This window comes from Tasmannia lanceolata, unplaced genomic scaffold (assembly GCF_043159265.1).
Source record: "Tasmannia lanceolata isolate RefF3 unplaced genomic scaffold, GAP_Taslan_0.1 ptg000007l, whole genome shotgun sequence".
Classification (NCBI taxonomy): Eukaryota; Viridiplantae; Streptophyta; class Magnoliopsida; order Canellales; family Winteraceae; genus Tasmannia; species Tasmannia lanceolata.
The window spans coordinates 6,366,883-6,437,636 of NW_027518684.1; the positions used below are offsets into that span (position 1 = coordinate 6,366,883).

The following is a 70,754-nucleotide window of genomic DNA, read 5'->3' on the forward strand; positions in this document are numbered from 1 at the left end:
TGGTTGGGTAAACCCGCAGGTAACCCAGCAAATATATATTTAATTAAAAAAAAAAAAAACCTTTTGCAGCAACGGAGATTTCATTTTCTATGGACCATAATCCAATAGAAAATCAACGGCAGAGATTGTACTCAAAATCTCATTTTCTATGGTATTAAGTTTAGCACCCCCTTTTTACGAATGTTAAGTTTAGCACCCCCTTTTCACGGGCGGGCTGTTGCATGAGAGCAGCCACATAGAGGTACGCATTTTGTCTTACTCATTCAATTCAAGAGAGGGTCAAAACCTATGGAGAAAAAGCTGCCTAAAATTACACATATTAGTATACTGCAATTGCATGAGAGGTGTCAAAGCCTTACTTTAAGAAAGCTAAGAAATTTATCTATATTTCTGAACTACATCAATGTAAAAACTAACCCTAGTTTTGACAGGTAACCCGTGGTCGCCATACCCAAACCCACCTGGGTCGCAGGTGCGGGCCGGGTGTACCCGCAGGTACGGGTGCCATTTTGCGGGGTCTATCTAGTTGCCAACTAGATTGTAGCCCTAGTTGAATATACATCATTAGAGGGTCAATGCGACGACCATGTGGGGCCTACAATCAGCGGATCCCGATGAAGTGATTTTTTAATTTTGATTGATCCCGCCTATTCCCGTCAACTCTGAGGTGACGAAAAGTTAGATGCTACTTTTTTGGCAGATGAAAGGGATGGAGAACGTGAGAAAAAAGAAAGCAAATTCAATGCCGAGATTACCCCGACATTCTATACCAAATTATCATTCTACCTGCATGCCCTCCGTTGAATTAAAGCTGAGAAGCCTGAGACTAGTAAGTACCAATACTGTGGTTAAAAAGGGATTTGCTACCAAATACGAGGGCAAAAGGCATTTCGCAGATGGGCTGTTGCAAGTGAGGCCAGCCATACAGGCTCATGATGTGGCTGCTCTCACATTCAACAGCCCACCCGCAAAATGCCTTTTGCTATGGACGCTAGCAAATCCCGCTTAAAAAAATGAAATGAAAAAGCATGGTTCATATTAGATTTAGCTTCGCAAATGTGTGCTACATGGTGCATGTTCGGTTCAAGAAATTAAATACTTAAGACGGCTATCTTATTAGTATTTTTTAGGTGAATGCTAAATTCAAGGGCGCCCTAGCAAAAATGGGTTCAAAGGGCGCCCCCATAGGCTGCAAGTCACCATCGTGCATTTATGATGACTTCAAGTTAAAGAGTATTAAATGCACTTTGGTGACGTGTAGCCAATGGGGCGCCATTTGAGCCCATTTTTGCAAGGGTGCTTATGAGTTTAGCATACCATAGCATATTTCTAGGGAAATGATGTCCCCCACCCCCACTAAACGGATAAAATCCCCGTTTTAACGGTTTCTGTGAGAATGGTTCTATGCTTGAGGATAAATTCGCCCCCTCTATCGTTTTTCTTTGCCTTTAAAACTTAACTCATAACGTAAAAAGGGGGGTGCGGATATCATTTCCCTATTTCTGATATAATTACTCTGTCTTCATGGTTTGGAAAGGATTCCATAGATGGCAGTCTTGTAATTTTAGGATAATAAGCGTCTGTTTAAACAAAAGATAGGCCTATACAGATCTTTTCCGTGCTCTTTCTACAAGCATGATTCCCATTTCAAAACGCGCTTTTTATTTTTTGAATAGTAAGAAAGACTGAAAATGATTATTTTGAAAGGAAAACCCTCAAATTCCTTCGAACTTCACATCCAGATCTTTTCTAATCGATCTCATGTGCTTTTGCTGAAAAATCTCTGCTAGATTTTGTTCTTTCTCTCCTTCTCTCTATATTTCTCTGTTTCTTTCCTCCTGGCTAGTATCTAGAAACCACTTCGGAAAGTTAGGGTTTTCCTAAAAAAAATTCTCTCTCTTTTAGTTTTTTGATTAGTTTTGTTGTTTGTAAGATGAGAAATCCGTGTAGTTTTCGGAAATGTATCTTACTGCTCTACGATTTCTTCAAAAATCTCTGTAATATTTCGATTTCCCCCTTTTGTCAATGAGAAATCTTAGAATTGTTTAAAAAGTTAGGGCTCTGTCTTATTTGTTTTCTTCTATAAAAATTTGCTAGAAAACGTTTTTTCCCCTTCTGTTCTTCTTTTCATTTTCATTGCTTTCTTGTAAAATTAACATCTTGATCAGATGACTGATACTATTTGAGTATTTTAGGGCAAAGGTAGAAAATTTAGTCTAGATTTGAAAATGAAAATGGCGGGTAGTAGAGTGGAGGTGATTGATAGCAAAGGCTGTTATAGACTGTTAGCTGGAATATCTTCTTCTTTGCCTTCTTTGGCAAACCTTCATTCCCTTAAGCCAATGTCACTGGCTTCGTCGGCGTTTTCTGAGTCTATTGTTCGACCCACTGGCCCATTTTCTGGTCTGGTCATATGTGTTACTGGACTATCCAAAGGTATTGATTTTTTTCATCTTAATTTGTTTTATTTTCTGGGTTTTAAGTTTTGTCTAGTTTGATTTGGGGTATTTAACTTTTTTCCGTAGGAAATATGAGATTCTACCACTGTTGGTTTCATGATTTAAATTTTGGGACTAGGTTTATTGGAAATTACATGAATGTACATTTTAGAAATGAATATTTATTATTTCTGTAAAAGCTATGATTTGGCCGACACTTTGAATTTCTTGTTGACACACGTGTCGTGTCTAACACGAGACACGACACCCGTGACGACACTCCTTTAGACACTTTTAAATGTACTGCTTAAGTGTTAGTAACTTTATATGTGTGTACGTGTGTGCCACTATTTCTAGATTTTTAAGGGTTTCCATGTCAGATACCTCGTATCCGTGTCAAAACTTGGCACAAGAATCCGTATCCACAAATCATGATTATATGTACTTTCTATTTTAGCTGTGTCTCCGTTTCTAAATTTTGGGAGTTTGCCGTGTCCGACACTCCGTGTCTGTGTCCACAAATCATCGTGTAAAAGAAATCTATGACCATAAGGCTATTAACTCAATTTTTTGTTTTTTTGAATGGGACTGTTAACTCAAATTATTATATACAAATTGTATTATTCTGTCCAAGTATGACCCCATATTGTAGTATTTGGGTAACACATGTCCTTGTCTTGTCTAGTCTGATCTATGCATTCAGTTATAGCTCATTTTTTTTTTGTATATATACATTCAGTCATGGACCATTCAGACTTCATCTAGTGTTCCTTTATCCTTTGTAACATAATTTTCCTTTATTTGAATTGTTGAATGTTCATCTATTCACATTTTTTCTCTGTAATGTGACAGAAACAAGAAAACAAGTAATGGCTGCTACGGAGAGATTAGGTGGTCGATATAGTCCCACTTTGCATCCTCAATGTACTCATCTGGTGGTCCAGATATCCTATCATCAAAATCTCTGTGGAAATTCTTTTCTTAGCAGCTATATAGATTTTACCTCTCTTTATTTGGATGTGTTATTGGACTCTACATAGATTCTTAACTCTGTTTACAGCTTTGGTGGATGCAAGTTTGAACATGCTCTGAAGCATGGGTCCAGGAATGGTCTCTTCCTTGTCACTTTGGGCTGGTTTGTAGATAGTGTCAGGAGGAACAGTGAGTAACGTTAATTTGCTATTTTGTTTTGGGTCTTTTGACTAATCAGAAAGTTTTATCATTTATACGTTACATTTCTTACTCTATGTCAGCGTAGCCCTAAATAAATCTCAGTTAATTGCAAAACACTGGTCGTCAGAGACTAGTTGTTTATTTTTTTTGAATAATAGCCAAGAATTTATTAAAAAAGAGGAGACCGAGATGGTCAAAGTACAGAAGTCAAACAAAAAGAGAAACAACTGACTTCCCACAAGACCCAGAAATCATGGGGGAAGGGAATCAATTATTGCTAGTGCTTCTTTAGAAACTCCATCCCTCGCCAGACTCTCCGCCACCGAGTTAGCGGATCGTCTCACATGCTGAAATATTATAGGTGATGGGCCAATCCCGTCAAATACTTAGTCAAAAAACCTATCAAATCTCCAAAGGTGACTTTGCGATCCGTTTAACCAACAAATCACATTTAAGGAGTCTGCTTCCACCACGAAAGAAGCCACTTGATTTTGTTCCACTAATTTTCGCCTTTGGTGAACCGCCTGAACTTATGCTTCCGACGCATCCGCTTCCCCAATGGGCCATGCGAAGGCTCAAACTGCCTCCCCCAAATCCTTTCTCAGGACTCCTCCAATGCCGGCCAAACCAGGATTTCCCACACTCGAACCATCAAAGTTCCAATTTGAGAAAACCCGGAGAAGGAGGCGCCCATCCCTGCACCACTAGTTTTTTATTATATGATTTATAAAAACTGAAATCTCAGTTAAATAACATTAAGCTAAGGATGTTGGTTTAATATCTTTTTATAGTAATCAGAGCAGGTAACTATAAGATCTGTGGAAACTTTGTGCTTTGTTATACTGGCTGAAATTTTTGTTGCGTGTTTATTGCAGTTAGATTGAACGAAACACTTTATAATGTGAAAAGTGTTGGAGAAAATGGTTTTCCAATGAGGGAGTCAGATCGGCTCACTGGGTTCTCGGACGCTGAAAATTCCTGTCTTCCTGCTACAATAAATGAAGATAGCAAACTATCCAACATAACTTGTCAAAAACATCTACAGTCATCCGGGAAGAAATCTAGGAGTAGGGAGTCTGTTCTAGCAAATCACTGCATATATGTTGATTCAAATATTTCAACTGAAATGCAAAAGAAGGTATACTATATTGGAATCAATGTTGCATTATTCCTTTGGAGATTGTAACTTAATGACTGAGTTATTTGAGTTCCTTTTCCCTTGTCTATGGCTTCTGATTTAAGCTGAGTATGTACCTGTGTGCTTTATCTGGTTTCTGAGATTAATAGATATTACAGTGTCTTGCATTTTATGTTGAAGTGTGTTTGGAGTTTCCTCTTGATGTTGCTGTGATAGTGTTGGCCCTCAAACTGTGTGCTTCTGTTTTAGAAAGCTTAGTTATGAGTTAGGACTTTGGACTTAACCTTCTGCAAATATCATTTTAATGACACATGGTTTAGCAGTAGAGGAAGTAATAGCTTCAAGGGATCAACTATACCCAGAGGAACCGATTATTGATTTTCTTACAAGGGTCTTAGTGGCTTAAACTGGGGGAAGTGATATATCTGCCTCTTTTGATTACTTGGGACACCTAGCAGCAGTGTACGTGGCAATCAGCCCCATTCAATCCATCTGACATAGTACATCAGCCCCTCTGCAGTCATTGATACACTGCTGCTACGTGTCCCAAGTAATCAAAAGGGGGCGAATATATCACTTCCCTAAACTGGACAGGCACCATTAGGTGTGATATTTTCACACCTCGTTTCAGCAGCAATAATAAAACAAGAGGGTCAAATTCCAGATCCCAGAAGAATAACAGTTACAACTTGTACAGTAGATAAGAGATAATTTGAGTGTATCCTATGGTAGTTCAAGATAGGAGATGCCATGAATGCATATCCCATACTACGTAGTAACTGAGACGTACACTGATTTATTTTGAGCATTTATGTCTTGTGGTCTACCTTGATTATATGCTTCCATATTCTTAGAACGTACCCTTATTTATTGTTTCTCATAGTTTTTTTTTATAAGCACCATGCCAATTCTTTAATGCTTTTGTTTTGGCAGGTTGTTGAAGCAGCGGCTAAGGAAGGTGCAACTTTTTTGGATCACTGGTTTATAGGTTGTAGTGCGAGTCATGTAGTTTGTGAAGGGGCATCTATTCAGAGATATATTGGTCATGCTTACTATCTTGTTACAGTAAGTATGAATTTATTGTTTGTCACATCTTTGTATTTTTTTTACCATATACTCTCTATGGTTTTGTTTCTTTTTTACTATTGGAGCTTTGAAATTTCATTAGTCTTTCTTTGTATCTTTTTACCATATACTCTCAATGGTTTTGCTCCTTTTTTTTTCCTGTTATAGCTTTGAAATTTCGCTAGTCTTAAATGTTTCAGCCACTGTGGATCCTGAAAAGCGCAAAGGAGAATTATGTGCAAAGGCTCATACACTTGTCTGCTGACCTGGCTAGGCAGGTTGGTATGATCCTTGAAAATGTCCATGATGGTCTTTCCAATCAGGTATCTCTTGATCCTTCACTTTCAACTTTCAACTGCTTTTCAGTTTAGATGTTGGTCCTGCTTCAAGAAAAAAAATCACTTCTGGTAAATTTCTCATGGTCATGTGCATGTTTGTCATTTGGTAACAATCTAATCTAGAAATCTTGGGCTTTGGAAAAAACATTTGGGTCATTTAAAATTAATTTTTCTATATGTTGAAAATGGGTTTTTTTTACTGTAAACACGACATGATTATTTTGGTTTCATCATCTGGGACGACCTTACTGGCCCAAATCTCCAAATTTATTTTTTGTGGGATTGGAAAAATTGGTGATTGAGGTTAAGTGAAAACTGATCTTTCCATTCATGAAAATGAACATGAACATGCTTGGTCAACTGGGAAGGCCTCTAAAGGGCACACTGGAAAACAACTAAAGATAGATCATATGTCTTCGTAGCTATCCTTCTTCTTAGAGTAAATTTACTTCTTGAGGCACTCAGGCAGATGAATATATGCCTTATATATTCTGTCTAGAAGTAGCAGCCACCATTTAGTTTCTAGGAAGATGAAAATTTCTTCCAGTTTGGTTTTGATCTAAGCATTTTAGATTTAACATTATATTTGTCCTACAAATCCAGCATTGCTTTTTATCTCATATTGTTGCTGTTAATTTTATTCAGGATGCTAAGGAGCAAGGTGCCTCCCGAGAGGCTCCTAGTTCTAGGGAGCCTCTAGCATATCGAAAATTAAATCAATGCATGGAAGAGAGGCAACAGATGATAGATTTAGCCAAAATGGGTGTTAGAAGTCGCCGTGCTCGACGTATGCAAGTAAGGGATATTGATCTCTTGCCTTATTTTCTCGTAGCTTCTTATCAACTATACCTGTTTTTTCAATTAATATATGAACCTTTTCTTGCAATGCACGTGTCTCTTCTTCTCACATATATTTCTATGATCACTAATAAAATATCAGAAATCAGAGGGTTTTTATTTACCAATATGTAGCCTTTGCGTGTCATGTTGTGGTGAAAGCCCTGGCTGCTTCATAGTTTTATTCCAAAGTACATTTTCAGTTTTTGCATACTTAATAGGTTTATCTATCTGACTATCAACTGGAAGCGCTAATTGTTGACAAGGGTTTCCCCTGTCCAAGTATATATTTGTATAATTTCTATCATTTGAATTTATTCTTATATATTACTAAATATGACAAGGGTTTCCCCTTTCCAACTAATGTTGTGTTTCTTCTTTCTTAAAACAAATGGTCTGTTCATGTTGAACCTCCTCGAAATAGGGGTGCAACTCAGGTCGGGTTGAGACCGACCCGACCCGAGGAACCTTTTTTTCCAACCCGACCCTACCCGACCCGAGCTTTTAAGCTTAAAAAATAAATAAAAATTCATAAAAAATGTCAGGCTTCACTCGGGTCGGGTTGCCCAAACCCTCAACTCAAACCTGACCGAGGTCGGGTTGGGTTTTCCGAACCCGACCCAACCCGACTTTTTTTTTTTTCGGGTTGAACCCGTACCTCGAAAACATCTTTGATGATACCTTACTGATAAAAAGTTATAAAGTTGTACAGTATGTTGCTCTTATTTCATCCATTTGGATGCAGTCATGTCAAACACCACTTCGTCCAGTGACTCCAAGCAGCCTTTTGGATTCTATCTGTTGGTCAATATCTGAACCAACCTCAGCTGCTAGTATTTATATAGACCCTTCTAGCATTGATGATGTTAGTGAACAGCATAGCTCTGTGTTCTTTGACACACGAGTGGATGGAAGGGATTCAGAAGCATCATTCCAGAATTTCTCACGCCCTCTTAGAGAAAGGTAGTTAGATTGTTAGCCTTCTTTTTTTATTTTGTTTGTATTTTTCAAAAAAAAATTGTCAGCATTCTTCCATTTTTGTGACTTTCAGTATTATATATAGGTGTTTCGAAATTTTGCACTCGGCCACTGACTTTAGTTATGTTGCAGTGACAAGAGGGAGGTGATCTTTAAACATCACTTTCTTACCATATTGTTCCCCAGTGATCGATTTGGTGAAATGGGGCCCTCTTCAAGAACTTTCTTCAGCGATAGCGGTTTTACATGTTTACAGCTGTTGGATCATATCTATGCATTTTACCAGGTATGCACTGAAGAAGTTCTTCCCCTCTGCTACTGATATTTGGTTGTTAAAAGGCTAAACAGATTCTGACGAGAAAGTTTACTCTCGCAGACGGTTACCTATTCATAAAGACTTCTTCTGTATGAACCCGAGCATTAATATTTCCTGCATAGCTGGAATTATGTAGGAAATTATGAAACGGCTGTGGCATTAGAGACCCATTTCAGTACAAATGCATGCATTTAAACACACATGGAGACAAATTTATACATTTATATCTATATACATGGTTTAAAATACTGGTTTCGGTCCCTGGCAAAACCAAAATTTCGACTGAAATTCCGAAATTTCGGAAGAAATTAAAAAGAGTATTTAATTAATTTCGAAAAATGTCAGCCGAAATTTTGTAACAATTTTTTTTAAAAAAAAAAATGTCCCACAAACGAAATTTCGACCGAAATTTCGTATTTAGCGAAAAATGGGATTTCAGGAAATTTCGGTTTCAGTCCCCTCGAAATTTAAAACCATGTATATATATATATACCCCATGACTGTACCCTATAGATGCATTTGCTTGTCTGTATGAATCTTAGTATAGGCTGCATGGCTGGAATTTTGTAGGAAATTATGAAATGATGGTGGCATTCGACCCCATTTCGGTATAAACGCATACATGTAAACACATGTAGAGACAAACTTACTCATTTACATGTTCGTGTATACATCGATATATGCATCCCTCCCATATATCTATGGACAAGATCTCAAGGCTGAGGCCAAACTTGGGTTTGTAGATTTGTCAAGTTGATTATGGTTTCAATCAATTTTCATAAAATCAGCAATTGACTTGGCCAGGACGAACCCAGGATCAAAAGATTGATTTCCAATTTTAGCTCTACCCTCTATATGATATTATGAGTAGCTGTAAAAGCCATTAATGCAGATTACAGAACCATAATTTCATGAAAGAAACCAAAAATGGTCTTCATTAAATTATGCTCTCTCTCTCTCTCTCTCTCTCTCTCTCTCTCTCTCTCTCTCTCTCTCTCTCTCACACAAACACACACACACACAATTACGGTATTTATGATGCATAGATATTTCAGTGAACTGAAATGGATCCAAATATCTTCCCTTGCTTCTGTTTTTGCAGGAAAACATGTCAGCAGATGAAATAGACATTGCAATACACACCGATTCTCGGCATGCTGATCGGCTCCGATCTATGTGTGCCAGTAAAGAGTCAATTGTCCACGGTTTTGTTCCTTTCAAACGGATTGATTTCCTTGGGAGTCGGAGAAGTCTTGAGATACTGAAGCGTGTAAGTGGGGACAATAACAGCAACGTATACGAACTAATTATCAGAGCATGAATCCCTTAGATGTCTCTTATTTGTCTTGTTCTACTTTATTCTAAGGTTGGTCAGTGAGAGGGAAACCTGTGATCATACTGAGATGGGTTCAAGAAGGCTTGAACATAGGTTTTTTTTGTATACTAGTCCTGAGCTCAGATACATCAAACGTGTACAAATAGACTAATACATTAAACATATTTTTCTATTGTATTAGTCGTGTGTTAATAAACTAAAATATAGACACTAATGCAACTGATATTTGCTTAAGAAAACTTTATGGCACGGTCTTGGGCAAATGAATTTCGATTGAGGCAGGCAGCTGGTAAAATGCTTCTTTACAAGAGAAGTACTACCGATTCTGTTTTTCATCTTCTAAGACCACGGAACACGTTGGTCAATTTCACGATTTTTCAACATTGCCAGATTCACAAATTTTCAATTGAACACATTGTCAATGGTAGCAACGAGCCACTATTCTTAACCAATTTCTTCGACGACTGGAGAAAGGAGAAAAGTTTAACTGATACAACTTATCTTCCAACCATCCGCAATAGAGCATCCCGTGTAGGGCTTATATAGAATGGTGACACGTGAGCGTAGGAAGGCGGCGGTGCTCTCTACTAGTTGCTGAGAACACCAGCAACATAACGAGCACAGTAGCAACAAAAGAGGCATTCATAGGATAAGAAGAAGAAAAACAATGAAGGCAATGTGTAACTTCAAGATCCCAACATGCTCCCATTAAACTAGCTGACTACGTGACCTAAAGAGTATTGAGCACTTCTAACTCATAGGTTTAGTGTTCTGATTTGTCTATACCAAAAAAAAAATGCAATACCTGATATTAGGACCCCCTCCCCCCCCCCCCCCCCCCCCCCCATCAGTACGCATTTGCCCCCTTCTAATGTGATTTGAGGTAAAAAAGTGTCAAAGTTGCCCAAAAAAAAAAAAACAACAAAGGAGTTAGTTTTGGCAATGGGTTGTTTTCCTGGGAAAGGAAAAGAAAATGTTTCTTGGGAATCTGACGTGGCATTAGGAAAAGAAAATGTTTCCCGGGAATCTGTGCAGGAAAAGGTTTCCCTTTACTGTTTCTGGACTGTTCACTTGCGTTGGAAAAGGTTTCCAAGAAAACTGCTTGCCCTTCTTTTTGCACTAATTTTTCAGGAAAACGAAATCCGTGTATTTTTGGTCGGAAATGAAATCCCTAAAAGGGGGGAAATGGGCTTTTCCATGTCATTCTTTGACTTATTGCAGAAATTTCGCATGTGTAATTCTATTTTCCCTGGAAGGAAAGTGAACACCAGAATTCTATCTTGTCAAGGAAAAAAAGAGGCTGTTTTCCACGGATTTACTTTCCAGGGAACGCAGGTGAACAGAGCCTAAAAGAAAATTTCCTCTAACCAGCGTGGCATTTCTTGTAAAAGAAGCATTCTTTCTTTCTTTCATCTGCATATATCTCTGCACAGAGACTAACTAGAATTGGAAGAAGGGAAGCATGAGTCGAGGAAGTGGAGCTGGTTACGATCGCCACATCACCATATTCTCCCCCGAAGGCCGCCTCTACCAAGTTGGTAAGCTTTTCCTCTCCTTTCCGCAGTTTTTTTTTTTTTTCCACATTTCCGAGTTCTGGAAACAGTGTATAATCTAGGGGTTTTTTTTTAATGAATAGAAAGTCTACATTGATTTTAGTAGGGTTTCTATGATTCACGATGGAGTGCTTCTATAATCTCTGCTTCCGATTGAAGTGGATTATTTTCTCTAGGGTTACAAATAAATCGAATAAGATGTTCTTCTTCTAGGGTTTTTTCACTTAATATGGTGAGAACAGTTGTAACTTTTAGGGTTTTCTATAATTGACTATGGAGTGCCGTCGATCGAAGCGGATCATTTTCTCTAGGGTTACAAATGAATCCAATAAGATGTTCTTCTTCTAGGGTTTTTCATTTCATATGGAGAGAACAGTTGTAACTTTTAGGGTTTCTATCATTGACGATGATCTTCGCTGCCGATCGATGTGTGTCATTTCCTCTAGGGTTACAAATGAATCGAATAGGATGTTCTTTTTCTAGGGTTTTTCTTTTAATATTGAGACAACAGTTGTAACTTTTGTGGGGTTTTACTGAATCTTTAGAGTATGCGTTTAAGGCTGTGAAGGCGTCTGGGATTACGTCGATCGGTGTAAGAGGGAAGGATTCTGTCTGCGTTGTCACGCAGAAAAAGGTCCCGGTGAGTATATTTTTAAGATGATTTATGCAATTTCTCATTTGATTGTTTTGTTTCGAATTTCGTTTTTGGTTTTCATCTGATCGGTTTTTTTGTGCCCTAACTTCTGATGTAGGACAAGCTTCTGGATCAAACGAGCGTATCACATCTTTTTCCCATTACAAAGTACCTCGGACTTTTAGCTACGGGCATGACAGGTTTCTGCCTATTGAGCTATTTGTTTACCAGCAATTTTAAGTTTGATTTGACTTATGAATCACGAATGATTATTTTTGTTGGATGGTATGGATGTTGTGCACCTTGAATTCTTGGTTTCTTCTCTTATGCTTGTATCTTTATCAAAATTTATCTTTTAAGTATTTCACTTTAATTTATATGTCATCAGATCCCCAGAAGTAGAAGATATGGGGTCATGGTTAATTTTTAGCTTTAACTGTTGTGCTTACCTTATATACTTACAGCATTTTTATGTAATCATAGTACAATAAGATGAATAGTAGAATTAAAATTTTAGTTTTATAGGTGGTGTAGGTACCCAAGTTGTCATTCAGGGAGCCTTAGAAATTTTCCTACTACAATCCTTCATAGCAGGAATATTCCATTTGCATTTTTATGTTGCCATGTGTGTAAACCTGCAAGTTTACATACAAACTGCAATTGGGGCGTACCCAAATAGATCCTATGTAAAAACTCTTCTACAAAAGTTGCTGCAAGTTTACGTACAAGCTGCTTCTTTTAAAATCATGATTTGTAGGCTTTAAGTTTAAGCTATGATATTCGAGTTCAAAGCAACTGCATCCATCATAAGAGAAATGCTTTGGTGAAAAGATCTTTGAACTAAGAGAGCTAGTTATTATAATTTTTTAGAGATAAAAAGATACTTTATTAACAAAAACTGAGGAAAGAGGGCCAAGGAATTCGCACAACAAAGTCACAAAAGGAAACAGGATTTAAAGAATTATTTTTTTAAAACCTTTGACGTCTTGAATTGTATGCTGCTCAATTTTCATTGTGGGATAAAAGGAATTTGTAATGAATGCTTCTTAGGCTTTGGAGTGAAGTTTGTTAATTTTTCTGTTCGCTTTTTCACTTTTCAGCTGATGCAAGGTCATTGGTCCAGCAAGCCAGGAAAGAAGCTGCTGATTTTCGTTTCAAATGGGGATATGAGATGCCTGTAGATGTCCTAGCCAAGTGGTACTGTTATTTTGTCCTGCGCAGTAATCTTTTGGTTCCTTCTTTTCGTTTGAAGCACAGTTATTTCTATATTCTCTATCTTTTTCGTTTGAAGCACAGTTATGAAAAAGTCTCCGGGGTATTTTGAATGGAGAATTATCATCCCATTCCGCATCTTCTTTATTTCCCCAGAATTATCCGACTTCAATTGTGCAAAATAACCTGCAGCTGTAGTGTTTCATGTTTTTTCATTAGGCACTCAGCTAAACTTCATGGAAGCAAACTGTACGTTAATATGCTAGACAATTTGTTGAGTTCTTTTGCTTCTTTTTATCAATATGTACTTCACTAAATAATATTTATCGTTATTTGGTCTGAATTTTTGTGACGCATTGGAGTAAGAAGGACCATGGTTTTAAATCTCGGCCGAAACATTTCGATTTCGGCTGCTATTGAAACGAAATCCACTTGGATTCTGAAAAATACAAGAGTTTGCCTGAAATTTTGGGATTTCATTATGCGAAACATGCAACTTTTTACATAAAAAAACAAAAGCATTTTGACATAAACCTTGACAAAAATCAACTCCGGTGGTAAAGAATCTTGCTTGGATTTCGGCCGAAATTTCGTACCGAAACCGAAATTTAAAGCCTTGGGAAAGACTGGTGGCGGCTAACTGCAACGTTCATTGTACTGACCTATTATAGCAATATGGCATTCAAGGTTGATTTTGGATACGGCATGGAATTACAAGAAGCACATTATTCAAGGCTGAACCATCACAATGGGCTTGCAGCTCTTATCATCTACTATATCAAAATTGAAATGAAGACATCTCAAAATGGGATGAAACACTAAAGTCAATTTTTTCTCTTGAAAAACAATACCTGAGTTTTAGACTCCCTAGTCTTAATATTTGGTTCATTTTATGATATGCGTGAAGGGATTTTCCTACATCCCTACTTCTCCATCCTCGACTTCACCCCTTGTTCCCCTATTAATTTGCCTGTGAATGACAATTGTTTTTGTTTTTCAGTTATCTTTTGTTGTCATTCCTTGAGTTTGTCAAATACATTAGTGCTTATCTGAAGTGATGAACTGGATGGATGGAGCTGTTATATTTTTAACAGATTTGTGATTATGAGATCCTTTGATATATATACAGGATTGCGGACAAATCACAAATCTATACACAACATGCCTATATGAGGCCTCTTGGAGTTGGTCTGCTTCTATCCTTCTCTTCATCGTAAATTTTTCGTTTTTTATTTTAAAGATTCAAAGCATGTACTGAAGATTTGATGTTTAAACGTAATTTTTTTTTGCTATTTTTCTTTGAATTATTTTTCTAACGATTTCCTCACATTTTCTTCTACGTTTTGAATCATGAAGTCGCTATGGTTTTGGGTATTGACGATGAAAGCGGGCCTCAGCTCTTCAAGTGTGACCCAGCTGGCCATTTTTTTGGGCATAAGGTATTTGAGAATCCATGATTATGTTATTCACTTTTACATTTCGATGTTGCCATTCCTCTAGAATGATTTAACAAATTGTATGTTTACTGGGTGTGTGATTCATTAGTTTATTCCTATCCATAGTTATCAGAAATGGGAAGTGAGTATGAGCGCAGGTATGCAAGTAGCTGTAGACTTTTGGAATCTTCTGTTTATGAGAAAAAGCATAATTGAATGCATAAAACTCAAAAAACAACTCTCATTAGAACTATTACATATGTATTATTATGAATCAACTTCGACTTTTGTGGGAAGAAATTTTGAGCGAAGGACATAAAGAGCGACAGCTCATGATCCATAATATCTCCTTTGTTATCCTCCCATTATCTTTGGTAGAATGCGCTTTGTCTCTTGTCATGTTAAATATTGTTTTTCTCACCTCTTCTTATTCAAATTCCATATTGACAGCCATATTTGTCTGCCTTGATTGATGTATTTGCAGTCCCCCGATCCAAGCTTAGGTGTCCAATAGTGCTCCTTAGAATACAAATTTGAGATGGTTTGAATGGTTAAATTCTTGATTGTTGTCTTTTCCTCAACAATTTCCTACCCATTTGCTAAGCAATTAATTGTGTTGATTCTCGTTCTTACACTTGCCATTCAATGAAAAAATGTGGTATTCTTATTGTCATCGTATTCTACCTTTATTTTTCTTTTTTCCAACGTACAATCAAGATGAAATTCTTCCTCCATTTTGTTTAGGCTCTTAATTTTGGACAACACTTCTTCCTTACATTTATTATCCTCATCAAAAGCCTTCTTCCATTCCTTCATTCTTTGTTTTAATATCTTCAACTTCCTACAAAGAATCAATCCTTTCCAACCCTCAACGTCAATTCTATTATTATATATTCAAGGTAAATAATTCATTTTCAAATAGTCTGTTGACTACATTGATGACCTCTTTATGTTTTTTTTTTTTTTTTGAATTTAGCATATTAAACCTCTTTATGTTTAGTTAAGACTATGTTGGTAACCTCTTTATGTTTAGCAGCCATACAGGTGCACTTTTCGACAGATTTTGTCTTGTTCATTTAATTCATCTGACGTGTCTGCTCTTTCGTGAAAAATTCATCCACGAAATGCCTTTCTGCAAAATTCCCTCGCAAATCCCTTATAATTACAGGCTACTGATATTTGCACTACCATGTTTTGATAATGAGACAAACTCAATTCGTCTTTTCCTTTTTAATTGCCTGCTGAGAGATTTTTGTGAATTGCAATAGCTTTTGGCTGCTGATTAAAGAATAAAAGACAAGGTGAGTTTGTCTCATTATCAGAACATGGTAGTGGGAATATCAGTAGCCTAATTATATTATTACTTATCCTGTCTCCTCTTGAATGTTTACTAATTTTTTAGATATTGCACTTGACCACACTACTTAACTTCTCATTTTAGCGGGGGAAAATGTCTAACATTTATGTGTTGTTTCGTGAAGACATCATATGATGCATGCTTGTTTCATGCTAGTTTGGCTGTATAAGTTTAACAATATAACTTGCTTTGCGAAGTTTTCAACTGAATTTGGAAGATCTTGATGTGTGCATTGGTTGTTCATAGCAGTTTATATTTATGTCGGGGTGACACTTGATAAGTCTTATGTATTTATTAAAATTGTTTCTGATTTGTGTTTTTTTTTGTTCCAGGCTACAAGTGCAGGCCTTAAAGAACAAGAAGCCATTAACTTCTTGGAGAAGAAAATGAAGAATGATCCTGCTTTCTCCTATCAGGAGACAGTTCAGGTAATTTGCCTCTTTCAGTTCGATTTTTGTAAGTTTTGTGTCTTTTAATCTGAAAAGGAAACATTATGTGCCTTTTCTTTCAATTCATGTGATTGGATACCAAGATGTACCTATTGTGTTGAGCTTCTAGTGGAAAAAACATTGAAGTGACTATTTCTTTTGAGTAACCTGGTCAAATTAACTAGCATGGTCAACACTTGTAATTTATTTGGAACTTTTAGCAGAAGATATTAATATGAGAACTAATTGAAAAGCATCCTTTGGTATTTTTCAAGTGAGAGATTGATTTGGCTTCGCCCTCTTGGTTCACCTAACTATGTTGGAGTCAACGTGGATACTCTCATTGGTTTAGGGAATCTGGGTCCCTGACCCTTCTCTTTCTCTTAACTATAGGTGCGAATCTTGCACATGTTATTTTTCTTCATGACTTGAATTTTTTACTTATCCAAGTGAGATAATATTAGAAGTTCTTTACCCTGGTTTAATCATAAAATTCAAAACTTTATTGTAACAAATCCTGTTCTTCATCTAAATACTGGAAAATTTTGAGCAGTGTTGAACTTGAATAGGGACCCTCGTGGGTAATCCAGGCCTCCAGGGAAGTTTTTCTCTCTTACATGCTTCCCCTGGTTTTTCTGGGACGTACATACAGTGGAAGGTGCCTAATTTACTACCTTCTAGGAGCTTCATTGCCTTGTATGGGTCTTTTCATTCAACACGCATCCTTCACTTAAGGTTAAATAGAGACCCTAGTGGGTAATCCAGGGAAGTTTTTCTCTCTTACACGCTTCCCCGGGTTTTCTGCTCACTCCTTAGAATAGAGATTGGCACCCACAATCTGTTAAGTAGCTCCAATCTCAGATGCTCTGTTCCACTGCATGATTCTATTCCGCTAGAGAAAGCATGTTAGGATCATGTTTTATCTAGAGGACCAATGTGTTGCTTCTAACTTTCTTTGACTCTTCTCTTCATTCCTGGAAAGGGTTCCTTTTTTCTACTTTTGCCCTTTACATCATGGTGATGTGATTTCTTTAATATCGGTATTCTATCTTATTCATTATCATCAATTGATTGTTGATCATGCTTTTTATTTTGAATGGTTTTGTTGATTATGTATTGGGCTTCTTTCTCCATAGTTTGTGCACCCTCACTATGAGCTTTCTTAAGCAATTGTATATGTTTTGTGTTTTGTTTACTTGGTCTAAAAGTCTTCCTTTTTTGTCATGTAGACTGCAATATCCGCCCTCCAATCAGTTCTACAAGAGGATTTCAAAGCCAATGAAATTGAGGTATTCTTTAGTGCTATGTTTTGTGTGGCCATTACTTTTTATGACGTTAGGTGAATAAACATGAGGTCAATCCACTTGGTCGTAAGAAACATGATGGACCACTTTCTCAATCATCCAAACCATTTATTTGTTGGTTCCCACCGTGAAAAGCCATGCCCCAAATCCTTATCCAATGACTATCCTAGCGATATGATTATGGAACAAATGGTTCAGAATGTTAAAAAAACAACGGTGTAAAAACCTCAACAAATAAGGGTTGGAATTGTCCAATGCAGGAATCATTTTTTTTTTCATTTGCCTGTTATTGGACCCAGATAGGGGTGTAAACGAGCCGAGCCGAGCTTGGCCCAGCTCGGCTCGGCTCGTTAAGCTCTAAAGCTCGGCTCGGCTAGGCTCGTGAGCCTTATCGAGCTTGGCTTATAATAAGGGCAATGATATATTCACACCCCTCATCTTCCCTGGACAGCCCTATCTAGTGTAATTTGATTACTCTTTTTACGCCACAGGGGGTGGTCCAAGTAACAAATGGGGTTCCAAAAAAGAAGTGACATATTTTGCCTCCCCCTTTCACTCCATAGGCAGCCCTTTTAGTGTATATATTAATATATAATATATATATTTAAATATATTAAATCCTTAACGAGCCTTAACGAGCCGAGCCTGGCCTAGCTCGGGCTCGGCTTGTTAAGCTTAACGAGCCTGGCAAGCCAGCTCGGGTCGGCTCTTTAAGGATTCGAGCTGAGCTCGAGCGAGTTTCCAAGCCCTAGCCAAAATTGACACCCGTAGACCCAGAAGATGAATTGTTTGGATAACCAAAATGGTGGACCCCACTTTTAGTTTTTGTGCTAGTTATTTTTCTTGGAAAGATGTGTGCGGCGGCAGACTCCATGGTAAAGATTATGTTCTTCAACCCTGAGGTCGGAGGTTCAATCCCAACTTACCTACCAAAAAAAAAAAATGTGGTCAAAACAGAACCACATCAAACAGAGGAATGATTCTGCATTTGTGTTTTTTGCATTGGATACTCTTTGGAATCATCAAATCCGTCATAGAATTTCCCCTGATCCCTACTATAGAGAACATACGTCAGAATAAATCATTCCCATGCTTAAAAAATTATCCCTGATTGCCTAGACCTGTGGTGCCTGGACATTACACTTGGAAATGAAGTCAAATTTCCTGTCCAGAAGAATGCTCTTTATGGATGTGATGTTTCATATTTAGTGCCTGATTTATGTAGTTATCTTCACTAAATACTAAATTCAGTTTCTTTTATATACTGTGATCTGATAGGGGTGCAACTCGGGTCAGGTTGGGTCGGGTTGAGGCCAACCCGACCCAACCCGAGGAACCCATTTTCCCAACCCGACCCGACCCGATTTCTAACCCGGCAACCCGATTTGCAATTGGGTCAACCCGACCCAACCCGATTTCCAATTCATGCACATGTTTTTTGTGGGCCCCACTGTTTTTTTTTTGCTCACATTCCTACACAGGCATCCACCATACAAAAACTCTTTGTATCTGAACTAAAGGATAAATTTATGTTGAAATTTAAGCACATTTCTAGATTCAATGGGAAATGTGTTCAGTTAAATCGGATTTTAAGCACATATCGGAATTGGAAATCGGGTTTCGGGTCGGGTCGGGTTGCCCGACACCCCAACCCGGTTTCCAATTCGGGTTGATTTTTCCCAACCCAGCCCAACCCGATTTTAAAAAAAACCCAACCTAACCCAACCCAAAATCGGGTTCAACCCGACCCAAGTTTCACCCCTATGATCTGAGTTGGACCTATAGTTAATACTTCTCTTTCTTAGATTAATCTAATGAAGTACAATCACCTTTTCCTATTCCTTACATTGTTATTTACTTGTTATTTTGTAAAGAGGTGCTTGGGCTTGGTTTTCAGTACTCTTTCAGTATAAACTTGCTCTGCATTTCAAAAAATGAACTTGTTCTGCGTTTTGAGATTAGGTACTGCCCTTCTTTAAGCTGACATTACAAACATGGATATAAGCTCCCAAAGTTTCTTTCAGCGTCCCTGTTCTTCACCTCATGGACTCGTGATCCCCTAAAAGGCATTGCCACGGTCTACCAATATATTAGCACTTTGTATTCCCTCGTCAGTGAAAGGAATGTGTTTGCGAGTTGTCAAGCATCAGGAGCTGGTTGCCAGCAGCCATGCTCTACTGTATGCTTCTCTAATGCAAATTTCCCTAATACTGTAAAACATATGTTCACTTGTACATGCACATTTCACAAGTACTGACGTACACATAACAGGATCACTTGAACCTCCTTTCATTTTTTACTTTCAGTATATCTATGCTCTGTTCTGCTTTTACAGGCCTAAATCATAAGATGAAGTCCTTGTATTGTTTTCATCTAATGACACGTGCTTAATTGTAAACCTAAGTATACACTAAAATGAAATTCCAGTAAGGCGTTCAAATAAATGTAAACAGTAAAATGAAATTCAGAATCATGCCAACATCAATATATGGCTTGGATAATGTGCCCCATCTACATTTTGTCTACCAATGTCAATTAATGAAATTCAGAAGATTTCATGCCAACGTCAATATGTTGCTTGGATAATGTGCCCCTTCTAGATTTTATCTAACAATGTCAATTACAGTACAAATAGTAGCAGCAGCTGTAGCAGGTACCTTGTCATTCTACCCCTCAATTGCTAGCAATTCCTTTGTTTAATGGTTTGTAGTAGTGAAGCTATAAAAAGATAGTTGGTAGAAGTGAACAGAACTTTATATTTATTCATTGGAAGACAAAGCATGTTACCTGCTCCTTGTCTGTCAACAGCCTAGTATTTGTTTCAAACCTTTTTTTTGTAGCATTCAGTGATTAGAGTTCGACTTATGGAGAGCACATAAATTTTCCTTTGTTTTAGTTAAATCTTTTAGCTGAGAATGTTTCGTAGTGTATCAATACTTGAATGGCATTTTCATAGGTGGGAATTGTTCGAAAAGAAAATCCAGTTTTCAGAGTACTGTCGACAGAGGAGATCGATGAGCACTTAACAGCCATAAGTGAGCGTGACTGAGCGTGATGGAGGATAGCGTTTGGACACTCGCCGAGGATAGTGTTTGGAGACTTGTGTTATACTGATTTTATTGGATGGTGAAAATCCTTTGGATTCAATTCAAGGGACCTGTTTATTTTGTTATTATGAATTGTCAAAGATGGGCTGAAACAAGTTGTCTTGGATCAATCTATCATCTTCACTAGAACTTCCCTTTGCATGCATATTCTGTACAACATGCATTATTCACTACTATGGTTGCTGTTATAATCAGGAGACAAAAGGTTGCAATGGTGAGCATAGTTACAAAGTTCTGATTATGGAATAATTTGAGAAATACTTGCGAAGATATTGAAAAAAAATCAGAAAAATGATTTTATTTTTCTATTTACAGCACATGTATTTACTGGGGATTTGTTTGCTAGGGACCATCGCATAAGGCCAAGGGCCTCATGCAACAGACGGTCACGAAATGCCTTGCCTTCTGCTATGGTCCCTAGCAAATCCCTATTTACTGAGTTTGTGCCCATGTTCAGAAGCATGAAGGATGGTTGCTTGTATTTGCTAGATTAAGATGCGAGTTCATTTTTCATAAGTCTTTTTTAATAATTTTGAATTTGTCATGAGATTTACTAATGATATAGGATTCGGAGAAAGCCATTTTGCGGCTCACTTTTGCATGAACAAACAGCCGTATCAGATGAATTAAATCTGCTAAAAATTGAGTATGTGGCTGTTCTCTCCTGCAAAAGTGAGCAGCGAAAAGGCTTTTCACGAAATTGCTTCTCAAGTACCTTGGTGACAATAGCTTTAATCTGTGAGTTGAGTTTAATTTGGAGAAATTTTAGTACCTGGCCTGTACATGTGGGATTTGCAAGATCAATGATTCTAATCTCCACAAGTCTCTCAAATGACCAATGTCATAGACATTGAATTGGACATCAAACTAGGGGTGAAACTCGGGTCAGGTTGGGTTGAGCCCAACCCGAACCCAACCCGAGTCCCAACCTGATGAGGTTCAACCTGACCCAACCCAAGTAACCCTTTTTTACAACCCAACCCAACCCAAGTTTTTAAGCATACTACAAGAAAAAGTGACAAAAGGTCGGGGTTCACTCGGGTCAGGTTGCCCTCTACCCGAACTCAAACTCAATCAGGGTTGGGAAAACTCAACCCAAAGTTAACTACCTCTTCACCCGCTGCACTTAAAAAATCCACTCCCCCTCTCAATTGAATAGCTTCATCAACACCACGAGAGATTTCCTTATGCATGCAACTTAATTTTACAAGAGAGACCTAATTTATACCTAGGCTTTGCTCCTCAAAACTATTCCTGGTAAAACCAGGTTAAAAGTAAAAACACGCCTAACCTAGTTTAATCGGGAAACCAATAAAGAAACCTAGTATGACAGAATCATGCAACGGAGACATACCCAACAATATTCACCTTGCTTGTTTCATACCCACGTGAAGATTTTCAGTTGAATTTAAGTCCAATAATCATTTTTAGACTCACAATCGGTTCACAAAATCCAAAACAAACAGGCCTTACCCTTTACTGCATAGAATGTCACCTCATCGTTGCGGGGGCAATCTGGGTTAAGTTGGTATCAGATTCTGCTAAAAAAATGAATTAAATTCATACCCAATATCCCCCAAATTTGACAGCACAAGCTGAATCTGGATTCACAAAAGTAGACGGAAAGTATTCTTCTGCCGAGAGAGACCATGAAAATGTAGGAAAAAACAAAAAGAAATGGCTACCACAGCCTGCGGGAAAACTTCAAAAATCTGGTGATGACTTGAAACTTTAATAATACATTTCCTTTTTGCCAGCCTTTTTCTATTTCTCTTCCCCCCACCATATACACATTACAAGAATGAACTGAGTGTGGAATTTGTATACCTTACAGTGTCAAATTCAAAATATCATAACTCGCAGCAGTCCCGGCTGCGGCTCAGTGTACTCGAGACCCTCTTCTTCTAGCAGGTAGCGTTCAACTGCAACTGGTAGCCTCGCTGGAGTTCGGGTGCCCTTTGTATGGTGGCCCGTGCCCACACATATAAGGACTTGAATGCGCTGAGCAGTAGACCTTGCAGTACTTCTCAGTATGCTCAGCTCGTGCTTCAGCATATGTATGGCTTCGCTCACGTGCAACCCATGCAGGTCTATCATCCTCTCTTGTCCCTTGCCGTAACTCAGGAGTTCCGGCCCCATTGGGTTCCTAAAATATTACAAAATTGTCTGGGTGAGTTAGAGTCCTGAAGAAGCATCTTTAATGCGCCTATAGGCATGGGTTCCCATATGTTGAGTTCAATTATGATTATTTGACTCAAAATTAGGCCCTGTTCGTTAGAGATTGTCCCAAAACGATTGTCAGCCCCCAACAGATTATTGGACTCAAAATTACACGTAATTTTGAGTCAAATAATCGGTTTGGGGCTCTCAATCGGTTGTCAAAATTAAATGAACAGCTGGAAAATGAATAACCTCTGTCGGTAGATGGATTCTTTAGCTTTCCCGTGAGCAGCCTTCATCTGCATGTTATGCAACTGTCCCTTCACACTTAGGTCCTTTGCTAGAGCCTTGTTTCCAATAAGATATGCTTGTCGCGCCTGTCACACAGCAATTCATGCAGATAACTCATGCTGATGAAACTGATATCAATATGTAAGAAAAAACGCTTCCAATAATAAAACAGAAAAGGTAACACTTTGATGCTCTTATTACAGATCGTGTTCATAATATGGGGACAAATACTATAAAGAACATGTGAGGATACTTGGCACCCATGCACATATTCAGGTACCAATAGCATAAATCAAAACAACTGTGTATACTTTATAATATATAGGACAAAACGCATATTCCACCAGAAAGTAATTACAGGGCAGATGAAAAAAACATGGTAACAAAAACACAGCTTGATGAAATTGGTGTCACAATAACTAGAATACACAATAAAAAGAACACAAAAGTATCAGGTGAAATGGAGGATGGGGGATGGAATCCAATACATAATGAATTTCCAGAAGGTTACTTATTATGAGAAAGAAAGAAAAAATATGAGCAGATCCTACCAAAATGATGTCACCATTATCAGGACCCTTCACAGGAGAGACTCACTGTGGAGATGACATAAGCTGAAAATGTCTCTAATTGCACATTAGTAAGTTAATTTGACGTCTCGAATGAGGACAATAAGTTCATTAGACATCTCGAATGTGGAAAAACTCAATTTTCTTTTTCTAACCATCCATTTTCAACTCCTCCGTTCAACGCTTGCAAATGTTAAATAATTTTTTTAAGATCATGCCACCTCCATGGTGGAACCCTTTCATATGAAGGGTTTGGATACACATTGATTGACTTGTGTGCTTCCCATATTACCATTTCTCATCCAGAAATATTCCAAGTTCCCCAATTATTCCTTGAATTCACCAGGATGGCCCTGTCATCTGAAGAGTTTGGATTATGTTGATGTCAATGGTTAGGATTGGATAATGTGCTTCTCATATTACCAAATGGATCTGGAGATTCGGAAAAGACATCTATTCTTTGTGGAGGACCTTCATAATGGGACTAGTTTTAGGATGGTTTTTTTTTTTTTTGGGGGGGGGGCGGCGGGGGTGTTGAAAATGTCAACCCATTCTCAGAATGGGATTCACTTTAGATTGGGGTGTGTGGAGAAGATCAAATTTTGGACAAGCATCAAGTGCTGGGGCAGATCACTTAAAAACTATTTTCATTCCCTACATAACTTGTCTTCACGCAAATATATATGCGTGGCTGATTCATTTAGAAGAAGGGATGGAGCATTCTACTGGAATTTCTTGTTTTATTTCTGGAAAAATCTTTCGTCATTGGAAGCTACATATAGTGGCATCTTTCCTTGCTTAATTCTCTCTACTTTATGGGGTGGGGGGCTGTGATAAGATGCTTTGAAGATGGACTTCGTTGGGTATCTTCACTATGAAATCCTTTTATGAATATTTGGTTCAATCTTCCTCTTTGTCGCCAGCTAGAAGTGTTTGGATTTCTAAAGCCCATTTGAGAGTCAACGCCTTCTGTTAGACTGTTTGACTTGATAGGATTATTATGATTGATCACCTTCACCATAGACGTAAGCTGATTCTTAGTCACTCTGTTCGATGCTGAGTCAGTTGACCACCTGCTCTTACATTTTTAACTTCACTTGTAGAGTGTAACCTAAGGTCCTTTATTTGGGTCTTATGAACAATGGTGCTTACTTGATGTATTGTGATAAATCTATGATTTAGTGGACACTTTGAATTTATTGCCGACAGAAGTGTCCTGCCGTGTCCCACACAGGTGTCCACCCGTGTCGACACTCCTTTGGACACTTTTAATGTAGTGCTATAAATTTTAGACTTAATGTGGGTGTGGACACGTTTTTGTGCTGTGTCAAGTATGACATTATGCATATTGTGTTTAACTCTTTTATTATAAACTCTTTTTTAGCTCTTCTTTAACTAATATTTGATGTTGGATCATATATACTTTTTATTTTAGCCCTGTCCCGTTTCTAAGTTTTAGAGGTTTTCCGTGTCCGACAGTCCATGTCCGTGCCGACACGTGACACTCGTGTCCATGTCCACAAGTCATAGTGATAAAAAGCATTTCCTATTATCAACATGATTTATGGAAAAATTATTAGAGAAATAAAACGCTCCATGGAGGAAAATTGATAAAGAGCAATTATTTCCCATACGATACCTGTTCAAAGTATGCATTCCGAAGCCGTGCATGATCGCGAGCTTCCTCCCTCAACTCCGAATACATATTTGCTGCCAACTCAACATTGGTAAGCCAAATATAAATGCATGAGGTTAAAACGGAGTCCGTTAAGCACAAGAAAATTGTAAAGTATGTTTAAAATTGTTGCTTGTGAAGTATTTACCCACTGATTCTCCAGTCTCAAGCCAAACTGGAGCTGCCCGAGCTGCACCGTAACTTTGAGCTGCACCGTAACTTTGTAACCTATCTCCATGGACGGATTTCCCGTGCCCAGTAAACGAGCTGGCTAAAAGTTGGGAACTTCTACTTCCGCCAACATGGACATCTTCGGAACCATTTCTCTCATACTTCCATTGATTGGAATCCTGAGATGCAATTTTTCGGACAGCTGAAGCAAAATCTGGAGCACCTCTAGATGTACCAGAAGAATTGGATTTAAAAAGAAGGAAACTGTCCTTATCAACAGATCGGTATGGATTGGAAGACTGTTGGAGATTATCTCCAGTGTACTTTGGCAGGCCGTTCTGAGCATCTGGCACCGAAAGTGCAGGGAAATCCATTGCACTCAGGTTTGGAGCTGACAAGGTCTTCGAGCTCAGGTTCTGATTAAAACCACCGTCAACTTGAAGCTGCAATTGCAATAGAATAAATTATGAAAGAAGGCATTAATCAGCAACACTGCATCATCTTGCACTTAAGCGTAAAGCTACTACAATATTAGTTCACCTCTTCATAAATGAAAAAGCAACATACCTCTTTGAAAAGTTGCAATATTGCACTACCAGAGCCTCCCAACTTCCAATTGAAATACATATACTCCAAATTCAAAAATAATAAATGGGACCACCATTCATGAAAAACAACGAAGACCCGCCACAAGAGCAATTGAAACTTTAAAGATGCTACTTAGAAGTGGAGTTACATGAAGAAAATCTTGTAAGAATGGTAAGAATGATCTATTAATATTAACATAATTCTTTCAATTTTTTAATAAATCAAGTTTAATTGTTGTACTTTCTAATTCTATGACCATTCATGAAAAACAACGAACACCCGCCACAAGAGCAATTGAAACTTTAAAGATGCTACTTAGAAGTGGAGTTACATGAAGAAAATCTTGTAAGAATGGTAAGAATGATCTATTAATATTAACATAATTCTTTCAAATTTTTAATAAATCAAGTTTAATTGTTGTACTTTCTAATTCTATGATTATTATTAATAATATAATAATAATGGAAAACAACACACACACACACACACACACACACACACACATATATATATATATATATATATATATATATATATACACGTGTTTTATCATTAAGAAAATATGAAATCTTAGACAAAGCCACAAGAAAAAAAAAGGAAAAAATGGCTCACAGGGACTTAAGATGACCCTATTTCCAGGCCGCAACCATGCAGCTAGCTCCAATCTACTAGGAAACTGCCTTCAACCCTAGATTTAGCAATTGAAATACATTCTCTTTGTGAATTGGGTAACCTACTGAGCCATTAGATTCTGAGCAAATAACACTAAAAGGGCATATAAGACTAAAATGGCTCTAATCTTCCAAGGATGAGCAGATTCTTCCTTGCCAAAAGAAGGCGTAAGAGAGTTACAATTCACCAATAGTTGCCAACCCAATTTGGCATATTTACATCGATTAATCATGAATATTGAATCTATTTCCATTTTCTCTATTGAAAATTACAATATTTTCCATTTTGTGGCTTCCTCGATTGCATGCTATAAATTTCAAGGGTGCGCAATACTGGCAACTGACATAAACTTAAAGCCAAACAAAACTTGAGGATAGTTATAACAAAATTAAAACAAGAAATCAACAGATGAGTTCTTATGATAATAGTAATATTCATATGCTAGATAATTTTTGGGAAATGATAAATGTGCCCCTTTTCATTACTTGGGACACCCATCTACAGTGTATCTAAGACTTCAAAGGGGCTGATGTACTTCACATTTAAATGAATGAATGGACCTCATTGCCACTTACAATGCATCTGGGTGCCCCAAGTGATGAAAAGGGGCGCATTTATCATCTCCCTAATTTTTTTCAGTAAAGACCTTGAAAGTGGTGAAGCTCCTTACAAACAGTGATAACCAAACTTCTGAAATCATCAACCATATAAAAAATAAGTCAAGGTCCTCAAAATTCCAGATAATGGATGCTATTGATTAGAAGGTGTTTTCATAAATCATCGATTCCTGTGAGCAGCAAGGAGTGGAGAATGTAGGAAGCAGCCAGCCAGCCACCATAGAGAGCTTCCAAACTATGAAGGTTTATGTAATTTGCTTTCACTTGAATTTACTAAATCCTCAAGGATCCAACTTAGAAGTTTTGAAAAGACAAGCATGCCCCCTTTCTGACCAATAATAAAACAGTTTGAACAAATGAAGCATACCTCAAGTTGTGTGAGCATCTCAACAGTCAAGGTCAAATCACATCCATTAGCATAGTAGACATCTGCAAGGCTTTCAGCAGCAAAACCGGGGAACTGTGATGCCAAAAACTCCACAGGGTTGATTTCAGTGTCATTTAAAACAGCATGCTCACTTAAGAATTCATTTAGGAAACCAGCACTAGAATCCCTATTGTAAGGAAGCCCCTCCCGTCCATTGGTAAGGTGTTGATCACCATTCACGAACTGCTTATCCCAGGGATTGGTTGGCAAATTCAAGAAAGCAACAGAAGACTGGTCTTCCACATATGTCGGAAAAGAATATCTCATCTTTTCATTCGAGCCGATACCATCCCCAAGATGAGAAGATATTTCGCGCTGCATGCTCAATAACTGGCCACTACTAGTAGATGCAGAGAACTGTGACGCTTCGATTCCATCGTGAATGGACAAACCCGCAACTGAGAGACTCCCAGGTCCTTGAAACTCATCATCTCCCGTGAACTTGAAGTCAGGCGTAATATCATCAGGAAGCTGGTGGCGCCAGTACTGGTGGACCTCATCATCAGAATTATTTGAAACAAAAGATTCTGATCGATCTAAGATAGCCTTTCCAGAAGCTCCAGTAGCATCAAGCCTTGTGGCATCTGAATTCTTGGTGTTCCCATATGAAGATCTAAGAGCAAGAGGAACAAATTCTACTGCATTGGGATTTAGTGCTGTGATCTTATTTGATGTATTCAACTTCGAATCCTTGTTGGTAGAGAAACTTTTAATGGATAAGTTCATCTTTATTTGATATATAAATAAATGACGTAGTGTACATACAAAAGCATTAGACACATGAGAACGGACTTCCAGCTAGTATCACCTCAGTCCTGCAAATTAAAATCCATATAGGAGGAATCAAGAAATAAGGATAAAGAAAACAAGAGAATAGAAAATTCAACTGCACCACAATTTTTGCTACATTCTACATGCATGCAATCAAAGGAATGGCTGACTTTACTGTGTGTGTGTGTGGAGAGAGAGAGAGAGAGAGAGAGAGAGAGAGAGAGAGAGAGAACCCCTAATTATCAGTTCATCAGCCTGTACATCTATATACACTTTAACTTTTAGAGAAATGAAACAAAATTCACCCAGCATAGAAACAAATTCTAATTGGCAAATACAGTATGCAAAAGAGACGATTGCAGTCCTCTTAAGAGTGAGAGAGAGAGAGAAGACAATCACTATAATCAGAGATAAAAAGCATAAAATTGAAGAACTAAGGCAATGAAAATCAGCACATAGAGTCTATAAGCTAAAAACTCAAATACAATTAAGAAAACCTTCTATAGTGGCTGACATTGTGGAGGCTAGGATTTGCATTCCTCCACACGCCACAATAGGGGTGGACATGGTTCTAGTTCAACAAGAAGAACCGAACCGAACCGGCCTATTTGGTTGGGTTCGGTTCGGCTCTAGGATTTGGTGGTTCGGTTCCGGTTCTGGGTTCCTAGAACCGTGAAAATGCGGTTCGGTTCTGAGTTAGAGACTACTAATCATAGAACTACTAAGGAATCACCGGTTCTGGTTCCGGTTCTGGCTACATGACAGTTCCTAGTTATGAATCACCAAGGAAGAATAGAGACTACTAATCATAATTATCATATTACTAAACAGAGTGAGTCATCATCTTTTGGATCCAAAAACTGTCTCTTTGTACAGGAACATCGATTATTATATAGTGGTCAGTGAAGACAAAATTGCAATACACACCACAAGTATATTCATTTGGGGATTTATACAAAGACTTCATTTTCCAATAATACTTGCTAAGATGCAGATGTTGGTGTTCCTTCATCCTGCCAATCTCAAAGCCCATTGGGGTCCTGCACGCCCAGTTGCATTAACATGGATTCTCACAGTAACATAGCAACAACATATTGAACTTCACACCACTCATAAAGCAGAGCGAAAATGTGGTTGACAACGAGGAGAGGCATCTCTTGCGTGTTCACTAAATTTGACTCCAAGGAACCAAGCCCAATAGTTCTGTTTCAGATTTTGTCTGCAACTAGTTAGATTATGAAGCCACTTAAGTAACCAGCATATCCAGAAAAAAATTTCATCTACAACCAATCTATCCACGTACGGATGAGAGAAAAAAAATGTCAGATAGTATTTGCAAATATCTATGAGAAGAATTCTTGAAATCTCCCTTATTTCTTTATTTCCGATTAGACAACCCACAACAGACTACAAGAAATCATTCTACACACTGCAAAATTCGCCCCTTTGTTTCGAAGTTTATTTTTTTCGTTGGTCAAGATCTGTGTGCTCTTGACAAGAACTCTACAACCCTCTCCGACTAGTCATTCCATCCAATCTCACACTTAAAGTAATGAAGAAAATGCCATTAAAATCGATAAAGGGACAAAAGAGACCAAACCACGAAAAATGGAAGCTCAATTCAACATGGATAAACAAATAAAAATCTGAATCGAGAGAGAAACCGAAAGAAATCACGCAATAAAAGATTGCAGAAACTCTCTTCTAAAACCAAAAAAAAAAAAAAAAGTCAAAACAAAGAACACGTAATTACAAAAGTTTTGAAGTTATAACAAATAATAACAAGCCAAATAACAGCAATGATACACAATTCACCACTAAAAAAAAAAAATCAGATCCATGAATCTCATCTCCCAATCGTAAACCGAAAACCTAGCCGAAAATCACAAATCCGGAAAAAAAAGCGCTTTTGCGTCCACAAAATAAGCAAAAGGCCACGGCAAATCCGATCGGGAAACAAAAACGCGGAATCAGAAAACCAGATTCAAAATCCAGATAATCTAGAACTATAGATCTGGAAAAGATGAATGGATATGGAATCAACCGAAAGTGAAATGAAAAGTAGAAAGAAGAAATGAAAAATCAGAGATCTATACCTTTAAACAGAGCTCGATAAGATGAGGCAGGAGATCTTCTTCTTCTCAGTTTTGTTTTTCTTCTTTCAAACCCTTGTCAAGAGCACCACCACAAAAAGAAGCTTCATATCAAAACCCAACCTTTGGCCACTCGATGAGTCTCTGCCTCTCTCTTGACCTTCTCTCCTTTACCAGTATAATTAAGAGATTACACGGAAAATAGCCTTATCTTTGGTTGAAATGACAGGAAAAGCCCTATGCGTACGAAATATATAAGACAAAAGGAAATGCTATGATACGCCCAAGGGTTTGATATTCACAGAAACTACGTGGCACCCGTTTCTTCAGGAAAATAAAAATAAAAAATAAGGTTGAGTATTGGTCGGTTGGTCCCCGCAGTGGGGTCCACAAAAATCTTCTCATTTGGATGGTCTTAGCCATTCATATTGGATGGCATAAATGGACGGTTTAAAATAGGGCTGTCAATTTCACCCGAAAAAAAACAGGGATCCGCCCCGCCCCACCATGTTTGGGGCGGGGATTCCCCGATTCGGAGAGGGGAAGGGGATTTTAAAAATTCCCCGGTGCGAGGAGGGGAAGGGGAAGGGGATGGAGTTGTCCCCTCCCCTACCCGCCCCGTCCCGCCTCGCCTCATTAATCAATGCCATTTTTTGTATATCTTTAAGTGTTTTTTTTTTAGGAAAACTACTAGAAACTCTGTGGATCGGCTACAAGATTCCCCCAAACATAGACTTAGCTTGGCTTTTCCTTTTAATTAGCTTCTGAGAGCATTTTGGGAACTATAATAACCTTTTGACGGATGTTGAAATAATAAAGACAAGCTGAATGAGTGAGTGTATGCAATTATCAAAAAATCGTAGTGCCAACATCGGTAGCCAAAATAAATTGCATTTTATTATTAAAAGTATGGTATGGCCCGCACCATACGATGATCCAAACCATCCATTAGATGGGGCACACCCTAAATAGGTTGTGCCCCAAAAATCATTTCCATAGGTTGATCCGAACCCTCCGATCTATGGAGGAATAGGATCATTCAGTACCTCTACAGATCGGAGGGTTAGGATCAACCTAAGGAAATGATTTTTTGGGCGCAACCTATTTAGGGTGTGCACCATCTAATGGACAGTTTGGATCATCCTATGGTGCGGGCCATACCTTACTTTTAATAAAGTCAGGAGTGCGATCATCAGAATACAATAGTGCTCATAACATTTCCCAAAATTAATGATCCAAAATGGGGTTTGGATGTTGGGTACTCTAAGTGGCAGGCTATGATATCACTTGATCTAAAATTGAAGTTGGATCGAATCCAATTAGCAATGTGCGGAAATCCCATCATCCAACAACAGCTACTGTCGGTCCAATGGGTCCATCCATCCATCGTCCACACACAAATACCGAATATGGATCTGCCCTCTCTTATTAAATCTTCAAGTAAAAAAACACTGCAAATAAGTGAAATCTGGACGTTCGTTGTTGCCCAGCATTTCAATCAATATATAAAGAAGAGAAGACAAACTCCTTATACCAATCTCTTGCTAATTTAATTAACAGCTAGCCTATCGATTGTTAGTTTATAACATTTTTATATATTGAAATTGCATCAAGTTGATTAGGGACACCCAGCATTAGTGTATCAATGATTAAAGAGGGGGTGATGGCGAGGCGGGGCGGGAATTTTGTTCCCAAGGATGCGGGGAGGGGAAGGGGATTAGATATTACATTCCCCACCATCCCCGCAGAGGGGAGGGGAAGGGGAGCGGGGAAATTCCCCGCAGAGGGGAAGGGGTAGGGGACCCCAACATCCAGCCCCGACCCGCCCCGTTGCCGGCCCTTTAAAAGTTAAGAAGAAAGACAAGGTCACAACTCACAAGACTCAGAAAACGATGTTTTGATAACCATGGCCCGGCCCCGAGGGGGGCCCATTGGATCTAGGTTACGCACTTACCACTCTAATTTTACGAATTATAGTGCTGAAATAAACGTGGTTGGATGACATGGATCCAACGGGGAGCCATTGGGGTTGGGTTTATTAAAGGGAATCCGTCAGTTTAGCACTCCTCCAACAAGAATGCTAAACTGAAGAGCGCCCTAGTAAAAAGAACAACCCAAGAGCACTCCATTAGATCCTGCAAATTTCAAGAAATGATAAATGTGGCAGGGTGACGTGAATCTAATGAAGAATCGAATTTCTGAAAGGGCATTGGCCCCATGCCATCAAAACATGAGGTGTAAAATGGTGGGATCCACCTTGTGACTCACCCCATCAAAATATAACATAAAATCATGGGCCCCACCCGATGCATGGGTTTGAGGAGAGTTGATGGAACTCACCCTATCAAAACACGGTGCAAAATGGTGGGACCACCCTATGCATGAATTTGGGTGGAGACGGACCAGACGGTGCATCCATTCATGGATTTAAAATGGTGGACCCACGATATGCAAGGGGTTGGGTAGAGAATTAGAGATGGTGCGACTTACCATGTCAAAGCATGATTTGTGTAATGGTGGGGCACACTCTTGATATGCACATGGTTTTAAATTTCGGAATTTCGGGAATTTCGGTCAGAAATTTAGAGAAAATGTAATTTTTTTATAAAAAAAAAGAAATTTCGGTCCAAAATTTCGAAATGAATTAAATATTCTTTTTTAATTATTACCAAATTTCGGATTTCGGTGGGGCTCGAAATAGGTACCGAAACCGAAATTTAGAACCTTGGATATGCATTGCTGTAAAAAATCACCATAGAAAAAAAAAAAAACCAACAAAAAAAAATTCTCATAGAAAAAGTTTCCCAAATTTTTTTTTTCCATAGAAACAATTGACAAAGGAAAAGCACAGTAAATGAATATAGGCAACTGCGCATACTCAATAGCCAAAAACACATCCCGCAGTAGAATTGTTGACATCAATTTTATCTTGGTCTATGAAGGCCGCCAATGTGGACATGGGTCCTAGAGATCAAACATATTGATCTACCACATGAATGGTCTTGGTAAATTATAGTACACTTGATGCCACCAAAACTAGTTATCAATTGCAAATTAGATTATATTAATTTGATCATATTTGCAAGGGCAATGATAAATTCACGCCCCTTGGAGTACGCATACACACCCCTTATGATGTGATTTGACGTCAAAAGGCGTTAAAGTTGAGCACTGTTCATGCCGTTTGACGCAAATCGCATTAATGTGATTTAACGCGTTTTGACATCAAATCACATTATAAATGGTGTGTATGCGTAATCCAGGGGTGCGAATTTATCAATGCCCTATTTGCAAATGGGACATTAAGACCCTTTGGCGGACATTAATATGGGCCTCTTTGGAAACCTTTAAATTTTTTTTGCATATAATCTTATGAGGGCTGCTATCAAAACAGGAATTCATTTCGAAAACAAAGAGGAAACTCAAAAGTGAGCTCGAATCCCCACAGAATGCAAAAACACAGTGGAAATGACTATCGTCTGTCAATTCCACTTTCATATTTATTTTCCAAACAAAGTCTTGTTTGGGAAGTGTTCTCCTAATCCGATGTGCAAAATGGTTTTCGAGTTGGATATGGTTATCTACATATCGTGGTTATAGTAGTTCTGGAAATCATGTGACATATGGCTTCTAATAATGATCTTAATATCCTTTTACAAATAAGATTTGCTTAAAATAATTTTATTTACATGTAAGGACCAATCTTGATGGCAACCAAAAGGGCCATATTGTATATCATTTCTAAAAAAATTATAACCATTATTTGAAAGTAGTCATATTTAACTTCGGAACCATTTGCATGTACAAAATGAGACCATTATATTGGGAAAATTATTGTGATATAATTTGCCTCTATATACATTTTACATATAATAAGATAACTTGGGTGGTCTCGTGGTTATCTAAAACCTTATAAATGTATTGATTCCGATAACCATTGAATACTTTATATAATGAAAAATGTTTGGCAGCTCCATGGTTATTTAACACCTTTGAAGTTTATTTTAACTATTAAATACCTTATAAATATAAATTTTTATAGAGATATTAAATAACTATAGGTTTGCTATTTATTCCTCATTAAAATTTAGTCATAGGAAAATATACAAAACAACTCGTGCACAAAGCAAGCATAACATGTTGATTCTTCTTGTTGAGAAAATCCGTCGGGCAATCCGATCCGATCCGATCGTGCACAAATTTAACGGAAAAGTAAAATAAACAAACAAGCCATAAGATGAACGCCAAGATCGGCCAAGCCTACTCCACGGGCGAGAAACACGATCTTCCACTATGAGAAAAACAATATACAATGATTACAATGGGTTATTCTCAAACCCACAAACCCGCAACCTTTTCCTTACTTCTCAAACCCAAGATCATACCCAAGAGATAACCCGAGAAAAACCCAAGAGAATACTCGAGAAAACCCACAAGAGTTAATCCAAGAAGAAACCCAAGAGAAAAACCTTCTCTCCTCTCTCTCTCTCTCTCTCTCTCTCTCTCTCTATCTCTCTTCCCACGCCCATGAGAAAAAACACACGAGCCTTTTTCTTTCACACTCTTACTTGTTTTGTAAAACCCCGTTTCCATCGAAATTAGAAAATCTGATTGCATTAGGTAACTGGTAATAATAGAAACAAGGCAACTTTCCCAAGAATCTCCACCTTGACTTGTTTCTCAGCCACTTGAAGATTTTTCGTTGATCTCGCCGCCGGTCTGTTATTACTGCAAACTACAATTGGCCTCCTGAAGTACTAGCTACACACCCTCGAATCATTCTAGTTCTGACTCCTATCGATTCGATCAACACGACCAATGCACATGTGTAGCTGCCAACCCGTTGACTCACCCAGTCAACCTTGGAGAGGGATCTCGATACATCCTCCCCAACGCAGGTACTGTCATCCTCTCACCATCGTCTGCAACCTAGAAACCCGTCTCTGCACCAACTGCGAAAGAGGCCCTACGTGTGCGCACACAATTACCTTGTTTCCAGCTAGACATCGAGATCTTAAGAACATTAGTCACCGTGTCTCCAACCAGACAATATAATCCACCATACTCCTCTCCTTTCGTCAGAACTATACAGCTGCGTGTGATTTTCATGGCTCCACATGCAGCTGAAAACCTGCAACCCCTGGAGTCCAACCGGCAAAGAGATACTAGATTCTTCCTTAGCTTTGGGACATACGCCACACCACCCAAAGTACGAACTACTCCATCAAACATTTTGATCTTTACTGTTTCAACTCCTGTGACGTCACAAGTAGACCCGTCGCCCAAGGACACTACACCTGCCTTTGTCTCCTGGAATGTATTAAAATATTCCCTCATTGAGCATACATGAACAGAGCAACCTGAATCTAGAATCCACTCATCATGAGAAGTGTGATTACCTGAGGAGACTGTGAGAACGTCTCCAAACACTTCGCGCTTCTCATCCGTCGCCACCACAGTATTCATAGCACCATTGTCCACCTGGTCATCTCGCTTTGGACAATCCCGCTTGATGTGACCATATTCCTTGCAACGGTAACATTGCACACCCTTTCCGCCAACCCTGGATCTTGACCTGTCTTTTCCTGATCCCCTGTCAGACGACCTTCCCCTTTAATTTCCACAATGAACAACAAATCCATGTTCTTCACTTCCACTAAAAACATGTTTCTTTCGCATCTCATTCGATAAGATCGACGCCGTGACTTCCTCCAACTTTATTGTATCATTGCTATACAGTAAAGTAGTCACCAGGTTGTCATACGAATCAGGAAGTGGAGTAAGAAGTAGTATGGCCTTGTCTTCTTCCTTCAACTTTTCGTCAACCTTGTGAAGTTGATCCACAAGCCCGTTGAACACCGTGATGTGGTCCAGAAGAGCTTCGCCTTCCTGCATCTTCAGTCCGTACAATTGCCGCTTCAGATACAACCAGTTGGCCAAGCTTTTTGACACGTAAAGCTTTTTCAACTTTTCCCATAATTTAGGCGCATCTTCCTCTTCCATAACGTTAAACATAACGCTATCTGCTAAACATAGTCGAATCGTGCTGACCGCCTTCGATTCTATGTCTTCCCACTAGACACCCGTTATCTTCTCCGGCTTCTCATCATTTCCCTTCAACGCCTTCGCTAAGCCCTGTTGAACTAGGATGTCCTTCACCCTCATCTGCCATAGGGTGAAACTCCCCTTTCCGTCAAATCTGTCGATGTTGAACTGAGTAGAACTTGATTTTACCGCCATCTCAGATTACTTCACACTTCTCGGTGTAGCGTTCCACCTCGAACAAGAATCTTTCTTGGACAATCCTTCTACCACAAAAATCGTTTTAACGCGATCCAAACACCCACGATCACTCCACCTGGCATCGACGATCGCTCCACCTGAGCTTTGATACCACTTGTTGAGAAAATCCACCGGGCAATCCGATCCGATCATGCACAAATTTAACAGAAAAGTAAAATAAACAAACAAGCCACAAGATGAACACCAAGATTTTACGTGGTTCGGCCAAGCCTACTCCACGGGCGAGAAACATGATCTTCCACTATGAGAAAAATAATACACAAGGATTACAATGTATTAATCTCAAACCCACAAACCCGCAACCCCTTCCTTGCTTCTCAAACCGAAGATCGTACCCAAGGGATAACCCGAGAAAAATCCAACAGAATACCCAAGAGAAAACCCACAAGAGTAGATCCAAGAAGACACCCAAGAGAAAAACCTTCTCTCCTCTATCTCTCTCCTCTCTTTGTCTCTCTCTTCCCACGCCCAAGAAAAAAAACACACGAGCCTTCTTCTCACCCACTCTTATTCATTTTGTAAAACCCAATAAGAGCAATTACCAATTTCGTTTCCATCAAAATTAGAAAACCCAATTACATTAGGTAACTGGTAATAATAGAAACAAGACAACTTTCTCAACATTTCTCGTGAGACTCTGATAAAGATCGTGAGACTCTGATAAAGAGTGGGCCACAAATGATCCAAGAGGTGGTCTAATCTTAGCCACAGCATTTCACCTCTCATAGGAGACTCTAAGATTGAAAAGCAAGCAAAAAAGAACGTGGTTGACATCCGCCCCCAAAAAGTGTCTTGTTTTTGTGCGACGAACCTCATCCCGCGACAAAAGAAGCTTAGATCATTTATTGTTCTAATACCTTCCAAAATAAAGAGCGACGGCCCCACTTCCAATACGATTGTTAATTTAAAGAGATCATTCCGCGTGTACAAACTACAAAGTACTCCATATATCTTAAATCGACCCTTTTTTAACGTACAGGGTCGATTCATCACCTCCCATTCACAAATGCTTCTTTTTGGCACGAAGAAAAATAACAAAATTAAGCAATATCAATGAATCACTTTTTTGAATTATGAGAATTGATCTTGAGTCCAAAACTGATTATTGGACATAGAATTAAATGCAAAAATTTGAGTCTCATATCTGTTTTGAACTCAAAATCAGTTCTCATAATCCAAAACAACACGGGAACTTTGTCCTGGGTCCCTCGTCCTGACTAACGTTGCCATTTTGGATAAAAAACAAGGATTAGTCGACACCACTTTGTGAGAGAGAAAAAGTTTTTCATAATTTCTTGTTTTTTCTACAGCTTGTGTGTACACATGAAAAGAAGTAACTTGTACCACAGTAGTAGGTCTAAGAAATGTAGTCCAACCATTTCGTAATGGAAGAGATGGGACCAGAGCCATTGCAACTGGAGTCCCATGTCATGTCAAGTCCCGTTGCTTTCTTAGATGGAAGCGCAAGTAGGGTTTTAACATCCCCTCTGTCTTTTGTTTTCCCATTCAACTAAAATGTAAATGATAAAAAAACAAAAAATATAAACGCATTTATGTTAAGATTATCCCAAATATACATCCAACATCTACTAAAGAATATATATGTTTTTTAGCATGTCCTAAACTATGAATATGTTTGTCATTTTATTTAAAGAAAAGAGTTTTCTTGTCACAAAAACTAGTTATCAGTGTATGACACCCAACACGGAAGGCTGTTTTAGGTGTTAAATTTTGAAGAGAAGATTTTCTAATACTCCTGAATGTATTACAATCAAGCCCAATGAGTGTTTATATAGAGAACACTCAAGAAGATAAACATAGAAAGAGATATGACATGATTTGAGGAGATAATCCTACTCTAATCATGTTACTTAATTCAGCCTTCTTCCTTAATCTACCACATAATCAAATCAATCTAAAATCCAACCCAATCAATCTAAAATCCACCCCAATCAATCTACGATTTGATTTTATTCTCTAATATGCCCCCTCAAACGTATATGGATTGGAAATCGATATACGTTTGATTACAATAGATATCCCCAAAAAGAAATGTAAATTTTTTTTATGCACTGTTACGATCGATGTCCGCCTGTTGTTGATATTGCTGAAGATGAATTGCTGCCTGTTGTTGAAGAATGTGTCGCATGAAAGATGAGGCGCACAGAGCCTCAAAGAACTGAATTGGACTCAAGTCGGAATGGGCGAGTCTTTAGGCCGATTTTGAATACCGAACCTTCTGGAAATGGGTCACAATGGACCAATGCCTCGATAGGCAAAATAATGCCTCGATCGGCGAGAATGGGCCTCGATGGGCAAGACATCATAGGTCGGCAATTACCGATACTCTTGGATGTATTACAATCAAGCCCAATGCATGTTTATATAGAGAACACTCAAGAAGATAAACATAGAAAGAGATATGACATTATTTGGGGAGATAATCCTAATCTAATCTTGTTACTTAATCCAGCCTTCTTCCTTAATCTACCACCTAATCAAATCAATCTAAAATCCAACCCAATCAATCTAAAATCCACGCCAATCAATCTATGATTTGATTTTATTCTCTAATATTAGGAACATACCCTACAAAGGGTATGTCTTCCTCCACAGCCTGTCATGTTTGACGGGCCTTGGATAAAAGAGAGGAGTCTTACCAATCATAAAAAAGACGATTATGTCCTATCATACACAAACTTTCGCCATCACCATATATCCACACAATTTTCACATCCAATATAGAAAAAAATAAAAGAAAATAAGTCTTTTTATAGCAAATATAAGGAAATAATATGGACCTCATATGTTTAAGGATTTATACTATTGTAATTTATTTTAGTTGTTGCTTTTACTAATTTTATCTATAAAAAAAAATTCCACAAACTATATCCTGAATAATTCTATTCTAACTAACATTCTACCCTCGATCATTATAACTATATCCTGAGAAATTCCTTAAACTTTGTGTTCATACACGAGCAAATCCCATTTTGGCAGATTTGCCTTAGTAAAAAAAAAAGGAAATGATTTCAGCGTTCCATTGTTTTGATAAACATGCGCTCCACTTGTTTGTCGTGTAGTATTTAAAGGTTTTTAAGAGCTTTTTGAGAACCGTAATATTTCTCTGACAGCTCTTTAAATACTACCGGATAAAAATTGGAGCGCCTGTTTATCAAACCATTGAAGTGGAAATCATTTCCCAAAAAGAAAAAAAAGAAAAAAAAAGACTTGCTTATGGTAGTTTTCATTATAAATTTATGATGCGATATGATAATAATAATTAAAAAGATAGAAAAAGTTTGGAGTAATCTTCATATGCCCTCCAGACGTGTGATATGCGTGTCTGGATTAACACCACATTATCACCATCAACAGATACAGATTCTGGTAGTCAATATTTCAGGGAGACATGTGAAATGCCCTTTTTATGTGTGTTGTCAACCAGTCATAGAATGCATGTACACGTGTTAAAGTATAAAAGGATAAATAACACCTTCTTCAATAGCTTAAGCTTTTGGAGTAACAGGTAGTTTCACACATGGTTTTATATTTCGACAGAAATCCGAAATTTCGGACCGACACCGAAATGCATCAAAACCGAAACGGTAATTTATTTCGGCCGAAATTTCAGTTTTTCCAAAATTTGACCCAAAAAATATGTTTTTTTAATATTAATTTAATATTTCACAGAAATTTCCGCCGAAATTTAATATTGAATAAAATATTAGTTTCGGGTCAAGTACCAGATTTCGACCGAAATTTCAAAATTTCACGGTCCGAAACTGGTACAGAAACATAAATTTTAAACCTTGGTTTCACATGGTAACAGAGCAAAGGCCATGAGTTCAATCTTCCTTGATGTCAAGAATCTACATGCAATGGTCAACCCAAAAGTGGGGCCACATGTGCCACGTGTAGGCCAACCCAAAGAAAGAGGGGCCACACATGAGAGGGAGTGTTAAAGTATAAAAGAATAAATAACGCCTTCTCCAATAACTTAAGCTCTTGGAGTAACCGGTAGTTTCACAATACATGTTTTCCACCGAAAAAATAATAGCCGGTTATAAGTAGGGACCAATTATTCAAGAATGCAAAGAGAGAAGTGATATATTAGCCCCTATTTTTAGACAGCCTCCTCTACCGTATTTATGACTACTCTTTTACACTTGAGAGGGCTTTCCCAAGTAAGAAAAAGGGAGTGAAAATATCATTTCCGAAACAGAGATTTTATTTTTAGGCTTTGTCGTAGGCCTCTAACTTTAAGAGCCCTTCTTTAATAGAGGAATGCTAAACTGAGGGGCGCCCTTGTAAAAAGGGAATGAAAGGGCGCCCCAATTGGATCCACATCACCATATTCCATTTATCACTTTAACACTATTATAAATGCAATATTGTGACGTGTATCCAATGGGGGCGCCCTTCCATTCCCTTTTTCCAAGGGTGCCCCTCACTTTAGCTTAGGGGCTGTTTTTTCCTTACGTCCATTTAACAACCACAAATTGGAGGATGGATTTGAGCTTATGGCCCATCCATCACAGGGCCTCAAGAATAGAATGTTTGGATCATTGAACAAGTGGACCTCACTTACGCATATGCATCTTATAACTAATGTTTCAATCAACGGCTTAGATCCACATCCTTTTATTGTGGGACCAAGACAGTATACACGTCCTCACATAAATTCCAATTTCCCAATTTATTTGAAGCGGCTGTTGTGAGAATCCTTCAATCAATGAAAGAACATCTAACCTTTTAGCTTTTATCCAACTAATCATTGAATATTCAAAAACTTGGATAGATGAGTCCACAGTAAATTCAACAAATCGTATGGAGCCCACATCAAAGAGCGCCAGTTTCAAAACCCAATGATTAGGCCCACTTACAAAAGACAAACAGCATTTTCTAAGCTATTCAAATTCAACCCATGACTTGATGGTTAGGGTGTCAATTTTGGCTCGGAAGCTCACTCGAGCTCGGCTCGAATCCTTAACGAACCAAGCCCGATTTAGGCCAGGCTCGGCTCGGCTCGTTAAGAATTTAATATATTTAAATATATATATATACACACTAAAAGGGTTGTCCAGGGAGTGAAAGGGGGAGGCAAAATATGTCACTTCATTTTAGGAACCCCATTTGTTACTTGGACCACCCCCCATAGTGTAAAAAAAGTAGTCAAATTACAACTATATAGGGCTGTCCAGGGAAGATGAGGGGTGTGAACTTAATATGACCCAAGCTCGGTAAGGCTCGCGAGCCTGACCGAGCCAAGCCTAGCCCGAGCCTGGTTCGAGCCCGAGCCGAGCTTTTGAGCTTAACGAGCCGAGCCGAGCCTGGCCAAGCTCGGCTCGGCTCGGCTCGTTTACACCCCTACTTGATGGTTGTTTGGATATGGATCCACTTTAGGTGGCCACACATCCTTGATGTATACTCTCATCTAACCTTGACTGAATAAAACTTTGTCCCAAGCAACCTTACGTCGTGGAAAATGAGCAAAATACTTTTATATCACATAAAATGATCAAAATGTCTTTTTTTTTATGGGTAAGCTAGGGTTTAATGGGGACCCTAACGATTTATTAGATATATAAAAGGATGTTACAATAAGATCACAAAACCAACCCTAACTGATCAAGATGTCTTTACCTCGTAGAAAATTACCAAAACACACTATCCTATGAAAAATAACACAGAATACTCCTATCTTATACCAGAGCACCCCTCTATCATAGAAAATCATCAAAATACCAGATCACCCCACTATCTTTTACCATAGCAACCACACCATCATTCACCCTCCGAGGTATGGGTGAATGATCCCAGCAACAACATTATTTCCTTTTCCTTGCCAAACCCCAGCTTACCCATAAAAAAAAAGGTATGGGTGAATGAACAGTGAGGGAATTTGGGTAATATCGTATGAAATAGGGATGCTTGTTCATTTTCATTGAGTAACGATTGTTTTGATAATTTTCAATGAGGAAACCGTATTTAGGTTATTTTTATGAGTAGAGGTTTTAGCCATAATTCGTGATATATGGGTATTTGATCATTTCCTCTAAAATATAGGCATGCTAAGATTTTATTTTTTTTAGCCAACCCCAACTAGTTTGGGACAAAGGCTTAGTTGGGTTAGGTTGAGTCTGATCATTGTGACAGCTCTTAAAACACTAGAAGACAAGATAGGTGAGCGCACATATGAAAACATGGCTGTGTTGATATCATTTCCTATTCCCCCCTTCTAATAAGATGCATATTGCATGTGAATATTTTTCTATAGAAAAATATTGGTATGTAAAACAACAATTGTAGGGAAACAATCGGCGGCTGGATTTTATTTTTCTTTTATTCATTTGGAAAATTCTCAGGTTTCCACGTTCCAATATCAGGACTAAAAATAAATAGAAATGTTTGACCAATTCAATAAATAAAGGCCCTCTGAGCAGACGGATAGGATCATCATCCCCATTCGGTTGCTTTCGGGCTATGGTACATTCAGGATGGGGCCCACGAGCCCAATCATCAACCTAGTAGAAAATCCATACAACATCCGTCATAACATAAGTATCAGAGATTAGGAATTTAATAAATTTATTAAAGAGTAGAGAAAACGTACCAAAACACATTTCATAGAAAGCCAATAGGATCGTTATTAGTATATTCTATGTACATTCCTCCATTTGACGCATTCCCGGTGGTGTGCGTATTATGCACCAGTGTTTAAAAACCCCTTTGACACGACAAGAACTCTCCTGAGTCGACAAGGATTTTTCTTCGCCGCGTTCCGAGTCGCACACATCCGTGTTCCGTGTTTTGCTATGTAGAGTCAATAAAAACTCCTTTGACTTTTCCGAGTTATGACCTCGTCAGTTGCTTCTTGGCTACATCCGTGCGGAGTTGACAAGGATTTTTCTTGTCCACGTTCCCAGTAGCATCCGCGTATTTAAACACTGATTTGCACTCGGCGCACAATAGTAGGATAGATAAGAACTATGGAAAATTGCCGGATTTTCCCATTTTCTCCACGAGCAATAGGAAAAATTCACCTAAAAACAAGATGTGAACGGAGGGTAATTTCGGTAGTTCACCGAAAACCAATGGACGATAATGCCGACAGCTGGCATTGCGTATTTAGGTAAAGGCCAACGTATATTGCTGACGTGGAACCAATTACTGTGTGTGGTCACGGCCAATGATTGAGCGCTTCTCTTACGTTACAAAAAGCAAGTAAATCGTTCTCTTTCTCTTAGAACCAGAGAGAGAGAGAGAGAGAGAGAGAGAGAGAGAGATCTCAATCTACTATTTTCAAATGTCTTTGAGCCCTGGTAAAAAACTACTTGCAGAGAAGTTGAAGGAGGAGAAAGATACGGCCATCTTATAGGAGAAGGAGAGGTAGAAAGGAGGGAAAATTAAACGAGAAAAAGATCGAATCAGAGTTCCTTAAATAGCCTAGGATTCGAATTTTACGTTTTGATAAGGAAAGAGATTCGAAGCGTCTGAGATCGAAACGGAAAAGAATCCTTTAAAGGTCAGTTCGGTTTTGATTAGGTTTGGAGTGAGTCTATTTTCTTTTCTAATTCTAGGCTTGATTCCATGGCGATTTCTTGTCCTGAATCTCAATCCGCCGCCACAAAAATGAACGGTCAGATCGAAGTGGAGTTAGCAAACTGTGATTGCTGTGGAGTAACGGAGGAATGCACGCAAGCTTACATTGAGACGGTTCGGGAGCGATACCACGGCCGTTGGATCTGCGGCCTCTGTTCAGAGGCCGTCAAATATGAGATTTTCAGATCAGAGAATCATCTAGACATGGAAGAAGCCCTAAACAACCAAAAGAATCTCTGTAAGAAGTTCAGATCATCGACTCCGAAAGATTCAATGGAGCACGTGATCTCGGCTATAAAACATCTGCTCAGAAGGAGTTTGAGTTCACCGAGATCTACTCCCACCAGCCCTAGCAGAAAGGTAGATCCTCTCGCTCGTTCTGAAAGCTGCTTCTCCAGCTTGGCTGGCTGAAAGAGAAGAAGAAAAGTGGAAGAGAAAAAAGATAGATGGAAAAGTTATTTTCTTGGAAACGAATAATTGTAAAAATTTACAGTTTTTCTAGGATTTTATTTACTCATGTAGTTTGTATTTCCTTCTCATGATCCCCACTCCTTTTGTTCTCTTCTTGTGTTATTCGATTCTCATCCTTTTTCTTTTTCCTTGTTCATCAGTTTCGCTGTCGATTGAATGAAAATTAAAGACTTTGTTTTTGTTATTTGCAGCCTATTTTATATAAGATATTGTCACTGGTTAAAGATTCAACAGAGTGGAATTGCAGAAATCAACTTCAACTTCTCGATCTGTTCTTTTCTAGGTACCGTCCTAGCAAATCCCTTTCTACGATTTTTCATTGAGATTGCTTTCTAACAATACAAGGTCCCCTTCTAGGAGATACAGAGCTTACAGAGACTTCTGGAAGGAAACTCCGTTTTTACCTTGCTGTCTCCGCAATGCATGCTCTTTCCAGATACGAAATAGAACTAATTCTTATGTGCCATACACCATCGTATGATCTGGACCCTTCATCTTGTGGGTCCTGCCACGGATTGCCTATCTCTGAACTTCAGGCCTCCAGTCATCCGATCGTTTTGAGTGCTTTAAAAATAACCTTGGGGGTCCACACGTTACGAACAGAAAACAATGCCATTAATTTGATGGGACCCTCCGTAAAGAAATACTGTCTACGTGATCTTATCTTAACCTTGGCCATTAATTTGATGGGGGACTCTCCATCAAGAACCCATATCCTTCTTTAAAGTTTTATTTTGTAATTTCCTCTTCTAGGGAAGAGAAAATTGCTTTTAGTTTTCCTTGAAAAACAAGGAAAATTCTATATATCACATTACAGAAAATAAATTTCCAATATCTAGTAGGTTTGCAATTTTCCTGAAAATCAAGCAAAATTTTCGATTTAAAACATCCATGGAAAATGAGTTTACCAGATACCCACATCCAGTATTTTCTCTTAATTTTTTCCACGGTTTGCTGAACTAATTTTTCATGTAAATGATTCCCTGTTTTCAAGGAAAATTGCAAACCCTTTTTTTTTATTAGTTCCAATGACCCTAAAATTCAGTCAAAATTATCTGGCTCAAATTAAAAATAATCGGAGGGGAGTTTCATACCGATTGCAAACTCCGATACACTAAACATAGTGTATCGGAGTCGGAGGGGAGTTTCATACCGATTGAAAAATCAGAGCTCGAGGTGGGTTCTGGAGGTGGGTTTTGGCGGGCGAGGGGAGAAAGAGAGACTCTGTTTAAAAACAGGGTGAGAGAGAGAGAGAGAGAGCTACACACCTGGTAACTTGGATTTGCATAGCGAGCCAGCGTGGAGAGATCTGGGTTGATTTGCAGAGACGGAGAAATAGAGGAGAAGAGATGAGAGAGGGAAGTTTAAGAGAGGAAAATCCTAAATTTAGAAGCCAAAATCGTGCGGAGATTTAACACCTATTTTTTCTCTTGTTTCCGGGAATCAGAATACCACGCCCTCGGGCAGGTATCAAAACGACCGGAAGTCAAATATTCTTTCCCATTCCATCTGGTAAATGCAACCAAACGACGGAATCGCCCAAACCGGTATCAGATACCGATACCGATTACCGATTCCGGCGATCCAAACGCACAAACAAAACTAGATTAACATACTGTGTTCGATTGGTTAGCTTCTTATTCATAAAAGCAAAAAAGGACTTTGGAGAAGTTCAAACTTCAAATGATCTAAGGAAAAGTAAATGCTGTAATCCTTACTATCAGCAAATCTTCAAATGGGAGGCTCCTCCACTTGACCTATTCTATCTCTTTCCTCGAGATGGCCTTTGGACCATCAAAGAAAAGTTAGTGAAAGGATTAGAAGGAAGATAAATGCTGAATGGAGGACATTTTATTCGGCTTTCATTCTTATTATTTCATGATATATATTGCAATTTTCCCTCTTGCTAGCTGGTGTATCTTGTTTGAAAACTGCTGCTTTGATCAGGATGTCAGTAGGTAATCATTTGTTTGAGCAACCCAACAGTTTATTGTGGTGAGAAGACATGTTCATTGACCAAGGAGGGGAAAATTCCTGGATGACTTGGAGAAGGATATTGTAAGGGTTTTAGATGGACATGGATAGAGTTCAAGGGTTTGAGTTGCAAGAAGAAAGTTATAGAAGTTGCTATGGCGCACGAACATATGCACAATCAAAGTTCAATAGATTGTTTGACCTGATCACATATGTGCAAGTTTTTTTTTTTTGAATGACAATGCTTTATTAGGAAGATGTGCAAGTTGATGCAAAACAAATCCGTAGCTCCTTCAAATCTTAAATTAGAGGAGGATGGACAACTTTTGGAGAAACAGATTTTCATAAAAAATTGTGATTTTTTAATATTTTTTGGACTGTTTTGTTGGGTTTTTGAAGACCCTTCTTTTGAAAATATGGGTTTGTTTGAAGCTTCCAGAGTTTCTATTTTGAATCGAGGAGGTTTGAGCGGAAGTAAGAAGGTTGCATTTGGTGTGGTCTATAGTTAGACAGTTTCAGATACGTAGTTGTACATCTAGAGGAGAGTTGGTTAGTTTTCTTTGAAAAGTTTATATTATTAAGTGCGATTAGAATCTGATTTAAAATAGAAGTGTTCTGTTCTGTTCTAAACTTGAAAACTAGTCAGGATTAGACCTCCTTACTTTAGAAAGAGTCAGTGAAAAGGGAAAGTCTATCGCCTATGCAACGAAGTTGTTGGACGGGTTTTGTAACCATTATAACAATTTAAATTTATGCAAGTAGTTTTGGCTATATTTGGTAACCATTACTCTCTTCATTTGTTGAGGTGCGTGCTTCGTTTTGTTTTGAGTTAAATTTAAGTTCGAAACTTTGTGATTATTATTATATTTTCGTTGCACCGTAATTATTATCAACACAAATTTGATCTTAGAACTTATATTTGGTAACATGCAGGGGCAGAGCTACATGTAGCATAAGGGGGGCAGTTGCCCCTGTTGAGTTGGGCCAAATCCTTAATAGGCCCAACTCAATTGGGCCCAGCACCCTTTAAAATTTGAAGGCCTGCCCCCCTTATGTATAAGCATGTATAAGCTTGCCCCCCTCATGCATAAATCCTGGCTCCGCCACTGGTAACATGGCTAGAATTTGTGGTGGTAGATAATCCGTTGTAGAGAAGTGCAACTATCTTGGATGTACAGGGAATCTGGGCTTGGTTGAATCCCGGAGATAGTGCTCCCATAGTTGTCTTCCGTTTGCATGTGGGAGAGGCTTCAACTATATTCAAGTAGCGTTTACGCGCCTCTAAGTCTTGGTTCTTTCTCGTTTTGTTTCGGGTAATATCTTATTTTATTTTGTGCATTTGTTCCAACAACCTTAACCACAACCTCGTTAGAATTGGCTATTTGAACAGGACCGGAATAATCTTTGAAAACATCCCATCTCATTCCTGATCACACCTCCATTACTCGCCAGCGCCAGATTACCTTCAGAACTTCCCTCGAAATTTAAGTTTAACTTCTCCGAATCTGGAGATGGATTCCAATGCACAATCTTCTTAGACGGGACAGATTTATCCCAAGCCAGATCTTTCCAACTTCAAGGGGTTTTTGAAACTGAGAAGATCCATTTAGGATCATATGCTTTAGCTCAAAGAACTGTGGAAATTTCCATACTGATAATGAGAGAACCGATATTGAATTTCCTCCATTTGGCACTTAAATTACGCTCGTTCTGTCCTTCCATGTTCCCCCACATGTTTGCAAATGGAACCATATGACACAAAAATTTTGTCGTGCTTACCCAGATTTTTAATCCACCAGCTGATAAGAAGCTTGCTCACTGTTTTCAGAAAAATCCGTTCCCAATTGAAGCATTTGAGAATGTCCCTCGAGATAATCTGGACAGATCTCCAGTGAATAAAAATATGTGCAACATATTCACAATCCTCGCAGCAGAGAACACATATATTAGCCAATCTGAAGACCTTAAATTGAAGCAGGTCTCATGTTGATGTTTCCGTCACACGAGGAACAGGGGCTTTCTAAACCAAAGATCTGTTTTGAGAGGAATTGGGAGGAGTTGAAAGGAACTTAAAGAAGGACTTGACAGTGAAGCTACCGTTTGATTAAAGGTACTGCTATGTAAATCTGATTTACTTTTTCAGAGTTAGCAAAGGAAGAAGCTTCTTCATCCTCCTGTGACACTGCCACAACCATTTAGTTACTCCTTTGTTCCATTTGACCATGTCACACACAGACAAGTCTAATTGGAAGGGCGCATTCTCTAATCTTTTTTGTACCAAAACATAACTTCTTTTCCATTCCCAACACTGAATCTGATCCCCTGTCGAACCTCTCCGGGACAACACAAATGTTCCTCCCAATTGCTAGATCCTTTTACACAAGCAGGGCTGGAGGGGTGATGGTACTCCAAACATTATTACAATCCCAGTACTTAGCAAAAATAACTTCTCTCAAAAGATCATTACTTTCTTCCCCATATTTCCAACGCCATTTCCCATTTCCCAAGGAGAGCTTACGGGTGGCAACGGGGCGGGGCCCGTCCCCGTCCCAGCTTCGGGATGGAAGGGAATCCCTGTCCCCACCCTGTGGGGGAATCCCTGCCCTTTCCATCACCATGCTCCATAAACACTTTGCAGGATTGAGTCGATTGACAATGCCCATATATAATCCAAGATAATGAATGGGTGAACAATCCACCTTACAATCAAACTCCCAATCAAGTAAGCTACATTTGATATCCTCTGCATTAATACCCACTAAAGAGCTCTTGGAGGGACATGAGTCCCGAGAGGCGAGAATGCTTCAAACTAAGCAATGCTTCCACACTGTTTTCTGTGAAAATTGTCACATCATCAGTATATTGAAGATGGTTTATGGAGATGTTAGCAGCCAGTCTTGCACCGTTGATTAACACCCTCTCCTCAGCTGTTGACACTAATTTGCTCAATGCTTCACAGGAGATTATGAATAAAAAAGGGGATAAGGGATCACCATGTCTTGTGTGGTGCTTCTAAAGTAACTGATGGGGTGGCCATTTTTTAGAATGGAGAATCTAGCATTGCTAATGCAACTCTGACCCATAATCTCCATTTCTGTCCAAAACCCACTCTAATAAAGAGATAATTGATGAGAGGCCAGACGACATGATCATAAGCTTTCTCGAGATTGACCTTGTATAAAATGGCTTCTTCCTTACCTTCATGAAGGGAATTGACACAGCCAATGATTTTAAACGCACCATCCAAGATCTGCCTCCCTGTTGACTTGTATTTTAGAGAGAATCTTATAAAGACTACTCACCAAGCTTATAAGTCTAAAATCCTTTGGCTCAATGCCCCTTTCTTAGGAATGAGACTTGTGAAGGTATAGCTTATACCTCCATGACATCTCCTTTGATTAAATCCTAAAAACCGTGGTAGAAAGCAATAGGAAAGCCATCATGACCTGGAGCCTTATCCTTTTCCAAATCGAAAATCGCTTCTCTAACCTATTCAAAGTTCTTTAAAAAAATTTCCCCTGCAGCTAAGTTGAACTTGAAATGAATTCCATCCATTTTGGGTCTCCAACCCTCTTCTTTGGAGTAGGGAGAGGAGAAATAAGAAATCAGAGCTCTCTCTATGTCCTCCATCTTTTCTACCCGATATGAACCACCCATTAGACAGTGACTATTTTTTATTTGTTTTCTTGCATTCGACATCTTATTAATCTCTAATTGAGAGAGCAGTCTATCTTCACTTATCCCTATCCAGAGATTCAATGGGTTTTCAGTAGTTCCTCTCTATTCAACATATCTTTAAATTTTGATTTGTTCCACTGTCTCGGTTTCGCATTCAGCCTCTATAATTTAGTGCAGAGCTAGAAGCATTTCCATTCGTTAGTTGCACATTCCTTCCTCCATTTCTCCAGCTCCTCAAGTTCTGGGACATCAAGCCAAGCAAGGTTAAACCTAAGCATATGCTGTCCCTCAGATTGCACCTCGGTAGAAATAAGAATCAGATTATGATCAGAAATGGGTCTCAACTCTCAACAATATCATAGCTCCATCATTAGAAAACAAATCCTCCCGCTCTTTGGAGACATTGAACGTATCCAATATGCGCAAAATAAAAAACGAACAGGGCTTCTAAGGCTAGGAAACTTATAGGAAAATAGTCATGATTTTAGAGGTCTCTGTCTATGAAGGGCATTTTTATATAAAAAAAAAGTGCAGTATTAGGGCATAGTTAGCAGATTGGAAACCGAATTCGGGAAGCAAAACGTGAAACGGAAACATGGAAACAGAGGGTAGGGGGATAGAGGGGAAACGAGAAACAGAAAAGTAATGGAAAATTGTATGAGAAACGTCTTAGGAAACACATTAGAAATGTTTAAGAAACAATAGGGAAATGTCAATGGTTGCATATGAAACACAACGGAAGCACGAAATATATGTTTTTGTATATTAAAATTTTGTTAAGTTCAAATTTCTATTGGATTTTACTCATAATACATATTTCTTTTTTCTTTTTTTTCGCAAACACAATTTTCGAAAGTTTCATATATGTTGCCTACACGTTTCACGTACATTTTCCACAAGTGTTCCATACTTTTCTCATGCGTTTCTCATATGTTTCAGAAATGTTTCCTCAATTTTTTTTATCACGTTCTGAAAATGCTTCCATAATGCAATTTAGGAGAAACGAGTTTCCAACCCTCCCAAGGAGTTTCTGGCTTATGATGATATCGGGATCCTTTAGTAGTATCCTTCAAAATATGAAACTTTTTACCCATTTCGTGATTATCAATGAATATTTTTGAAATACTTTGCAGATTAGGGATTTATAAGCAAAAATCCCCTGAAGTTCCTGGTGGCAAAGAAGTCCATTGAAGTGCTCTCAAGTTCCCTCTATTTTCTGGCTTCTTTAACTCTGATTTCGGTGTGGTGATTAGATTCCGAAAATCAAACAAATATGAACTCAATGCCTCTAAGCAAAACTAGACTAGCAACTTCTTATATGGCATGGAAAGGCCATGACAAAACCATCTGAACTTTTCATAGAAAACAATTATGATTTCTTTTTGTTCCATCGCTTTCTACCAGAACACACGCACTGACATGAGCTCCCGCCAATACGCTCCTTACACATTGAACTGTAAGTCCCTTTTTCTTCCTTTCATTTTGTGGGTCTCTATACTGATGTAATGTTTTTTGTTCTTTGTGACCGACTCTTATTGCCTATAGATTTCCTTTAAAGTGGAGCCGTACCTAAAAATTTATTTTTTTCTTGAAAGATAACAACCAAATTTTATTAAAAATCCCGACATTACAAAGGAGACAAGCTGTCCCCCAGGAAGGTTTGAAACCTGGCCAATAAGTCTATACAAAGAAAGTTAGGGTAAATTAGCAGAAGGGCCGGAAATGATAATCCTATCATCCTCCCTGTTGGCCCCCTCCTTGGCCAAGATATCCGCGGCCGAATTTGCCGTACCTAAACACTTCATTCTCATCTTTTATCATTTCAACCTTACCATATCTTTTGTGTAAAGGCATGACCCATCTAGAAAATCTACATGAAAAACTTCTAAGCGAAGATAGGGGACTAGGGGTAAAACAGACCAGTAGAAGGAGGGAATGAAGTAGGACATTTTAGAGAACACCTACAATGAAGACAAAATTGAACTTCTTAGCAAACCAGGGGTAAACTTATAACAAAATCCATACCGGCATCCTCCCAAGGTCTATTAGGAACTGACAACGGAGAATACAAGCCTGTATTATGGGTCTAGCTCTAGAAAGACTGATACGTCCAACACTGACCTACGTAACGAATCACGTCACGTTTTAACCATGGCCGGAAGTATTAATGCGATGGTCTTCACTTGCCCAAAGTAGCCCACAAGCCTCCACTATGAAACTCATGAACAAGGCTCTCTTGTAACATTTCCTTATGAATGCACAAGCAAGTGCAGTGAGTGTTAAACATCCATTTTTACTGTTATCAAACTACTTTAGGAAGAACCCTACTTGTTTAAAAATCTGGAGGCACTTGCAAATTGTTAGAAAATGACCTACCTATCTTCCCTAACAACTATTAATGCCTCGTTGCTCTGATTTGTGGAGGGAAAAATGGTCAGAAACTATCTGTCCATTTTCCCCTCCACCTTTGATTGGGTTAGGATGATCTTATAGGGATGATTTTTTGTACACACCCTATTCATGGAAGGGCCTTTCAAATGAATGCTTTGGATCACCCCAAAAATGTCGGCCACATGAGTTTTTGAAGCAGCTGCTCAGATAAGCTATCTAAGCAGCTGCGCAGGAACATTATTCTCTTTATTTTATTATTATTATTATTATTATTATTATTAGTTGTTACTACTAATAGTAAACATATCAGTAAAATCTAGTCATGGGTTCTGTCAATTTTCCCCTCCACCTTTGATTGGGTTAGGATGATCCTATAGGGCTGATTTTTTGTACATACCCTATCCATGGAAGGGCCTTTCAAATGAATGCTTTGGATCAACCTAAAAATGTGGGTCACATGAGTTTTTGAAGCAGCTGCTCAGATAAGATATCTGAGCAGCTACGTAGGAACACTATTCGCTTTATTATTATTATTATTATTAGTTGTGACTACTAATAGTAAACATATCAGTAAAATCTGGTCATGGGTACTGTCAGCTCTATTTGGAATGGGTTTTCCCAGGGGAATTGGTATTGACCCCCATATTAAGGCATTCAGCACCATGTCATTTTTGTCTTATTTGATTTGTTGTTGCTTTTTACCGTATAATTTTTAGAACTAAGAAATACACAAATATAGAAGAGGAGAGGAGAAGACAAAAAATACTTTATTATATTTCTCTTTTTCACACACCAAATAACTACGACATCGGCCTTTATATAAACCTTTCTCACGTTCAATGACAGTTGCACCTTTCCTCCTACAAACCTACTAAAAAAACAACTTTCCAAAAAAACTCATCACCGACTATATTAAATAAGAAACATGATAAAAAAAAACTCTCACACTTTCTAAAAATAGATTTGGGTGGGGCCCACTTGTAAATTCACCGTTTGAATTACTAATTCCAACACGCCCCCCTAATTCAAACTAAGTGAATGATTGTACTCCCATCATTTGACGAAATTTCTTGAACTTTTCTTCTGGCAAAGCTTTGGTAAAAATATCCCCCACTTGATCTTTAGTGTTGCAATGCTTTAAATCAACTTCTCATTTGGCAATGACTTCTCTAATGAAATGGTGCGAATCTCAAATGTGCTTCGTCTTTCCTTGATGAACCAGATTCTTTGTCAACAGAATTGTGGATTTGTTGTCACAAAATATCTACGTAGGCTCGTTTTGTTTCTCCTTCAAATCACGCAAAATCCTTCGTAGCCGAATTGCTTGACAAGCTGTAGTTGTAGCAGAAATATACTCAGCTTCCATGCTTGGGAGAGCCGTAGTGAGTTGCTTCTTGGATGCCCAAGCTATGACACTTGATCTAAGGCTAAAACAATAGCCCGTTGTACTTTTACGATCATTAATGAAACCTGCCCAATCACTATAAAAAAACAATCCAATTTAGAGTTAGTGACTTTTGCGTACACAATATCAAAATTGATTGTGCCTTGGATGTATTTCATAATTCTCTTTGCTGCCCCAAAATGATGCTTGCTTGGACTGTGCATAAACCTGAAAATAATGCTAACTGCAAACATAATATCCGGCCTTGTATGAGTTAGATATATCAAACCACCAACAATGCTTCTAAAATTCTTCTCATCTATCTTTTCAACTCCATCATGCAAAGTAAATTTCTCATTAGTATTCATGGGTGTTTTAGCAGGTACACAATTTGTCATTCCAAATTTTTTCTATAAATCCGAAGCATACTTTTTCTGACATATGAAAATCCCATTAGATCTTTGAATTACTTCAATTCCAAGGAAATAATGCAATAGACCCAAATCTGACATTTCAAATCTTTTCAACATGCTTTCTTTAAATTCCTTAATTATATCAAGAGAACTCCCAGTGTATATCATATCATCAACATATAAACAAACAACTAAGATATCATCACCATGAATTTTAACATAAAGAGTTGGTTCACTAGCACTCTTTTGAAATGAGCTTTCAAGAAAATCCCTGTCAATTTTACTATACCATACTTTTGGCGTTTGTTTAAGCCCATAGAGTGCCTTTTTCAATTTGTACACTTTATGCTCCATGCCTTTGATTTCAAAACTTTGAGGTTGTTCCACATACACTTCTTCCTCAAGTTCTCCATTTAGAAAAGCTGATTTCACATCAAGCTGAAAAACTTGCCAATTCTTTTGAGCTGCTATAGCCAAAACAACTCTAATAGTATCAATTCTAGCAACAGGTGCAAATATTTCAAAGTAATTAATACCTGACTTTTGGACATAACCTTTTGCAACTAACCGAGCTTTATGCCTTTGGAAAGAACCATCGGCATTGAATTTGGATTTGTAGATCTACTTAAGTCCAATTGCTTCTTTATTTGGAGGCAAATCCACCAATGTCCAAGTGTTATTCTTAGTAATTGCATTAATCTCTTCCTTCATTGCATCACACCATTTTTTTTTTCACTGCATCAACAAAATTAGAAGGCTCAATTGCAAAGCAGGTGAACTCACATGAACCATAAATATCAGCAAGACTTTTCATTCTCATGGGAGTGAAATCACCAGTGAACTTGGTGGCTCATCAGGATTTGGTAAACAAATCTCAAGGGAAGATGTCTCACATGATGTGTTTTCATTTAAAACGCATGAGGGGGCTTCAACATTATTTTTCCAATTCCAAGTTTTTTTTTCATTAAAAATAACATCATGGCTTATGATTAATTTTTTAGAAATACGATCATAAAGCCTGTATCGTTTTGTCTCCACACTATAGCCAATAAAAATACACTTTCTACTTTTATCATCTAACTTTTGTCTTTTTTCAGATGGAACAAAAGCGTAGGCTATATAGAATCAAAAATTTCAAAATGACTCACATTGGGTTTTCTTCCACTCCAAGCCTCATATGGAGTTTTTCCTTTAACTGCTTTTGTTGGAGCATGATTGCATAAGTATACCGCCATGGCTACTGCTTCAGTCCAATAATCATTAGGCAACCCTTTGTCTTTTTGCATGCTCCTTGCAGCCTCAACAAATGTTCTATTTTTCCACTATGTGACTCCATTTTGTTGTGGGGTGTAACTCACTGTCAACTGTCTTTTTATTCCACTGTCATGGCAGAAATTCTTTGAAAATAAATTCACCACTACGGTCAGTATGAATAGTAATAATAGAATGTCCACTTTGTTTTTCAACAAGAGCCTTGAACTGTTTGAAGATCAAGAAAGTCTCATCTTTTTGTTTCAGAAAATAAACCCATGTCATTCTTGTGTAATCATCAACAAATAAGATAAAATATTTATTCCCACTCAAAGATAAAGTTTGCATAGGGCCACAAATATCGGCATGTATAAGCATCAACGGCTTATATGCCCTCCAAGACTTACCACTTAGAAATTGCTCACGATGGTGTTTTCTCAAAACATAAGCTTCACATATTTTTTCATCATATTTCAAAGAAGGAATACCAACAGTCATATTCAATTTTTGCAATAAAGATAATCCACCAAAATTCAAATGTCCATATCTTCTATGCCATAACATAGAGTCATCATTAGATGCAGTAAAATAATTAAATACTAGTTTTAAAAACACTAGTGGAAACATCTTATTTTCTATCATCTTAATGGAGAGAACTAGTTTCATACCTTTCTTATCATAAAGTTTACATTCTCCTTCGTCAAAGATAGCACGGTACCCCTTTTTTATTAATTGACCCAAACTTAGCAAGTTTTGAGCCAATCCAGGAACATAGATAATATCTTGAATTTATTTCTTACCAACCTTTATAGAAACTACAATGAGACCAATTCCATGGGCATTAACATGATTGCTATCACCCATCCTTACTCATGGTTTGACAGTTTCATCAATTTCTAGAAAATAATCCTTGTTCCCGGTCATGTGGTTACTGCAACCGCTATCTAAATACCGTCATCATTCAATTCAACATTGGCAGTTAGACACGACAAAAATACGTTATCTTCTTTTTTAACTTTTTCATCACTTTTCTCTTCATGATAGTTTGCTTGTTCCCTAGCCTTTTGATGACAATTTTTTTCAATATGACCATATTTTTTGCAATAAAAATATTGTGGTAAATTTCTATTTTGATTCCCACTATCCTTATACCAGCAATCCTTATCAATATGATTTGATTTTTTGCAAATTAAACAATAAAGAAGTAGATTCATGGTTACCTCCACTTTGATTTCTTTGATAACCATCGAATTGGCCTCTACCTCTTCATCTGCCGCGGAATCCACCACGTCCACGGCCTCTTCCTCCTCGGAAACCTTATATTTGTATTCTCTAATTTTTTCTTTAAATCCACTTTCGATTGAAACGCTTGTTCTAGTGGATTTTCTTGATATTCCTCTTAAAGCAAATCCTACGCTTCTTTTGATGTAGTTGCAGTCATGATCCTTGAAAATATTGGTTCATCCATGGCTTGTTGGATGAGGAAAAGAGCCCTTGAATCTTTCTTTTTGCTCTCTTTTAATTCGTTCTTCTGTGTCGCGGTCAATCTTTCCACTTCTGCAAAATTGTCATACCCATTCTTTACCAATTTCCATAATTCATGAGACATAAATAACGTCTTCATTTTAATTGACAAAAATTGAAATTATCACCTTTAAATAAAGGAACACTATGCTGAAAATTTGAAGAATTGATGTTACATGCCATGTTGCGAACTTATCGAACCCTTGCCGGTGTTTTCTTAATTCGTCGGTGGCTTTTCTGCTCTCTAGTTGATTGAGAAATCCCAAGACCTTATGCTTTGATACCACTTTGTAGAATTTTTAGAACTAAGAAATACACAAATATAGAAGAGGAGAGGAGAAGAGAAAAGATACTTTATTATATTTCTCTTTTTCACACACCAAATAACTACTACATCAGCCTTTATAAAAACTTTTCTCACGTTCAATAACCGTTGCACGTTTCCTCCTGAAAACCTACTTAAAAAACAAACTTTCCAAAAAACTCATCGCCGTCTCTATTAAATAAGAAACATTATAAGAAAAACTCACACTTTTCTAAAGATAGATTTGGGTGGGGCCCACTTGTAAATTCACCGTATGAATTACTAATTCCAACATTTACATGGAACATTACTAATTCCAACATTTACATGGAACAGGCTGACATGGGTGACAAGCTAATTTTAAAGGTGTCCATATACTAATGTCCCCTCTCTTTATAGATGTCTTCTCTTGTGGTAGACACGTTTCGATGGACAGCAATTGCATAATAAATATCTTGGGACCTAACTGAGGAAGGCAAATGATGGAGGTCCACCTTTGATAAAATTATTTCCTACTAATTACTTTTTATACAAGGAAATTAGGATACAATTTTGCAACGATTTCTTGTTGGGTTTTTTATAGTGAATGATTCCAGCCAATAATACAGCAAAATGTGAGATTACGTAATAATGCTTCCCTTCCCACCATAGTGTTAACTACAACAAGCCATTTTTACTTAGTCTACAGCGACTACCCATACAATCAGATAGAGGAAGATGGTCCCCTTTGAATTCTCTACAGTAAGGAAGCTTATTAATGTAGGTTTATTCAAGACTTGGAAAAAAAAGCTAGATACATGACGACGTGTAGATTCTAACGTATAAAACTTTATTTAGAACATTATTTTCGATGATTCACCAAGCAATTCCTCTTCAGAACTGAGAAACGAAGCAAACGATTGGAGACCCGACGTGACATCAGCTTGAATCCAATCTTCCACAAGTATTTCTTCATTGGACAAGAGTGGAAGATCTGAAGGCAAAATTACATCATTATCCTTCTCTTGAATCTCCCCACCACAGAGTTGAGAAAAATCCAAATCAAGAAGTTCCGAAAGGCAAAGGTCTGTCATACTGAAATCCACCAAAGAATTCAAAGAATCATCAATTTCAGTTGATTCCAATTCCACTCCTTTCTGGGTAAACAAGTCTTCCCTCATTGCTGGCCAGGAATCTGATTTTTGCTTCAAAATTTCAACCTTGCCATCTTGTGGGGCGATAAAATCCTTATTGCACCTAAATGCCTTGGTTAGGATCGGTCTAGCCTGGGTCTTGATCTCGGCCAAAGGTTCAATCATGGGCTTCTTCTCTGAATGATTATGGTTGGCTAATTGTGTAGTTTGACCCCGTACTTTCTTGCTTAAAGTGGTATTCCAATAGTTCTTAATTTCATTGTCTGTTCGCCCTGGTAGCCTTCCGGCTATTAGAGACCATCTGCAAAAAAACACAAATATTCAAAAACATTGAGTCCATTTCCTTTGTGTATGTTGGTATTTATGTAAGGGAAATGATATCAGCACTGCAGTGTTTTGATATTTCCACGGAAGCTTCTTGTCGTTTAGCTTTAGCGGAAATATCAAAACATTACATGATATCAAAAGAAGATATACAGCTACTCAGTGTAGAGCCAAACTCAAAAGACTCATGAAAGGAAGAAAAGAAGAAAACAAACCTGTTTCCAAGGAGTCTGTGGAGTCTGATGATGAGCTCCTCCTCATCATCGGATATATTGCCCCTCTTAATATCCGGTCTCAGATAATTCAGCCATCGGAGCCTGCAACTCTTCCCACATCTTTTAAGGCCTGAATACACCCATAAGTCTTAGAGAAAGAGATAGAAGAGATTCTGAAGAAATTTGACAAAACACAACATTTATTTCGGGCGCATACACCATTATTCACTGTGTATGTTCATATACACAGGCAATGATGATGTACTATTATGTGTACAAAACAAGACAATTTACCATTCCTCTCGTCTTTTTACCCTTGTTTTGGCCACTCACCTGCTTTCTTGGGAAGGTCTCTCCATCTCCCTTCGCCATGGAGTTTAACATATTCGATGAGAACTTTGTCTTCGATAGCAGTCCAACCTCCTCTATTGAGTCCTGCCTTAGAGCAGCAAGGGCTTCTAACCATCTTTAGAGACCCACAAAACCCCCTTTTTTTTCAAAGTAAATTTGTAAGCCTCAATGCTCTCTTGCTTTGAGGCTTACGCTGGCTTTGTTGAGAGAGAGAGAGAGAGAGAATAGGGTGTGCCTCTTATAGTCATATTTCTGCATTTTATTTTCGGAATCCGTACGCCTGAAAGCGACATCTTCTTAGATGGTTTTGGTATCGTGGCCACAATGGCTCCATGTGAGTGAGAGAGAGAGAGAGACTTATTTATATTTGCTGTTGTCGATTTGGAATAAGTGGAAATCATTGATTCGACTTTCTCAAATGACCACCGTTCAAGAATACCATCTTCAGTTTGAAAGGCTAGCGAGCTCGATAAGGCTCGCGAGACTGACCGAGCCGAGCCGAGCCGAGCCTGGCCGAGCTCGGCTCGGCTCGGCTCGTTACACCCCTACTTCCACATTAGTTATGTACTCAGCTTGATGATTGAGCCAAAGATGAATGCTTCTTGTCACACTAGGATCTATCAGCTCCATCGATGAGAATCTGGTTGAGCTGAGTCCCCTTTCCAAGGTTTCTATTATAATAATCAAAGGATTTGATGGAACATAAATATCAAGCTTTCCCACTACAAAGTAGAAGTCAACACTCATTATTGTTCTCGAGAAATCATATGGTGCAAGGCCTTACAACAATAAGGCCCTTGTACGGTGGAAGCACAAACCTCGATATTTGATCCAACAGCAGCTTCTCAAAAAGTGAGCTGCTGTTGGATCAAATATCAAGGGTGGTACCTCTACCGTATTGTTATAAGGCCTTACACCATGTAAAATCTCCGAACAATAATTATCGAAGTAAACATATACAAATTACCATTACTCATCCGAAGTCAAAACACTATGTAAAAATATGAGTAGCTAGTAAGAACATTTCTGCCATAATTTTGACCAGATGCAAGGTTACAAAAGAAGAATCTGTAAAATCACACACAGAGACAAAAAAATCCTTTGGAAACTTTAACAATATCATAAGAGGGGAACATGTCCAAATGACATTTATACAAGGGAGGGGCCCACACAGAGGCTAGAAAAGATATGAAAAATGTCTCTTTCATGTTCGAGAAAACGGTTCCTACACACATGTGTAGATAAGTTATCTACACACTAGCTTAAAATACAGTGGGGGCCCACATTGTTTGGGTGATCCAAGCCATCCATTTTAAAGGCCCTCACAAAGATAGGGTGTCTACAAAAAATCAGATCCATATGATCATCCCAACCCTACGATTTGTGGAGGTAAAATGGATGTCTTTAAACCTTCACAAATTAGTCCATTTTTTGCCTCCACAGTTCGAATGGTTAGGATGATCCTATGGATCTGATTTTTTGTGGACACCCTATCTATGTGAGGGCTTTAAAAATGAATGGTTTGGATCACCCAAATAATGTGGCCCCCACTGTATTTTAAGCTAGTGTGTAGATAACTTATCTACACATGTGTGTAGGAACCGTTTTCTCTTCATGTTCTGTATCGATATATATATATATATATATTTTTTAATTTCAAAGATCACTGTAGGGCCGCATGCGAGAGAATAAGGACAGAGCATAAAGCTGATTTGAGAGTTTCTTAGGGCCAAAATCTTGGATTACTTCAATGAGATAGTGATTTTATTCGCATATATGCATGCGGGCGTTAACCCCTTATCCCATGTAAAGAAACCTAATGGCCCTCTTCTCCCATTTAATAATAAGGCTCAGTTTCTGTCGAATAAAATGGGTGTAAAACAAATCTGTGCCCATTTTTTCACTTAAAAATGGGTATAAAAATTGTTTTACCCCCATGATATGTGGAACGAGACATAGACTGAGGGAAATATTATTATTTGACAATGAAGGAAGGGAAACGATATGAACGCTGCAATGTTTTTTATAAGATGCGCGCTGCATCTATTTTTAATCATTTCCAGTGATTTTGGTAGATGGAGACGGAATTGTGAGAGCGGATTTTCCTTTTTTAGAAGGGCATAATTGAAGTATAGTGTTGAACAAGTAGCTAGGTGTAACTGTTGAGTTCCAAAATTGGCTGTCACTCCACCGGTTGTAGAAGATGTAAGGATTAATACATAGAATAACTTTTTAATTGATTGACAATTATTTGAAGCGGAAGATATTTTCGCCATTTGCATCAAGGCATCTTGTCGTGTAGTATTTAAAGGGCTGCCGGAAGAATATTGTAGTTCTCAAAAAGCTTTTATAAACACTACACCACAAGATGCTTCCACGAATCTCATAAGAGCAGTTGAGTGCTGAAATCATTTCCCTAAGGGGCCGTTTGGATACGCAGAATTTAAGATCCGGGATATCTTCAAAATTGTAGATAAGAAACAAGAGAAGAAGCGGACCACCCGTCTTTTTTGACTCGTTTTTTACTTCTTGCCCCTTCTTTCCGTCAACAAGAGAGTAACAAATCCTCTCATATTTCCAGGTTTTAGAAGTCTCAAGATGCAGGAGAGATTTTTAAAACCTGAATTTCTCACTTAAAATCCAAGAAACTTTGTCAGGACAGCGTACATCAGCTTGATCATGAACCTTCTTTTACACTATTTTCAAACTAAAAACCTGGATTTGAAAATCCACGTATCCAAACGGCCCTGAAAGAAATATTATAATGGTAGAACATCAAGATAGAGCAGTCAATTTGCGTGCATCATGAAGGAGTTAATTGATCTTCAATCAGTTCAACCTTCCCTAAGATATCAGTGCTCTTCTTTTTCAATCGCTCAACTCGTTTTTAGACTTTTTTTATTGGATGTTAATAACATCTTGAGTAAATTGTAAAACAAAGTGAGCAGTGCCATTCTCAAAATTTGGTAGTGCGGATACCAGTGACCCTCGTGAATATGTTAGCTGCTACAAATTTTGTACTTATTTAGAAATATTATAATCAGCTCCGAATAAACAATAAAAATAAGGAAATGATATCAGTGCTGCAATCTTTCGGTATTTCGTGAAGGGCTGTCAAAAAGGTTATTACCGTTCGTAAAAAGCTCTAACAAGCCTTTTAAATACTAAACGACAAGAAGCCTACTCGGTACTATCAAAACACTGCACTGCTGATATCATTTCCCTAAAAATAATGACAAAGAGAGAAGATGATTAGTCAAAGACAGTTGGTTAATCACACAACAAATTTTTAAAACATATTATTTAAAACTTATAACTTTTTTTGTGTACTCAATGAAAAAAAATTTCTCAACCCAATTCAATGGCAAATCTATTTATTTTTTGGAGGTCAATGTACTTAACCCAAACTAGGGTTTTTTTTTTAATAAAAAAATCCCCATGAACCTTTTATATTGCAAAGCGTTTGGTAGTGTTTAGATTCGGGTATGGGCCCACATTATTTGGATGATCCAAAGCGTTCATTTGATGGGTCCTGACATAGATAGGGTGTGCCCAAAAAATCAGCTCCATCGGATCATCCTAACCCTTCAATCTATGGACGAACCTTCAGCCTGAGGGGGCAAACCTTAAACAAATTGAAACTACATGGGTGTATTTGTCACGTTTTAAACTATAGGGGTGGAAGTGGATGTGTCAGAAACTAGAGGGGGGTGTAAATGTAATTATCCCTTTTATTTTTTGTTTTTTTTTGTGTGTGTGTTTTGGCGTATATCCTATAGGATCTTTTTTGCTTGTTCTTAGTAAGTTGGAGACCCATAGCCATTTGATGATGAAAAATTTATTGATTTTTGGTTCTCAATCTGGCTAATGAGATCGATCTCCTTCCAGGTCGGATCCCAGTCGGATTTCTCCCCGATATTGGGGGAGGTAGAATTTTTCGAGATTAGCGTTGTTCTTGTTCCCAGCTAGTTTGGGACAAAGGCTATGTTCTGTTGAGTTGAGTTGAGTGTTGTTGTTAAGGAAAACGATCAGAGTAAGATGTAGACCCTGGTCCATCAGTATTGTTGGCCATTGCAGATCTGGTCTATTGCCCCTGATCCCACAATCATAGTAAGTTGGAGACCCATAGCACTTTGACAATGAAAAATTTATTGATTTTTGCCACTCAATCTTGTTAATGAGATCGATCTCCATCCGGGTCGGCTCCCCAGTCGGATTTCTCAGCCATATAACTCCACCCATATGGTCCATGCCTATACTAATGAAAAATGATTTCATTTCACATAAAGATTGCTTTTCCTTCCTTTTAAAGATTATTTTTCAATGATTTTATCTATATTATTTCTTATTAATATTAAAAGGGAGATGGATTTTTCACCTCCCCTCCCCCGGGCTGGCTTTTAGGGAAGCCCGTTCCCACCGCGCTCACGGCCCGGCTAGCCTGACAGCGGTAGTGGGAATTCTCCCGTTCCCTGGTCAAAGGGTTGGTTGGAAGCGAATCTACTCCACGAGGAGACGTACGGACGTAGATGATATCATCACGACCTCTCTTTTCGTACCGCTAGGGATGCTTAACGCCACTTCGCCAACTGGCGTTACCTGCGCTTTCGTGTCTCTCAATGTGGTCGGCACTGGGTGTTTCAGAGCAGCGAGGCTTAAACCTATTCGCTTTAGTTCATCCAAAGTTCCTTACCCTTACGCTTGAATTTTTTAATAAGACATCTTCTGTACACCCCCCCTTTTAACGTGATTTTTACGTCAAAAAGTGTTGAGTAAAATTAAGGATTCTACAATCCGAGAAATTATATGGTGGACGACCGTGTAGTAACAAGGGCGGAGAGAGAGAACCTGCCACCGTTGATTTTTTATCCAAGGAAAAGTAAAAAAATGGGGCTTTTCTTGGATCAAAAATCAAGGGAGGGGGGATTCTCTCTCTCCGACCTTTACATGTAAAGGTCGACCATCATATAAAATCTCCCTGGATTATAAAATCTATTTACCCAAAGGGAAATGATATTTCCCCTCTTTGACGGATAAAATCTCCCCCCCCCCCCCTTAACGTTATTCGTTAAGTTTTAAAGGCAAAGAAAAACATTTAAGGGGGTGAATTTATCCTCAGCCAGTGAACCCTTATCACAAAACCGTTTAGGGGGGGGGGGAGGTTGATTTTAACCGTTTAGGAGGGGGATATCATTTCCCTATTAAAAATGACACAATATATTCTTTAGTAACTTACCATTTGAGTAAATGGATTTTATAATCTACGATTGTAGAATCCTTAATTTTACAAACTAATTAAGTCCTGGAATTTACAAACTAAAAACTGAATTTTTTTGGTTGGTAAGCTGAGATCGAACGTGTGACAAACAAATCCTCAACCATTGAGCTACCGGCCCAACCCTCTTAAAACTGAATTTTATAAGTTAAAATCTGGATTGTTATTATTTTAGCATGTAAAATCCAATTTTTAGGATATACAATCCACTTTTTAGGGTATACAATTCAGGATTGTATATCCAATCTCCTAGGTGGTCTCTTATCAAGTTTTATTTTTGTGTTCTTTCCTAGAACTCTTTTTATTGTTTTTTATTATTTTTATGTTACCATTATGATTAATATTAGTACTAGGACAGTGTTAAAGCCTTGAAGGTACACATCAATAAAATGTTTGAGCGCTGTTATGGAGATGGGGAGTGAAACCTAGCAAATCCCCACATGCCACATGACATAAGAGAGGTAGTTTTGCCATGCCCCATGGCTTCTTACTTGATCTAGCGTGAATTAAAATCATGAGAATTCCTAATTCTAGAGGAGTCCTAGTCATAGTGAAAGAGTCGTAGCGTAGTTTAGGTTTGAGAGTTTGAGTCAGTAATTGGAGTTTAAGTTCGTGTGTGAAGAGGAGTCTAAGGAGGATAACAAGTCTAGAATTAGAGAGTATAAATACTTATGTGGGCGTATGAGCCACCTTTCTCCATTGAATAACATTTAATTAAGCTTCTTCGTCTCCCCCTTGTGAATAATTCCTCAAGGCTTCACCAGCCTGAATTTTCAACATAGAAAGGGCCAGGAAAGCGACCGCTCAGAATCAAACCGTTCATCAAAAGGCCACCAAACGAACGGTCAGAATCATCTAATTCGCATCACTCGGGGCCCACACTACGACTAAATGACGCCACAGTGTTGTGGGCTAATTTCCTACTTTTTAAATCTCGGAAGCCGAACAAAAAAAGTCTCTCCGGCGATGGCTTCTCTTGACACCGACGTGAACATGATGCCGGCCGGCGAGGGTTCGAGTGGGGCCGGCCCTTCTTCCTCTAAGAAACCCAAACGCTTCGAGATCAAGAAATGGAACGCGGTCGCTCTCTGGGCTTGGGGTATCACAAAAAACCCTCTCTCTCTCTCTCTCTTTATGTTTGGATTAGGGTTAGGGTTTCGATTTTTCGTTTTTCCTGATTTCGATTTTAGTGTGATATGAATATGTTTTGGATTGATCGATGCAGATATCGTCGTTGATAATTGCGCTATTTGTAGGAACCATATCATGGATCTCTGTGAGTTATTTTCTTCCGATTTTCTTCCTTCTTTTTTTTTTTTTTTCCCAATTTCATCTTATTATTATTGTTATAATTTTTGGTAATTTTAATGTGGTAGGCATCGAATGCCAAGCCAATCAAGCGAGTGCGACGAGCGAGGAGTGCACGGTAGCTTGGGGTATGTGTCTGATCTCATAAACCCTAGTTTTTTGCTTAGAGATTCCATTTCTTGAATAATCTAAAAGACAAAGGATATGTATGATAGCTAACTCTGTGTAGTTGAACAATCTGTTTTTTTTCAATTAAGGTAGATTTGTAACTATATGTGGCTATGCAGTGGATGTGGGTGTTAGGAACCTTCCTAAACTTCCTTTTTTTTTCATATTTTTTGAGTTTCCAAAATAAAGGGATGCTGCTGTAATTTCTTGATTTAGGGAATAATTATATGCTGTCATTGCTTGATTTAGGGAGTTGTAATTACTTGATTTGGGAGTAATTATGTAGTTGAATTAAGGAGCTATTTAGGGGAGAGTTAGTATAAATAAGAGAGAGGGGGGGGGCACGGGGGGTGGAGGTCTTCGAATTAATATGTCTTCATCTTCTATTTATTTTTATTCTATAGAGCAAGGCCGTATCATTTGGTATTAGAGCAAGGTTCTCGTGCATGCCACGTGCACAAAAGAAACATGAATCTATTGTAACTATGTCTTCCTTGACTCCCAATTAAAGTATCAGAGACAACCGTGTCACTGGTCTGTAGTTAGAAGCGTTCACTGCTACATATCGTCAAATCGGGTAGCTTAAGGAGTATATAGTGGCTTTGGAAATCCAGCACACAAAGTGTATTGAAGATTTAACCCAGCAGATCTTGTCGGTTGCCGGTCCTTCATGTTACAATGATGAAAAATACAAAATGATCTTGAAATAGCATCCGAATCCATCAATGACGGAGGACATTACGTTGGAGGAGTCAATCATCATGCCCATCATTTGAGCAATCGGGACAGTCACAAACTTCATTTGATCAGAGGTTGAATGCAAAAAATCTTCTTACATGATGGTTGAATTTCCACACTGGGTGGTGACGATCGAACGGGATGGATATTAAGAGCAGAAGCTTCACATAGCTGATAATATGAAGGTGGAAATTGCTTCCATCAATTTGGATGGTGATATCATCGCGTGGTGAGATTAGTACAGCTCAAGCCACAGAGTACTCACATGAGAAGATTTTGTCCTGCGGGATATGAAGGTGTTCATGGACAATTTGCAAAAGTACATCAAAACCAAGGTTGCTTTGAGCGACTATCTGATCGAGCTCATAATTGGACTGAACCACAACTCATTGGCTCATTCGTAGAAGGGCCCTGTTCTAAAATTCGTCATGAAGTCAAGATATACAATTCTCATACCTTGACTGCAACAACATCATTCACTTAATTATAAAAAAAAGCAGTGTCCCATGAACAAGGTGCCCGCAGGCTGACCGGGCGAGGGAATTGGAAGAGCATCAAATTTAAGCACGTCAATTCACAACCCACCTGTTAAGCGGCTTGCATGGGAGTAAATTAAGGAAAGGGTGGCGCAAGGCCGTTATTGTCATTGCCACGAGAAATGGCAAAGGGGTCATCGTTGTAAACAAAAAACATTATACCTCATTGAACCAGTTGAAGATATTATTGACCTAAATGAGAGACAATGATGAGGGCGGTGCAGATCATGACAGCACATTGACCGTCTTTGTTCATGCCTTGAGTGGTTTCTCTACCTCCCAAACTATACAAGCTAATAGACTTGTAAAGCGGCAACCAGTGACCATGTTGACCAACTCGGTAAGTACAAATAACTACTTAGATTTAAAATGACGAAACAACTTACTTGTCCTGGGTTCCACTGACTATTTTGAAGTAAAGGTGACTGATTTGAGATCCATAACCAGTGGGGAAAAAAATTTATGATATCAAAATCATAGTACAAGACCATGCATTCACCATAGAGTTATTCCTCCTTCCCTTAGATGGATGTGATATTGTCCTGGGGCACAGTGGTTGCGCACCCTTAGGGATATCACTTGGAATTTTTGAAAGCTTTGTTATGCACTTCACGCTGAATGGGAAGGCAGTTATTATCAGAGGCAGAAGCGGAGTAATGTAAGATTGAGAAGATAGTCCGAGAGACGGTGGAAACAAGGATTGTTAGGCCAAGTGTTGTCCTTTCTCTTGGCCAAACCTACTATTTCCCAAAAAAGATTAGGTCGTGGAGGATGTTTGTCGATTATCGGGCGTTGAATCAGATAACTATCAAGGATAAGTACCCTATTCCGGTAGTTGATGAGCTACTCAATGAAGTTGGCGGGATCCCATATTTTTCGAAATTGGATCTACAGTTAGGGTACCGTACATGAATCAAACATACCCAAGACTTCATTTAGAACCCAAGACTTCTTTTAGAACCCAGGATGGCGATTATGAATTCATCGTAATGCCGTTTTGGTTGTCAAATGCTCCATCAACCTTCTAGAGCCTAATGAATGACATCCTTCTCCCATATCTGTGTAAGTTTATCCTGGTATTCCTTAATGATATCCTTATATTTAGTGCATCTTGGGCTCTGAACATTTGCATCCCATGAAAATTACTCTAAATGTTTTGAGAGAGTATTCCTTGTTTCTTGAGAAGTTAAAACGTAGCTTTAGAAGAACTGAGGTTGAATACCTTGGCCATATTGTTTCAAAGGAAGGAGTGTTAACTGACTAGTCGAAGGTGAAAACAATGGTAGAATGACCAATTACAACAAATATCAAAAGGCTACGAGGTTTCGTTGGGCTGACAGGCTATTACCGTAAGTTCGTTCAAGACTATGAAAAAACTAGCACACCCTTGACATCACTATTAAGTCAAGATGCTTTCAAAATGGAGCTCATCCGCCGATGAGACTTTTATCAATTTGAAGAAAGCAATGTCATCCGCACCGGTCCTAGCCCTACCCGACTCCCAAAAGTTATTTGTGGTGGAATGTAACGCATCTGGAATCGGAATAGGAGTATTGATGCAAGAGGAAAGGCCTTTAGCTTACACCAGCAAGGCTTTATCTTGCCAACATCATACCATGTCCGTTTTGGATAAGGATATGATTATTATCTATGTGGTGGCAATATGGAGGCCATATCTATTGGGTCATCATTTTCAAATTAGAGCTGATCACACAAGCGTAAAGTACATTTTAGATTAGTGAATTTCATCCATGAAACAACAAAAGGAGGTTTTAAAGTTATTGGGGAAACCATTTACAAGAAAGGGAAGGTAGCATCAAATGCACTTTCTTGAATGCATGAGAATGCGGAGACTGCAACTATTTCGATTCCAATATTTAGTGGCCTTGACGACATACGGAGGGAATGGGCACAAGACGATATACAAGCATTGATTCAATGGCTACAACAAGATAAAAATTCCGACCCACACCGCACATGGGACATCAGGCCTTCGGTATAAGGGTCGAATTGTTGTAGCAAACAACTCCACCCAGAAGGCCTGGATCCTTAATGAACTTCATTCATCTCCCAGTGCTAGTCATTCGAGATTTCTACGCACATACAAACATGTTGCTCATATTTTTTATTGGAATGGCATGAAGAAGAATATCAAACAGTTTGTGAAAGAATGTGACGTGTGCCAGCGAAATAAAGAGGAAATTGGTGTCAATCCAGGATTACTGCAGTCATTGCTCATTCCCACGCAAATTTGGGCAGATATTTCCATGGACTTCATAGATGGGTTGCCACTTTCATAAGGAAAGAGTGCCATTCTCGTGGTTGTGGACTAACTTACTAAATAGTTGAGTGTTTCAAAATGCGGATGTGGATCAAGACACGGCTAAAGCAAATCCTAGTCAACTCGGCACGGAGCGGTAGAGTACTCTGTTGACCCGATTGAGTATTCATGTGTCGTGGTCATAAATCGGAAGAGTCCAAGGAGTTTGCGCAAAACCTTAACTCGAACACGAACGCGGCCAACCGAGTCGACTCGAGGGAGTCCACGAGGACACGAGGAAGTTTTGAAACTATTCTAAACACGCTCATTTTTGCCCATTGTGTCATCCATATACGACAACGATTGTTGCCCAGTTGTTTATTGAGAATATTTTTAAATCACATGGGATACAACAATACATTGTTTGTGACCGCGACCCAACTTTTATTGGTCATTTAGGCAAG

At 38.4% G+C, this 70,754-nt stretch overlaps 6 protein-coding genes and 1 long non-coding RNA gene across 10 annotated transcripts in view; 4 read left to right on the top strand and 3 right to left on the bottom strand.

Annotated features, from left to right (window-relative positions):
* Positions 1-1,639: 1,639 nt before the first annotated feature.
* LOC143881623 (uncharacterized) lies at positions 1,640-9,843 on the top strand. The gene is made up of 10 exons (XM_077384821.1): positions 1,640-2,436; positions 3,291-3,393; positions 3,499-3,599; positions 4,487-4,749; positions 5,683-5,814; positions 6,015-6,137; positions 6,798-6,947; positions 7,735-7,952; positions 8,100-8,253; positions 9,386-9,843. The coding sequence occupies exons 1-10, from the start codon at positions 2,229-2,231 to the stop codon at positions 9,602-9,604; spliced, it is 1,671 nt and encodes a 556-aa protein (XP_077240936.1). The 5' UTR covers positions 1,640-2,228; the 3' UTR covers positions 9,605-9,843.
* A 1,153-nt stretch (positions 9,844-10,996) lies between these two features.
* On the top strand, positions 10,997-20,873 carry LOC143881624 (proteasome subunit alpha type-6). Its single transcript, XM_077384822.1, has 9 exons — positions 10,997-11,157; positions 11,718-11,812; positions 11,925-12,006; positions 12,907-13,003; positions 14,148-14,206; positions 14,375-14,457; positions 16,144-16,239; positions 17,469-17,528; positions 20,500-20,873. The coding sequence occupies exons 1-9, from the start codon at positions 11,082-11,084 to the stop codon at positions 20,590-20,592; spliced, it is 741 nt and encodes a 246-aa protein (XP_077240937.1). The 5' UTR covers positions 10,997-11,081; the 3' UTR covers positions 20,593-20,873.
* Positions 20,874-22,222: 1,349 nt separating this feature from the next.
* LOC143881625 (polyadenylate-binding protein-interacting protein 7-like) lies at positions 22,223-30,883 on the bottom strand. Its single transcript, XM_077384823.1, has 6 exons — positions 30,688-30,883; positions 27,761-28,635; positions 25,494-25,959; positions 25,310-25,380; positions 23,063-23,187; positions 22,223-22,796 (listed from the first exon to the last, which is right to left on the bottom strand). The coding sequence occupies exons 2-6, from the start codon at positions 28,544-28,546 to the stop codon at positions 22,493-22,495; spliced, it is 1,752 nt and encodes a 583-aa protein (XP_077240938.1). The 5' UTR covers positions 28,547-28,635; positions 30,688-30,883; the 3' UTR covers positions 22,223-22,492.
* Positions 30,884-43,293: 12,410 nt separating this feature from the next.
* On the bottom strand, positions 43,294-45,205 carry LOC143881627 (uncharacterized). Its single transcript, XR_013251975.1, has 2 exons — positions 43,604-45,205; positions 43,294-43,514 (listed from the first exon to the last, which is right to left on the bottom strand). It is a non-coding gene; the product is annotated as an uncharacterized LOC143881627 (long non-coding RNA).
* On the top strand, positions 44,224-51,921 carry LOC143881626 (DUF1677 family protein (DUF1677)). Of its 4 annotated transcripts, XM_077384825.1 has the most exons (4): positions 44,224-44,515; positions 44,571-44,952; positions 45,255-45,346; positions 45,421-47,475. In XM_077384825.1, the coding sequence occupies exons 2-4, from the start codon at positions 44,581-44,583 to the stop codon at positions 45,542-45,544; spliced, it is 588 nt and encodes a 195-aa protein (XP_077240940.1). In that variant the 5' UTR covers positions 44,224-44,515; positions 44,571-44,580; the 3' UTR covers positions 45,545-47,475. The 4 variants fall into 4 exon arrangements, with proteins under 4 accessions (XP_077240940.1, XP_077240941.1, XP_077240939.1 ...); XM_077384826.1 differs by lacking the exon at positions 45,421-47,475 and adding an exon at positions 51,849-51,921 and having other exon boundaries at positions 44,224-44,952; XM_077384824.1 differs by having other exon boundaries at positions 44,224-44,952.
* A 6,809-nt stretch (positions 51,922-58,730) lies between these two features.
* Positions 58,731-60,233, bottom strand: LOC143880868 (transcription factor MYB1-like). Its single transcript, XM_077383842.1, has 3 exons — positions 59,988-60,233; positions 59,655-59,784; positions 58,731-59,416 (listed from the first exon to the last, which is right to left on the bottom strand). The coding sequence occupies exons 1-3, from the start codon at positions 60,118-60,120 to the stop codon at positions 58,816-58,818; spliced, it is 864 nt and encodes a 287-aa protein (XP_077239957.1). The 5' UTR covers positions 60,121-60,233; the 3' UTR covers positions 58,731-58,815.
* A 5,953-nt stretch (positions 60,234-66,186) lies between these two features.
* The window catches only part of LOC143881628 (RING-box protein 1a-like), a 12,307-nt gene continuing 7,739 nt past the window's right edge, over positions 66,187-70,754 (top strand). Inside the window, exons 1-3 of the mRNA XM_077384829.1 lie at positions 66,187-66,379; positions 66,506-66,556; positions 66,657-66,716. Of these exons, the coding sequence (XP_077240944.1) occupies positions 66,247-66,379; positions 66,506-66,556; positions 66,657-66,716 (244 nt within the window). The 5' untranslated portion in view covers positions 66,187-66,246. The remainder of the gene's footprint in view (positions 66,380-66,505; positions 66,557-66,656; positions 66,717-70,754) is intronic.

Coding starts and splice junctions, on each gene's coding strand:
- LOC143881625 (XM_077384823.1), bottom strand. CDS start 28,546: ATGAACTTATCCATTAAAAGTTTCTCTACCAACAAGGATTCGAAGTTG. Junction 25,960..27,760: donor AGATGCTCACACAACTTGAG/GTATGCTTCATT, acceptor TTGCAATTGCAG/CTTCAAGTTGACGGTGGTTT. Junction 25,381..25,493: donor TGAGACTGGAGAATCAGTGG/GTAAATACTTCA, acceptor TTGAGTTGGCAG/CAAATATGTATTCGGAGTTG.
- LOC143880868 (XM_077383842.1), bottom strand. CDS start 60,120: ATGGTTAGAAGCCCTTGCTGCTCTAAGGCAGGACTCAATAGAGGAGGT. Junction 59,785..59,987: donor AGACCTTCCCAAGAAAGCAG/GTGAGTGGCCAA, acceptor GGGTGTATTCAG/GCCTTAAAAGATGTGGGAAG. Junction 59,417..59,654: donor CACAGACTCCTTGGAAACAG/GTTTGTTTTCTT, acceptor GTTTTTTTGCAG/ATGGTCTCTAATAGCCGGAA.
- LOC143881623 (XM_077384821.1), top strand. CDS start 2,229: ATGAAAATGGCGGGTAGTAGAGTGGAGGTGATTGATAGCAAAGGCTGT. Junction 3,600..4,486: donor AGATAGTGTCAGGAGGAACA/GTGAGTAACGTT, acceptor TGTTTATTGCAG/TTAGATTGAACGAAACACTT. Junction 7,953..8,099: donor TCACGCCCTCTTAGAGAAAG/GTAGTTAGATTG, acceptor GTTATGTTGCAG/TGACAAGAGGGAGGTGATCT.
- LOC143881626 (XM_077384824.1), top strand. CDS start 44,581: ATGGCGATTTCTTGTCCTGAATCTCAATCCGCCGCCACAAAAATGAAC. Junction 44,953..45,254: donor CCACCAGCCCTAGCAGAAAG/GTAGATCCTCTC, acceptor TGTTATTTGCAG/CCTATTTTATATAAGATATT. Junction 45,347..45,420: donor CTCGATCTGTTCTTTTCTAG/GTACCGTCCTAG, acceptor GTCCCCTTCTAG/GAGATACAGAGCTTACAGAG.
- LOC143881624 (XM_077384822.1), top strand. CDS start 11,082: ATGAGTCGAGGAAGTGGAGCTGGTTACGATCGCCACATCACCATATTC. Junction 11,158..11,717: donor AGGCCGCCTCTACCAAGTTG/GTAAGCTTTTCC, acceptor CTGAATCTTTAG/AGTATGCGTTTAAGGCTGTG. Junction 16,240..17,468: donor CCTATCAGGAGACAGTTCAG/GTAATTTGCCTC, acceptor TTTGTCATGTAG/ACTGCAATATCCGCCCTCCA.